Here is a 63,792-nt window from a genome sequence, read left to right as displayed (position 1 = left end):
GTATATCTGCACAAGATAAAACCTTTTCGTGACAACTGAAAATGACAAATTAATTTTTTAATCAATTCAATCTCTTTTCTATGGTCAGTTCTGATATGAGTTCGTGATATACGATTTGTGTAAGAAAATACCAAAAATATATTATTTAAGAATGTTTTGAGAGATTCTACAGAATAATTCAACTTGCAATTTAATTTTTAAAGACAACTTGGTAATATATGGGACATACATCTTTAAGTAGTGATAAAAGGACTTTTTGACCATTCTATACATATAATAATTTATATTTAATAATTATTATTCAATACCTTCTTCACTGTTGCTGCTGCTGTTGCCGCTGTCATTTTCGTCGTCTTTTCCTTGTGAGTTATCACCGGATCCTTGGCTTTCGCTGCTGCTGCTGCTGCTGCTACTACTACTACTGCTACTATCTTCACCACTTCCTTTACACCCTGCTTGTTCTGGCCAATCGCAGACATTCAGTTTGGGATTAAAGTGCAAATTGGCAGAACAGTTAAAGAGATACGGAGTACCATTTGAACATTCCCAGAATTTGGTGCAATCTTCGTGTGGGATGTAAACAGCGTCTTTTCCATCTTGTTTGGGACAAACTGGATCTACGTATAATTTTAGTGTGGTAAATAATTTTACAAGAAAATGTTGACTTCTCTTACTTGCGTTGACCCCAAAGTTGCTTATTGCAGTTGCAATTAAAAATACAGCAAAGTACATATTTGACTGGAATATTTATCACTAATATGATTTTTGACTCCTCCGAGGCGTTATATACTAAAATTTTTGACGACAATAAATCCGTTTGATAAAATAATCAATAAGAGTAAGATTTATTGCACCAAGAGGTTTAACAGATTAGCCGTGATTGATAGTGTTATTTGATACTTTTAAATAATGATAAATAGTCATAAGCGGTACATCTTTAAGAAAAAGTTTAAAGTCCTCATATTCACGGACAATAATTACAGAAGACAAAATCTAGATCAACCATTTATTTATGTAATTCGCATAGAGAAAGTAAGAATATTTTTATTTCGGGGTTACTTTTGAATGATGACTTTAGCCACAAATATTCTCACAACTTTTTCTGGTTGAATTATGCATTATGGGGAAACGTACAATGGTTTGAATGCCTTTTTTATTTTTTTTTTTGACTTTTGCTCCCATTTTAAATATACCTGAAAAATTTGTTTTCTTCAAAATTGTATACAAGGTGTCCAACCTAAAACTTTTGGATCTGATATCACTATTATTTGCCAACGGGTACTAACAAAATTTAAAATGTATTTTGTGGGTAGAGATTAATACCGCAATACTTAAACAAGCCTAGTCTTTAAAATGTAAATGTAACATGTCTTTAAAAAATGCTAAAATACTTAAAATTGATATTAAATTGTTAATCGCCAATATAAATTGTCATAAGCAAAAATCTGTCCTTGAAAGAGAAAAGAATAAAATTCTGTTAAAAGTGGCTGAAGATGCGTAAACATGGGCGGCTATAAAAAATCTGGTGTGAACATCACACGACTTTCCTTATCCAACTTATTAGCTATAATTCGTCCAGAAATGTAAAAATCTCGGTAGGTTAAATTTCAGTCGATGGTTGCCAAATTAATCTTTATTATTACTATTATTATATCAAGAACAATTACTTTTGTTGAAAACTATTATCATTGCATTCAGACATGTACAGGGTGTTCCGTTTTTATTGTTACAAATTTAAACAGATGATAGGATATTCAATTCTAAGACAAAAGTTTCCTTTAAACATGTATCGAAAAATGCTTGGTAAGGGAGCTACACCCCCTGGAAGGGGGCTTATATTTTTTTGCTAATATTTCAGAAACCATTTAAGATAAAATTACAAAATTTGGTAGAGATGATAACCTTTATACACCTAAACGAATTCAAACTCAAATGTCAAAATTTTTAATCAGGAACGTACGAAACTGGGGGAGTTTAAAAAAAAATACCTTATTTATTTTGGCTTTAGTTTCTCGGTACTTTCAGCACAAAATGTTAAGTTCGATAATTTATCACAGAAAAGTCTTTCTTGTGTCGATACGACTTTTTTTGTTTTGTTGTTTTTGAATAAAATTAAATTAAAATTTATGTTACACACCAATACAACATTCAAATAAATCAGAATTTACAGAATAATAAAAGCAAGAAATTCATATTTTTTAATCAACCTCAACTACTTAACATTACATTACAGTAACAATAATATGAATTTGCCTAAATCTAAAGGAGCTGTTCAAAGTGACCACCATTTTGGTCAATGCATAACTAAAGAAACTAAAACCAAAATAGATAGGGTATTTTTTTTACCCTAAACCCCACCAGTTTCGGATGCCCCTGATTAAAAATTTCGACATTTAACGTTTAATGCAATGGGTTACAAACATTTGATTTTTGTGAAGAAGAATGTCTGTTATAACTAGACCTTACTAGCAAATTTAGAGCGTTTATTTTATACAAAAAAAGATTATGGAAAATTACAGAATGGCGATAGAAATGACACAAGATACAGATAATACTATGCAATTTTATCGGATTATGAATTGCTGATGGCATTTTACATCCGCAGCCCTCGAAAAATTATGTGAAACCTCTTGTACTTTATACTTACCATGATAATTCATAGATAATAAGCTTACATTGAATGTGACTGTTGTCATGATTTTCAACGTTTTCATAACAAAATGATAACATTTAATTGAGCATTAAGTATGTGACCAAATATACAAACTTTATCAATTTGTAAATCAGTCACGACAATAGCGGAGCAGACTTTCAAAAAGCAGTTTGTCAAATTTACATTTTTTTAGGAGAGAGCAAAAACGGTCCTTCTTATAAGAAATAATTTTTTCGTGTATTTGCTATAAATGTAGTACATTGTTCAATTCAAAATCGTAAAGAAAAGTGGAACTTTGATCGTTAGCAACACATTTCTTCACGATTTCAGTTAGCAACTTCTTCACGATTTTGGATTCTTAACGACCATTAAAAAAAGCAACAATTAAACTGTTTAATTATGAATATTAATAAAAAATGTACAATTATTTAAAGTATTAAATGTTATCAACATCTTCTACTTTTCATAAAAAGGTTCATAAGTTTTCTCATACTTTTCTCTTGCCTTCGGCGGTAGCAAATTTGAATTAACTTCTGATACTGTTGTTAAAATATTGCAAAACTTTTCACCCAATTCAGTCATTTTGCACAATGAAAAATGTACTAAAAACATCGTTCTCTTGTTTTGCTACCATGTTAGCAAAATATGACACCTTGATCAATTAATTTTTTTCATTTTTACATTTTAGTCCTTTTGGTCAAATACACGAAAAAATAGATTGTTCAAGACGTTAAGAAAAGTGATTTTTCCTTGTTCGTGTAATTTAATTTAATAATTGAAACTTTTACACTCACTGGAAAACAACCACTTTTCTTAATTTATAGAACAATCTACTATTAATGTTTTATACCAGTGCCAATAAATGTGAAAACTGTACACTATTTTACGGCTTAAGTACATAGGCATTTTGCAAAAAAACACAAATATGTCTTGGACATAATTCTGTTTGGTTGTCAAAGGGCGACTTAATGCTATTTAAAGGTCAAAAATCTTTATTTTGGTATACATATCTTTTAATAAACAAATTTGTAAATGTTGCACGTCTTCCTCATCGTCTTCTTCATCGGTTTTAATAAGTACTTGGTAGGTGGTGTGACTTCTTTTGAGTAAAAATTCTTGGACAGCGCTTATTTCTGTTATTTTTTTTAAGTATTGTAGTGCGTCAACTATCAAACAAACTGCATTTAGTTCAGAATTGACGGACAAAACGCGTTTTGCTTGAATCAACAAAACCGGCCATAAAATTTAATATTTAACATATTTCTAATTTAAGGTTAATTAGTTCATCAGTCAACTAGTTAATCCAAATTATTAACTAGTTAATTGATTTAACCGGTTAATTTGGATTAACTAGTTGACTGATGAACTAATTAACCTGGTTAAATTTTATGGCCGGTTTAGATGGCTAAATTGTACAGCACTAATAGACATAAAGAAATGTCAAAAAATAAATGACAAAATTTTTTGACAGACAGAATTTTTTAAACATTTTTTCAGTACTCTGGAGGACTACCTAATTACTCTCTTTCAAAGAAGTGCGCGATTTTCCGGACACCTGTAGGACTAAATGCAATTTGAATGTCCAGGCAACTTTCAATATTTTTTTAACATAGGACAAAATGCGATTTGAACCTCCAGGAAAGGTTTATTTGAAGGACAATTGCATATAGCCTACAGCGCCATCTTTACCTCAGTTCATAAAAAAATGGACAAACTGCATTTTGAAAGTCTGCTCCTCAATACTTTTTTTTTGAAATCGTACTGTAATGAACACTTTACTTTAATAATTTTCAAATTTTTATATACATAATAATATGTGAGCGTTCGGCGTAATGCCATATTTACCACTTCGTTTGTATACCCCGAAAAAAATTATATACCTGGAGAATGGCTTGTATAACTTTGATGAGCCTCACTATTAGTTACATTATGTGTTGTCACTTGACATTCTTTATTTACCAACGCGGCGATACAACATTTATAATATTCAGAAACTATCTAAAAGTAGGATTAGGCGTTATTTTTTGAGAATTATAATTTTTATATTGTCATGCCTCACTTACATTGACTTAAATGAGTTACATCAAGACATTTGTTATTCAGAAATTATAGTAAATTGAATTTTAACATTGGATAATTGCGAATAAAATAGTATACAAACCTCGAAGGAAGGCTTCATATCAGCCGAGCGTTGTTCGAGAACGAAGCTCGAAGCTCTTCTTTTCTCGGTTTGTAATATACTATTTATCATATTCCAGTCACGAATAATTTTAAAAATTTCTATGTTTTGATTCTAATACAATTTATCGATAGGATATGAAAATTGGAGATACAAAATTGCAATCGAGCAATTTCATTAATATATTTATTCAAGGACTACTTTTCGTATAAATTCCCGAAAAGCAGGTACACTAGTGTAAACTCTATTATTGCCTGGTTCACATCCAAGTTTATTATTAAAAATTCCGACAAGGATGTTATGTACCACTAAGGGACTACCAGAACCCCAAGAACATGTTTCCAGCAATGGCTGTAGACTTCCAACACAGAACATATGTTGTTGATTATATTTTTTTGGCTCGCACGCTTTGTGGTTTAATATTTTCATAGTAGTTCCTTTCAAAACTGGAATCGGAGTTTGATCGTCGATAGGTTTCCAACCAGTTGCAAAACCTTCGGTTCCTATGGGCCATTCAGTAGTGGAAAAGCCCACAACTGCTACAAAATCGTTAAATTCAATTCGAGAAAGCAATTCTAATACTGCAATATTATTATCCGTAGCAGCTGCTAAATACATTGGATGTTTAGTGATTTTGGTTACTTGAATTATTTGACCGTCTCTGTCCACGTATTTAGATCCTATTCGAACTGTCATATCTTCTTCTGAAATTCTGAAAATAATATAAATATTTATTTACTCTATTTTACTTTTTTCCAATACCCATCAACACATTGTGCTGCTGTTAAAATATGCAATTCGTTGATAATTACACCACTACAAGCGTATTTTCTAGAAATCAAGATAGAAACTTGATAAGGAACTTCTTCAATAGGTATACTGGAAAACAAAGTTTTGGTATGAATAGATTTCACAGCTGCCCCAGTTTTAGGCATTTCGACTGTAGGTTTGACAGCTGCCGCAAATGCAGTAACTTTGACTGCTGTGTAGGATTTAGAAGTTTTGGTGGCCTTGACAGCTGCAGTGGCTGCACCATCTTTTGTAAGGTTAACTGCTGCGTCAGATTTAGGTTTAGTGAGTTTAACAGCTGCATTAAATTGGGTAACCTTAACAGCTGCGTCAACATTTGTAGGTTTCACAGCTGCTTGGGATTTTGAAAGTTTGTCAGTTGAATTTGCATTAACTTTCTTAACTTTAGCAGGTTTAACAGCTCCATCAAATTGGGTAACCTTAACAGTTACATTAGCATTTGTAGATTTTATTGTTGCATCAGATTTTAAAGGTTTAACAGCTACTTTAGCTGTCTCAGCTTTAGTCGATTTAACAACTGTATCTGCTTTAATGGGTTTGACTGCTGTGTTAAATTTAGAAGATTTGGCAGCTGTGTTAGTAGAGTTGACAGTTGCGTTGCGAGCTGTGTCAGCTTTAAAAGCATTAATAGCTGCATTACTGTTATTATGTTTAACAGCTGAGTAAGTTTTAGTAGACTTGATAGCTCTTTCAGCTGCAGCTGCATTTGCTTCAACAAGATTAACGGTTGCATGGACACTAGTGGCTTTTACAGCTGCGTCTACTTTAGAAGGTTTAATAACTGCGTCGACTTTAGTAGACATAGTAGCTCCTTCTTTTTTAGGAAGTTTGATTGTGTCATTAATTTTAGTAGGTTTAACAGCTGCTTCAACTTTTGTTGGCTTGAAAGATGCGTCAATTTTAGACGGTGTAACAGCTGAATCTATGTCAACAGTTTTAACTGCTGCAGTGTATGTAGTAGATTTGGTGACTGCATCAGTTTTGGTAGGCTTTATGGTATCAGTTTGTGTAGATTTGATGACAGCGTTAGGTTTAGTGGATATTGCAAATGCATTGGTCGCAGTTACTTCAGTTGATTTAATAGTTGTATTTTTTGAAGTAACACCTGTAACAAAACAGAAAGTGATAGAGTTTAGAAAATTGATTAATGTGAGAAATTTTTGATGAATTTCAGTATTTTTATGTTATTAAAAACTTTGCATTTAACATTTGAAGTTATTTCAAGTGTTTAAGTCATTTAGAAAATTAGGTATCTACTAAATTCTATTCTTAACAAAATGTGGAAAATAGGAACAGTGCGACTGCATTCTTCTGAATAATCTTTTGGCTACAACTATAACATAAGATATTCCGTATACTTGTGTTATTTCAACACTAAGGGGTCATTAACAGTTTTTGGGATAAAACGAAAATACTTAACTTTGGTTAAGTAGTCAAATATTTGTATTTGACTCGCATTTTATTTTAAAATGGCTTATGATTAACGGTAAAAAAATAGTAAAGGTTAAAATTTCTCCTCTGACGTATAGTCGAAAATTGTAAAATAAATAAAAAATAAATCACATCGCCGTTGGAATGTAATTCTACACGTACACATATTTACAACACTTCTGACCTTTCCGAGTGCCAACTTTTCTCAAAAATTTTTAGGTAAATTATCTCAAAAGTTGCACTTAACCATCCCAATTTGTTAGAATACGATTTTTCACATTCTGAATTCATTTATAGATCAACCACAATTGTAGATCACATTCCGAGGTGGAAAGTGTTTCATTTCAAGAGATTAAAAAGTTTGCCACGATGGTTGCGTAAAGTTTAATTTTATCTCAAGACAGAAATAAAACTCCATCGAGGTTTGTATACAATTTTATTCACAGCCGTATCTTAAATTTTTGTGAAAAAGAAAAAAAAATGTTCAAAAAGCTTGACTTGTCGATTGTGTTACGGTAATAAACATAACAAACAGTGATAGTCATGCGGTTCCACTAATTTTAATTTTAACACAAGAGGGACTAGAAAACGAGAGTAGTAATGGATGTAGGAAATGGAATACAGATAGGTAATGGAGGTAGGTAATAGGAAATACAGTAAAACCTCTCAACAACGGACACGGATGGGGAATCTTAAATTGTCGGTTATGGAGAGGTGTCCCTTAATGGGACGTATGCAGAATTAATAAAAAAAATTAAAAACCTTTTATTCCAAAATATAAAATAAAAGAACTAAAATTGAGAAATTAAAAGCATTAAAAAAATTAGAGAAAAACATTTTTATTAAAAAAAAAATCGTTAATTTTTGTTACTTTAACTAACAAGTTTTTCTTGGGGTTATTCTGTATTTTGCAATTCATTAATGTAAGCATTGAATCTTATATAAAAGTTCATTTATAAAACAATTTACATTTACTGATAAAATTAAAAAAAAATATATATTATTATTATTATTGAAGTGAGTAAGTAGGTGGCAATGCAACAAAAACAATTAACTGTACATTGCTGGTTGCATTTTTGAAGACCAAATGGAAGCTTCATTTTATTTTACAAATTCCATGGTCATACATGGTAATACATAAAGGCTGTGTCAGAATTCACGCCTCAGAGAAAAATTTCAAGTAAGATGGGATACCAAGAACATGAAAAAAATGTTTAAAAAATTCTCAAATAAATGTCAAAAAATTTTGACATTTATTTTTTGATATTTTTTATGTCTATTGAATGATACTGATAATCTTTATATGTTTTTTTATAATTATTTAGTAAAGATATAAAAATTTGGTTCATAAAAACCACGAATAACATAATTTAGCATAAAGCTTTCTTTTTTCTTCTTCTAATAGCCTGTAGCAAAAAAACTTGGAAAATTGTTATTCCAACAGAAATAAATAGAGTCAAAGTGCAAAATTTAAAATCGAAATTTTTATAGATAATTTTTTTTAAATATTTTTTTCATGTTCCTGGTATCATACCTTACGTGGCATTTTTCTCTGGGGCGCGGGTTCTGGCGCAGCCTGTGTAGTATTTTTCTTATTTAGTGCAACTTTTTTAGTATGTATTTCAAAACTTGTCAATGACACGGGCATTTCTTGTAGTTTGTCAAGCAATTTTTTAGGATCAAAACGTCACTGCCAATGGCAAAAATATGTGATGGAAGCAGGTATATCAGAGGTTGTACCTCTGTTTATGACAGGATACCGTAGTACTTTAGGTCTGTGTCTCTGTGTAAAGAATATTTCTTGAGTAGATGGGAATGTAGGTATAAAAAGTAGTGGCGGCTCGTGGGTTCAAAACTAGGTGAAGAGCTAAAAATTGTACATTTCTTTTTGAAGCTGTGATGGTTCTAACGTTTAATCTTTAAAAAGTAATGATCTCATTTACCCATGCAAATAATATAATCTTTTAATGGAAGTAATTACTGAAAGAAAAATAACTGACAAATTTACAGTAGGGCGCGGTTAAAACGTCTTTGTGGTCATCTTCTTTCCACCGATTAAATGGGGTTTCTAACAAATTGTACACAATATCGTTTGTATGATTCATTTTAGAAACGAATATAACGAGTAAGTTTCTAGGTTAAAAATACACCGTACGAGACACTTAAGAACGCGATCAAAAACCAGGGGAAGTCGACGCTTATTTCCCATATCCCGAATGAAGACGTGGGCCTTGTCATGGCCATGGCACAGATTAGCTAGTTCTAGTAGTTCTAGTTCTAGTATTAGCTAATCTGTGGCCAGGGGGAAAAATACGGCTGCGTTTTTCATAGCTCGTCCAGTCTGAATGGACGGGACGGACTCATAAGTAAAGAAGATCAACTTTGGGCGGAATTATACAGGGTAATTCACGAGGAATAATGAGCCTGAACAAATTTTCGATGCAACCAACATTACAGTTGTAGCAAAATAACTTGCGAAGAGTAATGGTGGTTGCATCGAGAATTTGGTTAGGCTCATTATTCCTCGTGAATCACCTTGTATATAAAGGAAATCGACGGAATTAAAAATTGAGTGAAAGCAAAGGAAATATTATATGGAATAATATTTGAACGTGTTTTGTGTTTAATGTATTTTTATAGTTTTAATTATTACTTTGAATGGGTAGAAATTATAGGTGAAGTGGCACTTTACAGGAGAGTTACTTCTGAAATAATTTTGGCAGCAACCCATTATACAATTCACATAGGCGTCTAGCTTCCTAATTTTTAAAAATTATAAAATTGAATCCAAGAGTACTTTGCATATCTTTTCATTTTGACATTTAACAAATAACAGTCAATTTTCGTTCGTTTCTGACACATTTAGAAAACTGGAAGCCAAGTTGCGACAAGATTGTCCCTCAATGAAAGACTCCGTCAGAGGACTGCTACTGAGGCCCAGAAAATGAAATTAGAATTCTTGAAGCAGTAGACAAGTAGTTGTCACTTTGACGACTTCACTCATTTGCATTTTTCAAATAAAATATTATATCCAGTTACATACGCTAAAGGTATGTACTTTTGGTTGCAAACTAATTAATTTTCAAAGTAACTCTCCTGTGACTAGCTCTGTATATTACAACAATCCAAAATTTTGTTAAACAAATGTGGATAAAAATATTAATATCGTAACTTACCTTTAGAAGTAACTTGTGTGAGAAGTAATGTAGACAAAGAACAGTAAACAAAAATAAAGAATGTACAGAACCGAAAAATTAAATCCATAATTTTAATAAAAATACGTGTGATCGAATCTTCAAAGCGTATACAATTTTAATGAAAAAATTGTTTTTTTTTTTATTTAAAGAAACATATCTAAAATGCAATATTTTGAGTAAATGTTCCGTGCTGATAAATTACAACATTTGTATTATAATTTTATTGATCTTTATTTACAAACCCATGAATCATATCATTAAAAAGACAATGGKTGATACGACTTATTAAKAATGTCGTAAATTTTTAACTTTTTTAATAATTTTAGCAAATGTCTTGATTAACACAACTAACCAGTAATGAGAAGTACTATAAGTTGTTAATAATAATAAATTGGCACGATAATTGATTTTTTGATTGTATAGTTTCTACAGTACAAGACCGTAACGATAGTTTTTGCRGCTGTGCCAAAAAACCGAATCGGTTAAAATCGGAAAGGTCTTCAAACTCGTCTACCAGACTCAGATTTTTGAAGCACACTTGTATTCAAAAGAAAAGCGTAGCTATACAATTTTGACAATATTCCGTTAGTTTTGTGACAGCGCGATCTTTGATCACTTTTSTTGTCTGCGGATGCATTGTATGCAATGGAAAAAATGACTTTTGTGACTGACAATGACACATAGATTCTAAAACTTTTAAAAGTAACCATACTAGCAGTATGAAAATTGTCTCATTTATACGATGAAATAGTAAGTACATGCTATTTTTTTGAATACTCGTACTATCTATGACAAATATTAGACTTATCTAGTTATCAGATGATCACCCAAACTCGTGTTYAAATTATCTAACAAGGACAGATACCTAAACATTGTAGCTAAAATTAATATTTAAGTGGGTTAAGTATAGAACATGATTTTTGATATTTTTTAACACTTCCAAATAAACAATTACTTATTAGTTTTTAATATTTGCTATAAATCTTTTTAAGTCGTTCTCAGACAGATAATATCTAATCACATCTTTAACCAGGGTATATCAACATATTGTATTTATATATTTGTTAATAGTTTTCWAATATGTAATACGTAAATTTCTATTTATAAAAAAAATAATTATTATTATATGTATGTAAGTAGTAGTATTATCATTTATTTTARACTTGTGTTGTCTTCACAATTTTTTCCAACACTCAGAATCAGAAATTTTGCTAAATTTAAAAATGGTTATAAAGAAATTTGTGAAGATAATGTCAAAATTGTCAAAATGCCAAGATAAGAGTATTTTATGTRCTTATAAAATACGTTGTCATTAAYGACATATTTTATAGAAGAGCATATATTAATTAACAGCAACGGCATAAGAGGTAATTTTTTATTATACCGGCATYATAATCCTAAATTAAAACACGCTRCAGCGTGCGTAATTTGGCCTTTATAGCACGCTGAAATTTTAAAGTTGTCTAGGCAACAAGAAATAGTAAAATGTCAGAACCAATTTTTATTTATTGAAATAAATATTAAAATTACAATTACTATTGTTTGAAATTTCAATGTGTTCAGAACGCCAGCAATGCCTTTGGTAAAAATATTTTGTTTGAAGTGGATTCTTCAATATAGCCAYTACGCAAGTTTTGATTTTTCCGGAATTAATCGCAGTTCTGCTTGTTCTGCAAGCCTTTTAATATCTTCACTCATTTTCTGAACGAATTTTTACAAACGTCAAAAAATGTGCTTAACAACGTAAACTAAAACGATTCACAAACAACCTTTGATARTTTTACTGTGTAAATTCACATTTTTTCAATGCTCATAAAAGATCGTAAATGGGCAGGTATAATAAAAAATASCGTATAACACTCGTTTATAAGCGCCTTTAAAACACTTACGACGTTAAAAGCCGCCGTGCGTGTTTTAAAGGATTGCTTATAAACTAGTATTATAATATACTATTAATGCACCAAAGAAACGGTTTAAGATATTAGTGAAGGAAATAGTATATTAAAGTACAAGTTGCAGAAGGTATCTATTCAAGCACAAATTTGAAATTCCGAAACGAGCCGCGAAGCGGCGAGTTGAGGAACAAATGAGTGCTTGAAGAACCTTCTGCAACAAGTGCTTTATTATTTCGCCGCTTTATATCATTTTGTAAATTAAAAAACGAAAATTAAAAATTTTTTTTCTAGAGAATTTTGCGACGGTTGGCGACATTTAGTGTGGAATAATTTTAGGCCGTTGTAAAAAATAAAAATTATAAAATTATTCTTATTTTCACATTTGAAAATGAATTGTGAAGAAAGTCCGTCACTAAAATTAAATTACCGCGAATGACTTATTCCAGCACGCAAATGTCGTCATTTGGGTGCTGGAATAGACTTATTGCAACACCGAAATAGAAAAAATTCTATTATGAACTCGTACCTTTGAAGACATACTTTCTTGTAGTATACTAGACTCGTATTCGTATGCAAGTGTTTGTTAATGACAAAAAGAAATTAAATTCCAGTTAAAATAAAATGTAAAATATAAGCTTGAATAAATACACTGTGTCAATTTTAAAACTTGCAATCGGAAATTTCTCTCAACWGAAAAAGTTATTAATAATCACTTAAAACCGTTTCGGTAGTTCCTAGGGGGAATTAAAATGACATCATAAGTGCCACACCTCCACCCACCCTTGAATATAAAAAAAAAAAATTAAAATTTAAAATCTTTGTTTTTGAATAATTGAAAAAACGGCTTTAYTAAATAGGCTGTTGAATGACATTTTTGAAAAGCGCTTGTTATGAGCTTTCCAACGATGTATTGCAAGTAGGGTCGTGCCATTTAAAATTTTCAACTTAAGGTGGCTGTGGCTTGCAGGATGAGTGGAGGAGCGTCACTTACCACGCCATTTTGATTTCCCCTAAAAACCACTCAAACGGTTTTGAGTGATTCTCAATAACTTTTTTAGTTCTAGAGATATTGCCGATTGCAAGTTTTAAAATTCACACCCTGTATATAGTATAAGAGTGTTTTAAGAAATCATTTTCACTTATAATACATACTCCCAGTGAATGATTGTTTCCGGAAATTTTTTCGAGTGAGGACTAATTACACGTTTTTGACAATCACGAAAACAAAATTCTCGGATTCAATCAACACACGAGTGGTATTCGGTAAGAAAAATGCATGAGATCACGAGTTCAATTATAACTTTTAGTTTTTGATGTTTATTTAATAATTTAAAATAGAGTTTTATTAAATGTGGGGTTGGTTTTTATTAATTACTTATTAATTTTAGCTATCGAGTAAATTGTCAAAAATTTTTGAAAAATTTACGTCAAAATGTTCTRAGTAAGTTTATCCTAAAAAAAGTCGAATGTTACGATATAGATGTCAGTTGCCAAATTGCACCACCAGAATCGCCTATTCCTGAAATAATAATAGTACGAGGCAACCCTCGTATTAACAAAGTTTAAATCTTTTGAGTACTTTATCCCAAAGTTTACATTGCTTGTAATAGGTAACATTTGAGATAATGGAATTGGGTGATATCTTCTACAAAAAATTGATTCACATTTTTTTCCGTTTTATGATTTTTTTATATGAGGACATTTTTTTGTGTTTTTATTTTTGCTAAATTTAACTCATTTTTTTAACCATGTAATAGATTTTGAAGAGCTGACCTCAAAAATCATATTTGTTTACACTTTGAGTTGGTGGTTTAAATTTSTAAGGCAAGTTGAGTAATTTGGCTTCTTTTGACCTCTACTGTTACTGTATAAAATSGAAGGTGAATTATTATTAGTTAATAATTGCCTAATTAAACTGACAGTGAAAAAAATCATTGGTGAAACCTAAGTATAAAAGTTCTAAATACGGGYCTTGGACGCCATTTTATTTGGGACTGAAAGTAGTGTCCTGTGACTGAACCACCAGAAAAATTTGTGAAAATTAAATACGGGATTAATTTGTACAAACGGTAATTTTTTAAGGGCTATAATCGACTATTTGTTATGACCGTGGTACATGTATTGGAAGGTACATACYTAAGCCAAATAAAACTTGATGCTTAAAAAGGYCCACCGTTATTTTTTTTGTCTAAATTGTAAAGAAAATTAAAACCACATTGAAATATTTTTGTTATTCTTTATCGGATTTCGACGGATTATTGTTGTTTGTAGATGATTATAATTTAATTCAATAACATTTCTAGTTTTGTCTTCTAAATATGATACTCAAAAGACGAAGGCACTGTTTTTTTTTACTTTCCTTATCCTTATTAAACAGTAAAATGTGATAAAATAATAATAATATTAACCAAACCAAAAAAAAAACTGCACCCCTGACTCGAACCCGCGACAACTATGATCAATTTCGCTTGTAATCCGGCAGGTCGCACTAACGCAAAGGTTAGTGCAACCAACACCAAATTATAGCCGTTAGGATGTTTTCCAAATAAGTAGGATAAGGAAAGTCGTGTGATGTTCACACCAGATTTTTTTTACTTATTTTTATACTGAGCTGTGGTGTGCGACAGAGACAAACTTAAGTTTTTACTGATTTCAGATTATTGCCCATTCCTTTTTGAATTATGAACCACATTTTTTATAATTTTAATTGTTGAGACATTCAAAAAAAAAGCATTACATTTCCGATTTCAATAAATGTTCGTATTAAGTCGGCCGAATGTGTTTTTCAGATTTTTTGTGTTCAGAGAAGTAATTGTGCTCTTTTGGTGACATAAGAAATAATTTTTGGTTTAACTATCTTTTTATGTAGCCTACTTTCTGAAGGAATATTTAGTAACATTTCAATACTTTGTATCTCTGGGGCATCAGAAGATAAAATTTTGAAAGAAATTAGTCCTCATTCAGAAAAAAACGGGCAATAATTTGAAATAAGTAAAAAGTTAATTTTGTCTCTGTTGCAGACTACAGCTCAGTATAAAAAAACTAAAAAAACAATGCTTTTGTCTTTTAGGTGTATCATTTAGAATACAAAACTAGAAATATTATTGATTTAAATTACGTTTTGCAAAGTTTGTTTTTTAAGCCGAACAAAAATTTGTCAAAATCCGACAAAAAATAATAAAAATATTGCAACGTGAAAAATTTTAGTTGTTCGGTTAATTTTGGCGGCCAGTGTAGTCGATGGTGAGCTTTATTTTGGGCTAGGAGGTTCCAAAAAAGGCTCTTTATAATATTTTGTTTATGTAACCATTTTTTCGGAGAGATGAATGTTATTTACTACTTGTTTTTTTTTCTCTAGTTATTTGTCTTTTTTATATTCTTTTATCCGATTGTAAATCCGCAAGATCAATTTTGACTGTGCACAGACAATTTTGAAATATTTATGGATAGATTAATTTTGACGTTATCGAACATTTTGAAAATAATCTTAGTACAACAAATGGATATAAAAATTCAGCTCCATTTTGTGAACACTATTACTTGCCAAGATGAAGGTATTCCTATTGATTGTCTTTTTAATAGCAACCGCTTCTGGTAAGTTTTGGCCTTAATTTCTTACAATAACAAATTTGTGATAATTTCAGCGGTTCCATCTTATCTTCGAACCAACAGCTTGATGCCCGATGGTCGTATTATTGGTGGTTCAGCAATTTCCATTTCTTCGGTCCCTTGGCAAGTATCGCTCCAATATTATGGTTCCCACATCTGTGGGGCTTCTATAATCAGCGCTAACTATATTGTCACTGCTGCTCATTGTACCGACAGGTTAGTCTAATTTATCAATTAAATCAATTAAACTACTTTTGGTATAAATTTTAAGTTTGACGGCTGGTCAATTGTCCATTCGTGCCGGTACCTCGACTCGTGGTTCCGGTGGTCAAGTATCTAGTGTGTCGAAAATCTACCAACATTCCAGTTACAACAGCAAAACTGTCGATTACGACATTTCAATTCTTCAATTGTCCACTGCTTTGACTTTGGGCTCAAACGTGGCCCCAGTCTCTCTTCCATCTTCCACTACCACTTGGAATGCGGGTACTTCTGTCCTTGTCACTGGTTGGGGAACCACCACCGAGGGTTCGAGTTCACTTCCTAGTGCTCTGCAAGGGGTTACTGTCCAAATAGTCAGCGAAGCGACTTGCAAATCTGCTTATGCTACTATGTCTAGTAGCATCACCAGCCGTATGTTATGTGCTGGTGTTACTAAAGGTGGCAAGGATGCTTGCCAGGGAGATTCTGGTGGTCCGTTGGTCGTCGGTAATACCCTTGCCGGGATTGTCTCTTGGGGAGCAGGATGTGGACGACCTAGTTATCCCGGAGTTTATTCCAATGTTCCTGCGCTTCGCAGTTTCATTAAACAAACTACAGGAATATAAAATTTGATCAATTGTTGATGAATTTGTAAAATATTAAATATAACTATACACAGTCATAAAATAAAACTGTGCTTTTTTAACAGTATGAGCAAAAATTATAAAACCAAGCATTTTGCTTAAAAAATAGTTGGTAAAAGATAAAATGTGTTTTTAAAATTAAATTTTTTCAAACTTTTCAGGCTGTGTACGAGTTTTGCAGTTTTTGACTTTAATTTTTTTGTAATTTTAAAATGTCTTTCGGAAAACATTATTAATATTATGAAATTATTGTTTTTGCTTAAAGATTACTATGTTGAAGGAGCATCTGTTTTATACAAGTTTATTCAAAAAGTTTATCAGAAAACTTGAATTGGTTAAATTGATTTTAAAATTTTGACTACAATTTGCTTCAATTTCTTTGTTCTTTGTAACATAACGTGAGTTGATTAAAAAAATGCAGTAGGCGAACATACAGGGATAATTCCATACTTCAAAATATAAATAAAAGTTCCTATAAACATGGGTCCAAAAAAGCTTCCTAATTAGAAAGTTACGGCCCTGTGAAGGTGGGCCTTCAAATGTGCTTTTTTTTTAAAACTATTTTTGTTAATATTTAATAATGAATTGTTATGATGTTTTTTATTCATTACATTGTTTCTATTACCTCAGTGCGTTGACAAAAAATGGCCTGTATCTCGAAAACGATGCCTTCTACAACATTTTACTAAGAGGACTTTTTTAAAAGTTTTTTTTTTAAATGTTTTTTCTGTCTTATTATGGGATTCAGTTTGCAAAAAGTCTTAAGAGACAAAAAGTATTAAGCGTTTTTTGCCGCAGCCCCTCCTATTTTGTGCGCTCTTGACCAAGTTTCAAAAATTTTATTTATGCCTATCGATTCAGTAACCTACGCAATCTACGGGAGCGTGGTTTTGTTGTTTTTCTAATTAAAATATTAACAGAAATAATTAAAAAAAAAAAAAACATTTGAAGGCCCACCTTTACAGAGTCGTAACTTTCTAAGGAAGCTTTTTTCGACCCATTTTGATAGGAACTTTTTTTTCATATTTTATGGTATATAATTATCCCTAGAAGTTTGTGCACCCAATTTCCGGACACTCTGTATAATGAGTTTTCTTGTCAAATGGATTAATCAAATACATGCAAAATATTTGTCGAAGCACTTGAGTTTTTTAAATGAACACAGGTTATACAGGGTGTTAAAAAAGATTGTAAAATATTTATCTAAGGAGATAATAGTATGAATAACATGAGTTCGTCAAGAGAGATATCGAATGTGAAAATTTTTAGAATTTTTACTACAAGCTTCTCTTTTTTGTTTAAACAGACTGCAAATAAATGTTTCAAAGAACGAATAATTTTCGATATCTACGAAACCGTTATTTTGCAGACCCATGTTTGTTAAAACTTTTTTGTTTGTTTTGGTTGATACTATTGCCGCCTGAAATATTTTACATTCTTTTTAACATCCTCTATTTTCGATAAGTGAATAGTTTTTAAACTGTATTACTGATATCTACTAATAGAGATAGGAAATACTGTTGGACATTACCTATAGAATAGCTGAACTAAATCTGAAAGAGATGAAAACATAACTGTGGGATTATTTTTTTCTCTTTCATAAAGAAAAAGACTAAACTACTTTGCTACGTATCCGTTGAATAAATTTGTGTCGTTGAAACGTAATGTTGGGTAGTTCCGAAATAGTGACAAACTGGTAATAGCAATTTCCATCGAAATATCTACGAAGATATTTCGCTACAGTTACGTAGTAATCTATTGTACCAAGTTCTAGAGTTCCTATATTTGAAGAGTTGGGACACTGAACGTCAAACCGAGCCAATTTTGTCTTATGTGGATAAGGTATATACGTTCTCTCCTTTTTCATTAAAATTTTTCGTAGCAACTAATGTCAAGTTTATTTCAAAAATTATTTTAAGGTTATAAATTTTGTCCCATTGACAAATTGACATAATTTTACGTCAGATTTTGTCAGGGACGTAGGAGATAAATAGACAATGAGTTGCGGCCAGACAGGAAAAAACTATGTGAACAAAAAGTACACACTAAAGTAAAACAATTGCTGCATGCTGCATTTACCATGAGTAATAAAAACTTGATAGTGTCTCTAGAAAACCTTTTAAAACCTGAAACTTACAAAATTAGACCTGACCTGACCTGACCTGATAAAATAAAATACTCCATACAACCGAATAATAAGTCATTGATATTGTTAAAAGCTTCACCTTGGTTTGGTAAATCTTACTTTTGGGACCCACTCTCCATTTGGCGGGTTTTAAAGAGGTTCCACTTGTCCTACACTGTCTCGAGCAAGGTGGCACAAAAACTACTCACAGTTTCTTTATGTATTAACACAATATGACACAGCAGAATTAGTCAGAATGACTAAGGACTGCTTGTTGAGAGGTTGCTTTCTTCGCGGTTTCCAATATTTTATTATTATCATCACAAAATGTTCCCATTTCATTTTCTGTCAAAATTTTTATTTGTGGTTTGTACCATTCTTTTGCACAGAGAACTTATACATAATATCAAAAGTTTGAATAAAATATAAAAAAATATTGCTTTTATTTACCATTTTTCAGTAAGTAGGTACACAAAAAATAGCATATTGAACTCGTAAGATAAGTGAGTTTTCTAGCTTGTGAAAATTTAATACACTCGCTATGCTCGTAAATCATCTCGTTAGAAAACTATCACTCTTTGTTACTTGTTAAATACTCTACTATTACGAGGTTTGATTCTAATATGCAAGTAGATAAAAATATTTTAATGTTTTAAACTTTTAAATAGGTAGTAATAAAGCGCTCAGTAAATAACTCAATGTTGATCAGTGTAAAATGATAAATTGATTTAGTATTTAATTAATTGTTGCACAGTAAAAAAATAAAAATAATCAATATAATACAATATTTTACGCAGTAAAAATAAGAAATGCTAAGTAAACCACGCACAGTATTTTATTGTACTTCGTTCAGTAAAAAAATCCAATTTTCAAAATAATAAACGCTCAGTAACTTTAATCAAAATTATCAAAATAACATATAATTTAAGGAATTTTCAGTTTCGGTTACATAACAATGTATGGCCCCTGTGTAAGAATGTTATTTATTATTATTGTRGGGTGGTATATGTATTAGCAAGGGCCCCTGCGCAAGAATGATTTTAGCAAGGGCTGGAAACTGTGCACAAATGGTAATAATCAGTCTAATGAGCGTACGCCACTCTTTGCACTGCTGTGCTCCTGATGCCACAATTTTGTTTTTGAACGGTTTGCGACATTCCAGTTTTGCTCTCGGAAACATTTTGTTTGCAAATGTGTTCTAGTTTTACTAGATATTCATTCGTTTCCTTTACTGTGCATTTATTATTTTTACTGATCAAAAATACTTGACATTTTAAATAATATACAGTGCATTTAATTTGTTGCCCTTCTAAAAGTGCTGAAAAAACTTTTACAAGTAATTAAATATTTTCTATTCATTAACAAAGTGTTTAGTACTCGACTGTTGAGGGATATTAAAAAAAGTACTTTTGTATTTATTTTTTTAATGACAAAGCAGTAAATTTACAATCCTGTTACTTCGGTGATAAAATCACGAAGCGCAGCTACGTTTGAATAAACTCCTGGATATTTAGGACGAGCACATCCTGACCCCCACGAAACAATTCCCCCAAGAACATCACCCACGACCAGTGGACCACCAGAATCTCCTTGGCAGGAGTCTTTACCTCCACCATTCACTCCAGCACACAACATGCGTGTAGTTATAGCATCTTCACCGTAAACTTGTCTGCACGTAGTATACGAGACGATTTGTACAGTAACTCCTTGCAGAGCTGTCGGAAGAGTATCTGAACCTTCTTCGGTAGTTCCCCAGCCACTTACAAGAACTTCTGTATCATCAGGCCAAACAAGTCCATTTTCTGGCAATTTAACAGGAGCTACCTTATCTGACAGTTTCAAAGGAGTGGCCAGTTCCAAAATGGTGATATCGTAATCGATAATACTGGAATCAAATTTAGGGTTTTGGTGGATTTTCGCAATTTTTACTTCTTGGCCTCCTGATTCCCGAATGGAAGTTCCTGCACGAATGGAAATGTCACCTTTTGTAAGTCTAAAGCATAAAATAATTTAAGTATTTGAAAAAGATTTGGAGAGATTTACCCTTCAGTGCAATGACCAGCAGTGACCACGTATTTTTCGCTAATTATAGAACCACCGCAAAAGTGTTGACCATAATATTGCAAAGAAACTTGCCATGGGACCTGTTCAATAGGAATATCGGAACCTCCGACGATTCTTCCGTCGGGAAAGAATTTGTTCTTGTGAAGGAACGGTGGAACCGCTTTTAATTAATTTGTTATTTAATGTTTTAAAACAGAAGAAAAACGAATTACCTGAGACGGTTGCCAATACTAGTGCAAACAGTACTACAAATTTCATTTTAGAAATGATAAATTTTTGAGATAGGTGTTTGCTTTATATAGTGATATTATAATTAAACAAATCTTAAAAAATTGATAATATTGTATTATTAATCTGTCCATTCAGGTTAAAAGATTGTCTAGACTTTCTGAGAAGTATTTCGTACAAACTTATCAAATTGAAGAGAGTTAATAAAAGACCACTTTATCAATAATTGTTATTCTTAGTGGATTTTTTAACAAACAGATATAACAAAGTAAAAACTCTTTACTACTGAATATTATGCACATTTCATTGTTTTTATAATTGATTGGAATAATATATTGTTTTTTTTTTTGTAATTTGTGTTTGTAATACGTTTATTAATGTCTCCCGTAGAAGTCGTTTATGGCTCTATAAAAGCACACTGTGTTTTAATGAATTTAGGGTTATTTAGTTTTTGGATGCCGCTTTTGACTTGTCAGGTGACAAATTTTGCGTTGTTGCTTCGGCAATTTCACTAATTTCGGGCGGAGTGCAAACTAAATTCTGTTTCTCATATTTTATTTATTATTATTATTATGTTGTAATACTAATAACTAATAATTTGTAAATTTTATTTTTAATGACAGACGGCAGAAATGACTCAAAAAAACAGGTGGGCGCCAAATGTTACCAACCGATACCAACTAACAAAATTCTCTAGACGACAAAAATATATAATTTTTTTAATTAAAATAAGAAAAAAGGGGGCGCAAATTAGAAAAAATATCATAAAATACTCGTTTTATAATGGCATTGGCGCACTCATCCCATAGAAAACTCGCCTACGGCTCGTTTTCTAACTTGGGATTAGTGCGCCAAATCAACCCTTATAAAACTTGTTCTTTAATATACTATAGGGTTATTTCGTTTTTGTATGCCTCTTCTGAGTGCAAACTAAATTCTCTTGGCTCATATTTTATTTATTATTATTATTATTATGTTGTAACACTAATAACTAATAATTTGTAAATTTTATTTTTAATGACAGACGGCAGAAATGATTCAAAAAATCAGGTGGGCGCCGAGTGTTACCAACCGATACCAACTAAATCAAAATTCTCTAGACGACAAAAAAATATTTTTTTTTAATTAAAATAAGCCTAAAATAATTAAAATACGCCTACGACTCGTTTTCTAACTTGGGATTTGTGCGCCAAATCAACCCTTATAAAACTTGTTCTTTAATATACTATTTGTTAATATTTAACAACAACTATGTTTTTATTCATTACATTGTTTCTATTACCTCAGTGCATTGACATTAAACATGGCCTGTATCTCGAAAACGATGCCTTCTACAACATTTTACCAAGAGTTTCTTTAAAAAATGTTTTTTTTGTCTTATTATGGTATTAAATTTGCAAAAAGTATAAGAGGCAAAAAGTATTAAGAGATTTTTACTGCAGCCTCTCCTATTTGTGCGCCCTTGACCAAGATTTAAAAAAATTATTATGCCTATCGATTCAGCATCCTAAAAAACCTACGGGTGCGTAGTTTTGATTTTCTAATTAAAATATTAACAGAAATGATTTTAAAAAGCACATTTGAGAGCCCACTTTTACAGGGTCGTAAAGAAGCTTTTTTGGACCCATGTTGATAGAAATTTCTTTTCATAATTTGTGGTATATAATTACCCCTAAAAGTTTGTGCACGCAATTTTTGGAGAGCCTGTATGGATCGTCCACCAAAGAGTTTTAATTATGTCATCTTGACAAGTGAATTACTCAAAGACATGCAAAATATTTGTCGAAGCACTTGAGTTTAATGAACACAGGTAACATAGTTAAAAAAGATTGTAAAATCTTTAGGGAGGTAATAGTATGGACCAAAATAAAGATAGATATCGAATGTGAAAATTTTTAGAATTTGTATAGAAGCTTCTCTTTTTTGTTTAAACAGACTGCAAATAAATGTTTCAAAGAACGAATAATTTTCGATATCTACGAAACCGTTATTTTGCAGACCCATGTTTGTTAAGGTTTTTTTGTTTGTTTTGGTCTATACTATTACCTCCTGAACTTTTTAACACCCTCTACAAAATAAGATGGAAAAAATGTTTAAAAAATTCTATCTGACAAAAAAATTTGATATTTATTTTTTGTCATTTGACATTTTTTAAGTTTATTTTATGATACTGATGATCTTCTATATATTTTTTTTATAATTATGTAGTAAAGGTACAAAAGTTTTGGCACACCCTGTATAATTCGGTAAGTGGATAGTTTTTAAACTGTATTACTGATATCTACTAATAGAGATAGGAAATACTGTTGGACTTGGGTCGACCCCTAGAGGGTGGTGGAGCAAGTATAAAAATGTGGCTGCAGTTTCTTGACGAAACTGAAAAAAATTGAAAAAAAATATATACAGAGTGGTTATAAATGATTTTCATCTAGCCAGCTGTGAATTTTCCATGTACAATAAAAAATGCCTCTTTACGAAAATAGGGGTACCTACTTGCTGTAACTCAAAATTGAAAAATCACCGTTTACTAAGCGTCCACTTCGAAAATAGACTTCAATTATAAACTTGTTTTCTTCCAAAGTTCAATTATTATTGGAAATTAGTTGAAACAAAAAAAATTAATTAACAACAATTTATTATTAATTAATAAGTGACACTAATGACAGAACTAAAGCTTTCAAAAAAGTAGAGCGGCACAAATAATGTTACATGCAAACAAATTCCAAAGCTGGCTAGATGAAAATCATTTATAACCACTCTGTATTTTAAATCAATTTATTGAAATACCAACATTAGACACGAAAAATTGGTTAACACTGGTTTTTTTTTAATAAAATAACAAACATAATATGGAAAACTTTTATTTATATTTTTTACAATAAGCACAATCGCACTTTCCTTTCTTTTTTCATGCTTTTTTAAATGTGCCATTATCCTGTACTCCGGTTCCCTCGGATTCTTAGATAGAATTCTTAGATCTCTTAGTTCGAACAGAATATTGCCCATATAAAATTTTTGAAGTTTGGGCAACATGTCTTCTCAAAAAATGGCATCCGTCATTATTCTCTTCACAACAAAATCGACGTTCGTAAAAAGAATGATATCACAAAAATTTCTTCTTGTGATGTTCAATTGTCCTTGGACCTGATAAAAATAAAAATCAATAAGCATATCTTGTAATAGAATTGAAATACTCACGCAATATTCCCATCAACTAGTTTATAACACAGTTTGGCTGTGTTAATTTGGGGATCATCTAGAGTTTTGTTATAAAAGATTCAAATTTTACCCTTTTTTGACACCATGACACCTAAATAAAGTTTTTGTCTTCCAAAAAATCCGATCTCTACATATGAATTGAATAATATAGAAATTTTACTTATACTTTTGTATAGCCCATGCTTTTTTTATTATTTTATAAAAATATAGTGCAAATAAAAACAAATTAAAAAACACTTACCTTAAACTTTTGTGTAATGATCTAATTAATGATGATCTATTATTTTGTGTTATACAACGCGACACTGGTTTTTTTGCTTTAGGCATTTTGAAAAACACTAACACTCGACACAACCTGCACGATGCTGTGAACGAACACAAATTAAATTTTGCGATTTACGGCTAATATTATTATTATTAATTATATTATTATAATTACTGAATTATATTATTATAATCATTGAATTTTATTAAATGTCCACGGGAGAATGAAGTTTAATACATTACACGCTCTTTCAGGTGCTCGGAGTTTTTAAATAACCTCGCACCTAAAAGTAAGCTTTTTTAGCTAGTAATGTAAATAATTATTGGACTCCAAACGAATTAATTAAGTATGAATTTTCAGTTTACATTTTAAATGAAGAAAACGCCATGTTCTTTTGACTTCCCTGAGTTGTGTAGGAAGGTCCGACCGGGATGTCATAAAAATTATAATAGAAATGGGCTGAGCCAAATATTGGGTGTGAACATTAACCATAGTGAAACTAAATTCCTCTTCAACTTAATTAACTTACACTCAAATTAAAAAAAAATTGATGATGTTGTTGTTGAAAATTTATTATTTCATGTCATGATTGAGAGAAAACACCTTTTTTCTGTGAGATAAAGTCTTGCATTGCAATGTGAAAAATGCAAAAATTTAAACAGTGATTTTGTAATAAATAAATTAGAAAAATAAAAAAAAGCTCAATAATAACAACAGAAACACGTTTCTAATGGGTTTTGTAAAACAAAATTATAAATTTTTTACAGATTTTTACCGTTGGCTTGAATAAAATTCCTGAAATTTCAGGTTCAAAATCCTTTTACACCGTTATAAATAAATATAGAATTTTTTAAATATTTTTCCGCAATATCTTATAATTGTAGTAAGCTATTTTTCTATATTATCAAAAAAAAATTGTAAAATTAATTTTGGTGTTCTATACCCTTAAGGGTAGTTCTATTTGTGGTTACCATTCTTTTGCACAGAGAAACTTATAGGTAATATTAAAGTCTAAATAAATTATAAGAAAATATTGCTTTTATTTACTAATTTTCAGTTAGTAGGCACACAAAAAATAGCATGATTAACGCTTAAGATAAGTGAGTTTTCTAGCTCGTGAAAATTTAATACACTCGCTACGCTCGTAAATTATCTTGTTATAAAACTATCACTCTTTTTTACTAGTTAAATTCTCTACTATTACGAGGTTTGATTCTAATATGCTAGTAGATAAAAATATTTTAATGTTAACTTTTAAATGGGTATCAATAAAGCGCTCAGTAAATATGTAATTTAATGTTGATCAGTGTAAAATGATAAATGATCAATGTCGCGTCCTTATTTTCTCATAATAATTTATAATTTGTATTTAGTTAATTTAAAGAGAGCGTTGACATTCGGCCCTAGTTTCGGTTGTTAAGAAAAACAAAATGTTTATGTTAAAAAAACAAGGTTTCGGTTTATGTTTGGTTTTTTCGTGTGAATTATTTGTATTTGTTGGAATCACTCGTCTTGAAACTAGAAAGTGATAATATTGGAAATTGCTCAGCAGAACCGCAGATTTTAAAGAATTAGTGAAGATTCCTATCATCCCAACCTCTTTCCCTTCCTTTCCTATTTTCCTACCTCATCCTTTTGGTTGGATTCTACGTGGGAGCACTCAAAGGTAGGAATTTTCATTTACCTCTTCCCTATCGTTGTCTCCGCCGCGAAACATTCAGTATTTAATTAATTTTTGCATAGTGAAAAAATAAAAATCAGTAGGTATAATATAATATTTTGCACAGTAAAAATAATAAACGCTCAGTAACTTTAATCAAAATTATTAAAACTAAAACTAAAAAAAACTAAAAATGTAATTTTTGAAAGGATGAACAAACTAGAGAAGATTATCCAATTTTTCAAAATTTTTAATCAAGTTCGTATCGAAATATGTATTATTGATTGCATCTTATAGGCACAGGCCTCGTAAAATTATATGAAACACCCTGTATGTTTTAGCAAGGGCCCCTGCGCAAGAATGATTTTAGCAAGGACTGGAAACTGTGCACAAATAGTAATAATCAGTGTAATGAGCGTACGCCACTGTTGTGCTCCTGATACAAAAATTTTGTTTTTGAAAGGTTTGCGACATTCCATTTTTCCCCTCGGAAACATTTTGTTTGTAAATGTGTAGGTTTAATAGACATTCATTCGTTTTCTTTACTATGCATTTATTATTTTTACTGATCAAAAATACTTGACATTTTAAATAATATACTGTGCATTTAATTTGGTGCCCTTTTAAATGTGCTGAAAAAACTTTTACAAGTAATTAAATATTTTCTATTCATTAACAAAGTGTTTAGTACTCGACTGTTCAGGGGTATTAAAAAAGTACTTTTTTTTTTAATGACAAAGCCATAAATTTACAATCCTGTTACTTCGGTGATAAAATCACGAAGCACAGCTACGTTTGAATAAACTCCTGGAAAATTAGGGCGAGCACATCCTGCCCCCCACGAAACAATTCCCCCAAGAACATCATCCACGACCAATGGACCACCAGAATCTCCTTGGCAGGAGTCTTTACCTCCACCATTCACTCCAGCACACAACATGCGTGCAGTTATAGTATCTTCACCGTAAGCTTCTCTGCACGTAGTGTACGAGACGATTTGTATAGTAACTCCTTGCAGAGCCGAGGGAAGAATATCTGAACCTTCTTCGGTAGTTCCCCAGCCACTTACAAAAACTTCTGTATCATCAGGCCAGACCTGTTCATTTTCTGKCAACTTAACAGGAGCTACCTTATCTGACAGTTCCAAAGGAGTGGCCAGTTCCAAAATGGTGATATCGTAATCGACAGTAATGGAATCAAACTTATCATGCTGGTGGATTTTCGCAATTTTGACTTCTTGGCCTCCTGATTCTCGAATGGAAGTTCCTGCACGAATGGAAATGTCATCTTCTGTAAGTCTAAAACATAAAGTAATTTTTAAGTATTTGAAAAAGATTTGGAGAGATTTACCCGTAAGTGCAATGGCCAGCAGTGACAACGTAGTTTTCGCTAATTATAGAACCACCGCACCAGTGTTTATCATTATATTGCAAAGAAACTTGCCATGGGACCTGTTCAATAGGAATATCGGAACCTCCGACGATTCTTCCATCGGGAAAGAATCCGTTCTTGCGAAGGAACGGTGGAACCGCTTTTAATTAATTTGTTATTTAATGTTTTAAAACAGAAGGAAAATGGATTACCTGAGACGGTTGCCAATACTAGTGCAAACAGTACTACAAATTTCATTTTAGAAATGATAAATTTTTGAGATAGGTATTTGCTTTATATAGTGATATTAGGTATAATTAAACAAATCTTAAAAAATTGATAATATTGTATTATTAATCTGTTCATTCAGGTTAAAAAATTGTCGAGCCTTTATTAGAAGCATTTCGTACAAACTTATCAAAGAAAGAGAGTTAATAAAGGACGACTTTATCAATCATTGTTATTCTTAGTGGATTTTTTAACAAAGAGATATGACAAGGTATAACATTTTGGAGGAAAACCAAGTCTTTACTATTGAATGTTATGCACATTTAATTGTTTTTGAGTAATTCCATGCCAAAACGATCACTTTTAAAACTCATTGTTTCTAATTTTCGTAAATTTGAGACATGTTATAGAACACGTATTTCACCATTTTTTATTTTTTCAAGGTTGAAAAAAACAGGGATGTACAAAATTAAGTACCTCGGAGCAAAAAGAATTTTTATTTACAAAACAAAATCAACATATTGAAATGATTTTTGTTTTAAATAATAGATATAAATAGGCATTACGAACGTGATAATACATGTACTCTACAAAAATTTTATTAACAAATAATTTAAAAATATATTGTTTAAACAGAAAAATAAACAATTACGCAGGTTTTTAAGATTCTCAAAAAATTTGTGTAAAAACTCTCACATTTTTACTATGTCTTCATATAAGTTTCAAGACGGACGTTTTAAGAATGTGCATGATCCCCTAAGATCGCTTGAAGGTAGCGTTTCCTAGGAAATTAAATAGAAAACACATAATTTCCAATAATTTATTATCATTTATTTTTCAAAAAATATCAATAATAAAAAACAAATTCTTCGGTTGAGTAAATATTTCACATATTACGTTTGGCTATACAGGATGTGTCAAAATTCCCGGACCAACGTGACCATGCCACCGTAAGGTAAAAAACCAGGAACATGAAAAAAATGTTAAAAAATCTGTCAAAAAATTTTTACATTTATTTTTTGAAAATTGACATTTTTTATGTCTATTTAATGATATTGATGATCTTGTATACAGGGTGTTTGTGGATTGCGAGCAAATATTTTAACCAATAAGAGAATTTGTTATGAAAAGTCGAATTGAAGACCAAACAAATTCCGTATCCAAATGTTATTTTTGCAATTTCCCCCCTATGATTTTCACGAGCCGTTCAGTGTGTCTGTCTTTGTTAGTTGGAAGTTGGGCTATTAGAGGTGACGTCACAGACGCGACTGTACTGAAGCTAAACATACAGTGTTGCCAGTTGTGATACTAGAGTACCAAATTGATACTAGAATTTTTTTTACTAGATATTTATATTTACTTGTAAACAAATAATAATTTATATTCTCAGCCAAATACACATTATGTGAATGTTAATATTTTTTATTTTGTTTTGTTTTGGTACGACCTATCCACTCCTGTCGTTTGCAACATTCTGGCAATGCTGTACACATATTTTTGACGTACACAAAAAGTGAGGTTAGAACAGATTACATTACAGAAATGTTGACTACAATTGTTAAAACCATTACGAAACGACACACATTTTTCATAGCAACTATTTCCTTAGAAACAATCTCCCTACACGTCCAGAATTCAAGAAATAAACTTTTATTTGTTTAGCTTCAAAGGTACAGTCACGTACCTTGCTGACGTCACACTAATAGAGCGTATTGCATTGAATGTTGACCGTGAAAGTTTTTATACAGAAAAAAAGAAACTTTTTGTCCAAAAAAATTATCACTTGTTTACACGTGTCAGTTTAGTTAGTCGATTATGCGCTTTCAAGTGAATTGTGCACATCGATTTGAAATCAAATTTTCAATCAAGTCATTATGGCCAACTGCCCTAACGCCAAATTAACTAGTGTACGGACATCACTTCCAAGACTGATTTTCACTAAATGTTTGGTCAGCGATCATTAAAGATCGCCAAATTGGACTCCACATATTTCCTCAACGTTTATCTAGTGTCGTTTATCTGGATTTTTTGGAAAATGTGTTGTCCGATTTGGTGGAGGACGTGCCCTTGGCGACACATGCGGTATTTACAAGTGGAGCTCCATCAGATTATGCCAAAGTCGTCACCAATGGATTCAACAATCATTTTCCCTAGAGATGGATTGGTCGCCAATGACTACCGCGGTCACCAGATTTAAATACGTGTGTTTTTTGGGGGTTCACATGAAACAATTAGTGAATTAGTGTACGCAGCTCAAATTTATACCTTTGAAGGGCTGTGTGTRCGAACCCTAATGTAGCGATAATTTTTTTTGTCTTTACGCTGTTTACGTTCCAAAGTTTTTTCTTATGAATGATTGTAAACATCGTATTAAGACATAGGCGGGGACGGGTTTTCAGCCTCAATTTATTTTTAATTTTAACTCATAAATGACGTGCTTTCAACAAAAGTTGGAATAAAAAAAAGTTGTTTTTTTTGACGAGTCCTATTAGTGGTTAAAATATTTGCTCGCAATCCTCAAACACCCTGTATGTTTTTTTTATAATTATTTAATAAAGGTACAAAAATTTTGCCAATAAAATCCACAAATAACATTAAATAGAGTTATAATTTAGGATACAGCTTCCTTGTTTCTTCTTTTTGCCTGTAGCAAAAAAAAAACATGGAAAATTATTTTTCCAACAGGAACAAATAAAGTCAAAGTGCAAAATTTAAACTCTCATAACTTCAAAGTTTTTATAGATAGATTTTTTTTACATATTTTCCATGCTCCTGGTATCTTACCTTACATGGCATGTTACGTAGGTCCGGAACTTTTGACCCACTCTGTATTGAAAGACTTTACGATTTACAAGTTGAAAGACTACGATTTTTTAAATGATCATTTTAGTCGAGCGAAACCCATAAAAGGTACGCGAAATCTACATACTTTTATTTTAATACCAGAAAATAGAATAAAAAAATATGGTGTGAACATCACACGACTTTCCTTAYCCTCATCCTTATTCGGAAAACATCCTAACGACAATAATTTAGTGTTGGAATTCCGAGTAGCAAACCTAACTTGCGTTAGTGCCACCTGTCGGATTACACGCGAAATTGATCGTAGTTGTCGCTGTTTTTTTTTTATTTTGGTACCCATTATTCTTTTGTTTTATCACATCTACTGTTTAATAAGGTATATTTCATGATTCTAAATAATTTGTATCACCATGAATTTATTGTATCTTTAACCGTATAATTTTGCGGCCGCTTTATAGCCACTTTTGGTCTTTGCGGCCGAACGGTGATACCAATTTTTACCAATTGTTTCGTGCTGCGTCACCTACCTACAAGTAACTTACATACCAAATTTCAAGTTTCTAGCTCTTATCGTTTTTGAGATATGTTGCCAAATGTTTCAATGTGTTGATTTGTTCTTTAGATAAAAATTCTTTTTGTTATGAGATACTTAATTTTGTACACCCCTGTTTTTTCAACATACATTGAAAAAATATAAAACGGTGGAATACGTGTCACTAATTTTTAGACGTTCTATAACATATCTCAAATTTACAATAATCAGAAACAATGAGTTTTAAAAGTGATCGTTTTGGCATGGAATTACTCTTTTATGATTGATTGGAATAGTACATTGTTTTATTAAAATAAATAAATTAAATATAGCACAAATGAGCATCGTTGCAGTACATTTTGAACCACTTTGTGCTTACACCCGATAATTTGAATATTTGTTACTATACAGGGGGTTCGTTTTTCGAGCTCTACTTCAGTTATTATAAGAGATACGAGGTCGGTTAAATTAGGGCAAAGTTGCACATTTTTATGCTGAACAATAATCTGAAAGAAAATTTAATGTGTGATTTTTAGTTTTTGAATTATTGGAAGAAAACGGAAATTTGTTATTTTGGTTTTTATTTTTTCAAGCGAAAACTAAAAGACGTAGACGTTTTTAACTAGAACGTTTTTAAAGCACTTTCTTACAAGCAATCTAAATCTGTCATCGTATTTTTCAAGGCGTTCTTGATATTAGAGTTACAACACTCAACTTTGTATTTTCTTATGGATGCTATATTTGATTTACGTATTTTTAAAAAATCTTCTTGTTCCTGATTACAACGATGTATCACACAATATGATCAAATTTTACATGCTGATCAAAATTAAGAAAACGTGTTTTTGCGAAGAGTGCTTTGGAAAAAAACGCTAACAATTTTAATTAACAAACTAAATTTTGAAGCTGGTCCATTCGAGCATCTTTTAAAACTTTGGGATGTTTTGTTTTGCAAAAAATAAATACTAGTTTATCATCAGACGACATTTTTAAAGCTTAAACAGACATAAACAAAATAAAAAATTATGCAAAAATTATTTAAGAATTATAAGCATTCTTTGTTCAAAAAGCGCGTCATTTTTGTGGCACGTTCGTAGAATTTTAGACGGTTTTGTTTCAAAATATCAAAATTTTGTAATTTTTTTAAAAATCTTTATATTATACAGGGGGTGTTTTTTTATATTCAAAAGTGTTCGACCAACTCCCGAATGGTGATAAAAAGCTAAGCATAAAAATTAATTCAGATTTTGTTATCAAGCCTTTTTTTGAGAAAAAACAGAACTGTCAATTTCCATATTATCATGTAGTCTGTTTTTTTTTAATGAAAATGTCAAATAGTCTTAACGTTGGTACCACTAGCAAACTCATTCATGGTAATTTTAATAAAGAATGTTGGCGTTTTGAATTAATTTTGAAACAATGTCATAAAGGGTTAGCACAAAAAATCGTCTAAGAAAAAGATGAAACACAAAAATTAGGACAAATTTAATAAGAATTTTAAAAATCCAATAAGAACTCATTTTCCTCTATTTTAGTCCATCCGAAACCACCCCATAGTACCTGCACAGAAATCAGGACTCTTCCATGATCGAATGCAGGAAACGACCACTTTGGTGGATTTCAAAAAATCTTTGTGAAAAAAAAACTAGTGCTAAAAAAAATATTTTATCCACTCTATAAAGAGACTTTATTCCTCACTTTAGTTGCGTATCAAGTACCAGTTTATCTACTAGTGGAATAAAGTAACTTTATTATAAAACGCGATAACACACGACTGCAATATAACGTTTTATCCACAATCACAGGTGCGCATCGCGTAACAGCTTACTACGTTTAACCGAAAGCACATTTGGCGTGATGTTTTATTTATTGAGCTAAAATCGTCTAAGAAAATTTAAAGATGAAACACAAAAATTGGGACAAATTCAATAAGAATTTTAAAAATCCAATAAGAACTCATTTTCCTCTATTTTAGTCCATCCGAAACCAACCCATAGTACTGCACAGAAATCAGGGCTCTTCCATGATCCAATGCATGAAACAACCACTTTGATTGATTTTCAAAATTTCAAAAAATCTTTAAGAATTTATTAAAAAAACTAGTGTTTAAAAAATAATTTTATTCAATTAGAAGTCATTTTCAGTCTTTAAATTTCGAAAACATTTCTTTTTGAAAAACGATCCCATTTTTAGAGTATGTACCTTATACTGCACTAATTATTTTTTTGTAAAGTGGTTAGTTTACGAAAAAAAAGCTTGGTTTCCCACTTTTTATTCATCGTGTATGTACAAGATCATCAGTAACATTAAACAGACATGAATGTCCAAATTTTTTGAGAGATAGATTTTTTTAAAATTACATGTTCTTGGTATTTTATCTAACYTGAAATTTCTCTTGGTCCGTGACTTTTTGGACATTAATATGTATGTACAATACTCATTAAGAAATAAATTAAGAATCATAAGCGAATTTTACAATTTCGTGGAAGACCGTACCAGAAACCTATTACATAGAGCCACTCACTATTGAGAAATTAATTTGGAAATGACATCTTAATTCGAATTGGTTTCATTCCATATTAAAATTTAATTTACTTTCTGTAAATCGGCTTGTCTACAGGTTAACTTATTAAATAAGACAAATATTGTATTGTGTATTTTGAAACAAAGAAATAATAGAAAAAAATTGTTATAGCTTTATGCTGAATCCTAGAAATAACTTTAGAGCCAAAAAATCCATTACTATTTAAAAAGAGGTTATTTTATAAATTTGAAACAAGATACATTTATTAAGTATAAACAATTTTCGTAAATTGATGTTTTATTATTTTTATAAAAATGTTATTTTTACATGATGATACTTGAAATTGAATCAATTGTTTTTGTAATATCTACTACTTTTTAATTACTTTTTTAATTTTAATAAAAGCTTAACAGATAGAGACGTTTTTAAGAAATCTCTAAACAAAGATTGTTATTTCTGAGTAAGGTGTACCTGATTGGTATCTATTAATAATAATCAATGGAAACGGAAACATTATAAGTATTAAATTAAGATTAATTTGGACCTAAATGTCAAATGGAATACAATGAATGATGTAGTTTTAGATAAATCAGATCATTAGATTAAGTAAAAATTGAACAAACAGATTCTGAGAAAAAAGTGCTCTGAAACGTCGGAAATGTTATCAAACATAAGTGTTTTGAAAATAGACATTTAAAGTTTATTTTTCTATTTTGCGCCTCGTTTGGTTGCGTTAACAACTTCTTTGAGTGCGTTATAATTTACGTATTCAGGACTGTTAAGGAGGCCAAAATCACCGAAGGAGTTGTTTGAAGCCCGTCGAAGGTATGACCGGAAATATGCGCACAGGAAATAAGCGTACAAGGAATAAAACGCACAAGGAAAAAAGCGTACACGGAAAAAAGCGCACAAGAAAAAAAGCACAGCATAACCTATTATTTAGGTACAGTTGCGGAATTAAAGTTAAATTAAAGAGCAGTATTTTTCTGTAATTGTAAACTATCCTTTACTATCATCATGACTGACCTTTGACAATAAACTTATTTTTGTTGTTAAAAGCGTTAATTAAACAATTTGTCTGTCTCAGGAAATTTATTAATTGAACTAAGTTTAATTATATCATTGCTTTGATCTTATTATGCCACAAATCACTATTTTTGAAAGTAAATAAGTGAAAATGACATAAACGTGACAAGAGTAAAAAATGAAGTTATTAATGTAAAGATTGTTTTAGAGTTTACATTATGAAAATGATAATACTGCCAGAAATTTTAATTCCGCAACTGCACGTTGGTGGTACTTTATAGTTTTATCTTGGAATTTTAAAATGTAATATTTAATTTATTTTTGAACACGGCCATTCTACATCGAGTTTTTACGTTTACGAATTTATTCGACTGAGGTGTTTACACAGGTACGTTTTTTTCCTTGTGGTTTCTAACAGAAATAAATAGAGTCAAAGTGCAAACTTTAAACTCTCATAAATTCGAAATTTTTATAGATAAATTTTTTTAGCGTTTTTTTCCATGTTCCTGGTATCTTACTTTATATGGCATTTTCTTCTGGGACGCGAGTTCTGGTGCAGCTTGTATATCGAAAAATATTATACAGGATCGCTAAAAAGTATAAATACAGTTAAATATTATAAAAACTATTCATCAAAACTTATTGGTATACGCTTAAAAGTATTTAAATTACATCGCCTCATATCAAACTTCTATCGCCATTCGTTCTGGGGATACAAGGCTAACTTGTTTTTTTTTACTTACTGTTACTTTTGAGACTTTTGTGGTTAGGTAAACTGTTCATCGTATTTGCCGTCAAGGTCGGTATTTCTAACGCCGTACATTGCAAAACGTCTTCGACACCTTCGAAATTCATTTTTACGAATAAAATAATGACGTTTCAAATTAATTTATTTAATAGCCACCTAGCCACCACGCAATGTCGCCAACTGACGCAAAATTCCCTACATTCCAAAATTTTTATTTTTTTGTTTAAAAAAGTGCAAAGTAGAAAAAATACTGTATGATATCTCGTTTATAAGTCATTTTGTCGCACTTACTGCACCTAAACACGTGCGTGCGACAAAATGCTTCTTATAAAACTCGTATCATAATATACTATTTTTCTACTCCCACATCTAAAACACGGATTATCGCATATGTTTCCATGACGCTAAGTGACCTTTTATACACATCTTGACAATCCGTGACTTATAGGCGTGTTAGTCACGTTGCTAATAGCAAATGTCATATTAGTCATGGGCTGAAGTTAGCTTTCTGTAATTCTAATAATTTTTCGAGTGTGACTCTGGCCGCACGAAACGAAAATCTTGGGGGGAACGCGTTGTGGCGAGAGCAGAAAATTTTTGGTCGACTGTAATTTTGCGAGCAAGAAAAATATTACTTATTGCTAACTAACTTCACCGACGTGCTTTCTGTTAGTTATCAATTAGTTGTCATTTCGACGGAACTGCGGCTTGTGAAAAATGAACGAAAATGAAAGAGAAGATGTTGTTTTTAATGGAATTTGCACTCTACCCGAGATTATCGAAGCAGCGGCCTCGGCAACTGCTAGTTTATTGCCGGAAAAATCAAAAAGTCAGTACAAACGTGCATATAAACTTTTCCAAGATTGGGGTCAAGAAATTAAATAAATTCTTTATCTGAGAATGTGCTGCTTGCATATTTTCAAGATCTTTAGAAAAGGATGAAACCGTCTTCTTTGTGGACAGTCTACTCAATGTTGCGGATGACGCTTAACCTAAAAAACAATGTTGACATGAGAAAATATCCCAAATTGTGTGCGTTGCTGAAGGGTAAATCTGATGGTTATAAACCTAAAAAGTCGAAAACAACAAATTAAAGAATTGTTATCGTTTGCTTCTGACAAGGAATACAATTTACAAAGGTAAACTATAATACCAAATTAAATTAAAATTAAGTACAAATATTTTTTTATTTACGTATTTTTTTGGTGGTGATCGTAGAAAAAGTATAGTATGTAACACGTGTATAAACTTCTCTAGACATTCATTTTATTAAACACTTGCTCGGCTCCTCTGCGCTTCGCTCGTGCCTAATAAAACTCATGTCTAAAGTGGCGTTTATAACACTAGTTGCATGATACACTATTTTGATCGCACGCTACTTATAACAATATTAGTATGTTTCTTGTAATTTGTTTTAATAGTTTTTATTAGAAGTAATTACTAATTAGAAACATTATCTTTTGCGAATATCTTATGAATAGATAATCCTATTCAACTTTACCACTGCTGTGCTCCTGATACCACAATTTTGTTTTTGAACGGTTTGCGACATTCCAGTTTAGCTCTCGGAAACATTTTGTTTGTAAATGTGTGAATATTAAATTAATTAGTTTTACTAGAAATTTTTTTTTTAAAAGGTGCCCTTTTAAATGTACTGAAAAAAACTTTTATAAGTAATTAAATATTTTCTATTCATTAACAAAGTGTTTAGTACTCGACTGTTCAGGGGTATTAAAAAAGTACTTTTTTTTTTTAATGACAAAGCCATAAATTTACAATCCTGTTACTTCGGTGATAAAATCACGAAGCACAGCTACGTTTGAATAAACTCCTGGAAAATTAGGGCGAGCACATCCTGCCCCCCACGAAACAATTCCCCCAAGAACATCACCCACGACCAGTGGACCACCAGAATCTCCTTGGCAGGAGTCTTTACCTCCACCATTCACTCCAGCACACAACATGCGTGTAGTTATAATATCTTCACCGTAAGCTTGTATGCACGTAGTATACGAGATGATTTGTATAGTAACTCCTTGCAGAGCCGAGGAAAGAATACTTGAACCTTCTTCGGTAGTTCCCCAGCCACTTACAAGAACTTCTGTATCATCAGGCCAGACCTGTCCATTTTCTGGCAATTTAACAGGAGCTACCTTATTTGACAGTTCCAAAGGAGTGGCCAGTTCCAAAATGGTGATATCGTAATCGATATTACTGTAATCAAACTTAGGGTTTTGGTGGATTTTCGCAATTTTTACTTCTTGGCCTCCTGATCCTCGAATGGAAGTTCCTGCACGAATGGAAATGTTATCTTCTGTAAGTCTAAAGCATAAAATAATTTAAGTATTTGAAAAAGATTTGAGGAGATTTACCCATCAGTGCAATGACCAGCAGTGACAACGTATTTTTCGCTAATTACAGAACCACCGCAGATGTGAGAACCATAATACTGGAAAGAAACTTGCCAAGGTACCTGTTCAATAGGAATATCGGAACCTCCGACGATTCTTCCGTCGGGAAAGAATTTGTTCTTGCGAAGGAACGGTGGAACCGCTTTTAATTAATTTGTTATTTAATGTTTTAAAACAGAAGAAAAATGGATTACCTGAGACGGTTGCCAATACTAGTGCAAACAGTACTACAAATTTCATTTTAGAAATGATTAATTTTTGAGGTAGATGTTCCCTTTATATAGTGATATTATAATTAAACAAATCTTAGAAAATTGATAATATTGTTTTATTAACCTGTTCATTCAGGTTAAAAGATTGTCTAGACATTTCGTACGAACTTATCAAGTTTAAGAGACTTAATAAAAGACCACTTTATTAATCATTGTTATCTTTGGTGGATTTTTTAACAAAGAGATATGACAAGGTACAAAATTTTGGAGGAAAACCAAATCTTTACTACCGAATATTATGGACATTTAATTGTTTTTATGATTGATTGGAATTTATCAAAATAAATAAATTAAATATAAAACTAATTACCATCGTTAACATTTTGCTTGTGCTTACACTCAATAATTTGAATATTTGTTACTATACAAGGTGCGCCAGAACTCGCACCCCAGAGAAAAATGCCATATAAGATAAGATGCCAGGAACATGAAAAAAATGTTAAAAAAATTTTATCTATAAAAATTTCGAAGTTATGCGAGTTTAAATTTTGCACTTTGACTCTTTTTATTTCTGTTGGAAAAATAATTTTCCAAGTTTTTTAGAAGAGCAAACAAAAAAGCTGTATCCTAAATTGTAACTCTGTTCAATTTTATTTGTGGATTTTATTGGCAAATTTTTTTTACCTTTACAAAATAATTGTAAAAAACATATACAAAATCATCAATATCATTAAATAGACATAAAAAAATGTCAAATGCCATAAAATAAAATATTGTCAAAATTTTTTGACAGATAGAATTTTTTAAACATTTTTTTCATGTTCCTTGTATCTTACTTGAAATTTTTCTCTGGGGCGCGAGTTATGGCGCATCCTGTATGTAGAAACCAAAAAATCTCCATATTTCAGAAAGTTTATTATTAATATTATTAATAAAAAATTAAATTTGCATTTTTCAAAAGCTATATCTATCTAAGGAAAGTTGGTACATTTTGGTTTTCAGTTTTGAGAATAGTTCAATGGTACAAAAAATTAGTCTTGTGATTATACAGACTTTTGACTTACGCTGTATATGTAATATAGGAATATTACAAGTATATCATCATTCATCAGACTACACACAAGGATATTTTTAAACCTTAAACAGACATACACAAAATAAAAAATAATGCAAAAATTATTTAAGAATTAAAAGCATTCTTTGTTCATAAAGGGCGTCATTTTTGTGGCACGTACAATCTGCTTCAGAAGTAATGACATAAAACTCGGCTCTCGAGTAGGCACGTTCGACCGTTTCAGATGGGATGGAGCCGATGGTCGGCAGTTCTCGGTTTTCCGGCATTGGGATGGGTCGATGGAGGGTTGACGAAAATTGATAAATCGTTTGCTCAAATTATTAAGAATTTTGACTATGAGTAATGACTTATCGCATTTGACTTATTTTGAAAGGAATAAAATAATATTTGAAACGTTTCTTTAAAATTAAAAATTAATCTGATTCATGGTTTTGATGTCCAAAGTCACCATTTCACATAATARTTAATTTATTGTTTTATTTACTAATAAATTTATTAATTAACGTAGAAGTTAAGGGTTGTTTACTATTTATCAACAGTAAAGGATTTCATGTGATTTTGGTGACATTTTTCACAGAAATCGAGTTCAGCCATGTCCGCAGTGTTTTATCCGTGTTTTAATTCAGAAATAGCGTAATCCGAATTACATTGTTATTTACTTTGCATTATTGTCAAATGTGATATTAATTACAAATTAAATTTGGGGCGGTTATTATCGTATCGTATAAGATATCGTAAATTTCGAACTTAACCAAGTCATACCTTTGACCACTGAATGGCAAATTTTGACTTAATGGAAACGGATGGCCGGCGGGCACATTGTCAACGTTTTCTAAGAAAAATTTGACCAAATTCATATGAAATCCTTTACCTGTGACTTTCAAATAATAGAAAGAAACAGAACAGTGAACAAGGCCACCTCAACTTATTAATCTGTTCATTTTAATTTGTAACTGATGTGACATTTGTTCTTAAACATAACGTAAATGGCAACTTAATTCGAATTAGTTTAAGAGACTGAATTAAATTTTAATTCGCTTTCAGTAAATCAGTCCTAATGTCATATTTATATAAAAGTTGGCGCTATTGGACAAATGTATACCGCCTAGGGTGCTTAGGATTAACACTGGTGATTGGTGGTGATACACAGACCCTCTGACTCATCTCAAACTTTTTCTCTGAAAACGTTGACAACGGGTTCAGCTGTGTCCGCTTTGCATTGTCAAACGTGAAATTAATCGTGAATTAAAATTTAATTTAAATTAGATGCGCTTTTAATCGACATTAATTAATTAATCGAGTCATGGAAAACGTTGACCGCAGGCCATCCGTTTCGAAATTTACGATATCTTATTCGATACGATAATAACCGCCTCAAATTTAATTTGTAATTAATTTCACATTTGACAATAATGCAAAGTAAAGTATATTTCATTGAAAATGGCATAATAGGTGGCTATGGAATTTCGTATTTAAGTTTGTAGCCCTGATATAACAACTGATGGGGTTTTTGTTTTTCTTTGATCACTTACCTACATGGTTTATTTAACTGACATGACTGACATTTGTATTCGTTTTTTCACTGATTTCGTTGGTTGTTCGTTATTCCTACTATTTTTTCAAATTATAATTAAAAGTAGTTCTCTTCAGAACCCCAGATTTAAGGTACACGCTAAGGTATGTTTGAAAACATAATCAATTTCTTTTTGTTCCTGTTTTAGGCATTTTAGGTTAATGGAATAAAATATACCATTGTGAATTAAGCCAAATTATTTTATCCACGGCAAAACACGATTTTTCAGGCTTCAGTACGCGAAGCTTCATTTTGTACAGATTTCCTTTTTCCACTCCGATCGCAACAACTTTACCATTGTTTAAAAATTCACAATTTTGTCCTACATTTTTAAGGACAAAATCCAAACCCATTTTGGCTGCAACTTTCACGGAAAATAAATTGTTTCATCTCCGGTGTGAATAAAACGTCTTTTAAAATTCCTGGAAGCCACATATTATCAACGAAAGTCTGTATTTTCTACAAAGCAGGTAGTGTATGTTTTGGTGTCAAAACTACACCTACAAAGGGATGAAACTTTTTATGGAGAAAAACTCTCTCTGAATACCTTTGAAAGAGGATTCTTGAAAAATAAAATTTTAACTATCTTAACCTCACTTTTTTTAGTGACAAATTTAGTTCCTTAATATGTAAAGCCTTTTTCACATTTAAAGCGCAGTTTACACAATCATGGCCTACTGTTATGCCAATTTAAATGAAATGGATTATAAATAACAATGTAATTCGTATTACGTTATTTCTGAATTAAAACACTGCGAACACGGCTGAACTCGTACGTGTACGTAGTAGAGCAAGAGCCCGCGGTCGCCAGACTTTCGTCATTTTATAAAAGTTGAAAATTTGTCAGCGCTTACTAGCAACACAGGTTGGAACGTTGGTCAAGTATGAAGTTTGGGTTATCGTGGCTTTGCGAGATAACAGGTAGCAAAGAAGTAAAAAATACTAACTTAAATTTATCAAATAAAAAAGCGTATTTTTTTATATTTTCTTCGGAATAATATTAGAAATCATCTCATCGATTGCCAGACCCTTAAACTTTAATAAATTGTAACTGTACTTACGTTATAGTGTAAAAGCTAAATTTTAGACATGTTACTTGGGTAACTATTAGAAGATGTTTCCTTAGTAGATAGACAGTTTTGACAGTTCTAAACCCCGGCCAGACAAGCATATAGGGTAGGCCTCCCATGATGATACTTTGTCAAAACTGAATTAAATTCATTTTATAAACTGCACATAGAACTTCATACTTGCTCATCGTTCCCACCTGTGTTGGTAGTATGCGCTAACAAAATTTCAACTTTTATGAAATGACGAAGGTCTGGCGACCACGGGCTCTTATACTATAGGGTTTTCGACGGTTTTGTTTCAAAATATCAAGATTTTGCATTTTTTTTTAAATCTTGATATTATACAGGGGGTGATTCAAAAGTGTCGGACCAACTCTCGAATAGTGATAAAAAGCTAAGCATAAAAATTAATTCAGATTTTGTTATCAAGCCTTTTTTTGAAAAAAAAAACAGAACTGCCAATTTCCATATTATGATGTAGTCTGTTTTTTTTAATGAAAATTTCAAATAGTCTTAATGTTGACACCACTAGCAAACTCATTCATGGTAATTTTAATGAAGGATGTTAGCGTTTTGAAATAATTTTGAAACAATGTCATAAAGGGTTAGCACAAAAAATCGTCTAAGAAAAAAATGAAACACAAAAATTAGGACAAATTTAATAAGAATTTTAAAAATCCAATAAGAACGCATTTTCCTCTATTTTAGTTCATCCGAAACCACCCCATAGTACCTGCACAGAAATCAGGACTCTTCCATGATCAAATGCAGGAAACGACCACTTTGGTGGATTTCAAAAAATCTTTGTGAAAAAAAACTAGTGCTAAAAAAATTTATTTTATCCATTCTATAAAGAGACTTTATTCCTCACTTTAGATGCGTATCATGGTATTAATGTAAAGCAAAGAACAAGGATAGATGGAAGGAGCAGTGATGCCAGATGAGATTAAGCGCTTGTCCCTAGATTGTAGCTTCTAAATTCCCTAGAATTCCCTAAACTACTTAAAAAATTAAAAAGATACTATTTCATAGGCTTATTTTGTTGAGGTAATATAATATAAATACAACATAAAAATGTGTTAACTCCAAACAACAAAAAATCAATAAATAATATAACAATAAATTAAAATAAATTTTACTAAAGGTATAAAAAAATAAAATACATGTCAATTAAAACAAATTCAAATAAACGTGTCTATTTTTAGATACCTACTTAGATTTTATTTATACTTATAAATTGGGATTCCATTAATTTTAAATATTCGTCTTTTTTGTAAATGAACTGCAATAATTAGTAAACTTGGCAACGCGAAAAACGCAAACAGCTTTTAGTTATCTTGTTTTTTTTTGTCTTTACACAACTACAGAATATATATTTTTGGTTTTCTTGTTACTATATACATACAAATACTAAACTCATATACAAATGCGCTAACTTGGCGAAGTTACAATATTCATATTAATAATTTTTGTAATTTTTGAAACTGTGCCAGCAGTGTGAAAAAATTGAGATTTTCACTGAAAATGTAAAAAGTCCCTAGATTATTAAGATAAATTGAAAAAAATCCCTTTTTCTTTTTTTGTTACAAAAATCTCTAGTACTAGGGAAAAATTCCCTATTCTGGCATCACTGGGAAGGAGAATTGGTGCCGCCTAGTGCCTTAGTGTCGCCATATTGGCCATATTGGCAGTTGCAACTTGTACTAAATTATGCAATCAACAATACACCTGTGCACCACAATACTTCTAAAAAAGAGGCGTTTTGGCACTAGAATCCAGTGTAACAGAGAATTCTTTTTCTTTATATAGAAAGTTTAAATTTATGACATATTTGACTCTAAAAAATGTAAATGTTGGGTTGTTTTTTTAAATAAAGGTTTGAAATTAAATTTAGAACTAAACTTAAAAAAAAAACGTTATTAAACAAATAAAACAATCACATTAAAACACAATACCCTGTAAAATAGTGCTTAATAAAAATAAGCAATCAAGAATTCATAAAGAGAGATATTTTGTCACACGATGTGCCATGTCGTCCTGAATCATTTAATTCTGTTAAAAAAAATGTATTTAGAAAAACATTAAACGAGAAAATTATGTGTACATTTAAAAAAATATATTTAGGGTAGGCAACAACAGACGTAACGTTGCCTACTTTCACTACCAGTTAAAATCTGCAGTGGCTTGCCATGGAATCTTACCCCTTCCACGCCAATTCTCCTTCCATATATTCAAGTTCTTTAATGTAAAGGTTGTTTTAGAGTTTACATTGTGAAAATGACAATGCTGCCAGAAAATTTAATTCCGCAACTGTACGTCAAGTATACGCGCTATTAGTGTGACGTCAGTGAGGTACGTGACTGTACCTTTGAAGCTACACTAATAAACATACTTTGTTACCAATGCTTTTCGTATGGACGTAAAAAAAGTTTATTTCTGGAATCCTGGACGTATATGGAGATTATGTTTCCAAGGAAATAGTTGCTATGAAAAATGTGTGTCGTTTTGTAATACTTTTAACAATTGTAGTCAACATTTCTGTAAGTTAATCTGTTCTAACCTCACTTTTTGTGTAATGTGTACTTTAAAGTATGTTTACAGAGTTGCCAGAATGTTGCAAACGACAGAGTGGCTAGGTCGTACCAAAACAAAATAAAAAGTATCAACATTTGACTGAGAATATAAATTATTACTTGTTTACAAGTAAATATAAATATCTAGTAAAAAAAAACTAGTATCAATTTGGTACCATAGTATCACAACTGGCAACACTGTATGTTTAGCTTCGGTAGAGTCGCGTCTGTGACGTCACGTCTAATAGCGCGTTTGCAGTGTTTCAAATTATTAACAAAAATACTTTCAAATCTGTTGCCAACAGACTAAGTCTTTCTGGATCACTTCGTATGTTAAATGTTTCTTGTGGCTTTTATTGGCAAAATTATTGCTAAATAATTGTAACAAACATATACAAGATCATCAGTGTTATTAAATAGACATAAAAAATGTCAAATGAAAAAATAAATGTCAAAATTTTTTGACAGATTGAATTTTTTAAACATTTTTTCAATGCTCCTGGTATCTTACCATACTTGATATTTTTTTCTGGGACGCGAGTTCTGGCGCATCCTGTATAATAACACGTATTGTTGGCATTATTGTTTCGGAAAAATTGATACCAAAAATAAATTTCAACTAAAACTTTCAAATTTTAGTTCAATTACAATGACATCAAAGCGTGTTTTTTTTTTGAACTGACATAAATTTGATGTCCAAAATTCCGTGTCCGCCATTGTAGTGGTGTGTTGTCTGGTGGATATAACTAACCTAGGGCAATTTTTGTGCCAATTAAAACAGTCATTCTTGATCACTTTTACATTTTTTTAATAACATCACAAATTTCACGATAGCGGCAATTCGCGGTAGAGATAATTCACAAATTCGCGCTTCTGCGCGCGTGTACAGTTAGCGTCGTTGCGGAAGCTTCCAAAACACTTGTGATGGCGTTTGTTGTTTAAAATCATAAACAAAAATGCCGCATTTAATAATTGGTGAAATTAATTATCTGTGATAACCGGTGTGTTTTAAAAGCGTTATATAAATAATTACATTTTGTAAAACTTAAAATGGAAAGTGAAAAACTAAATGAAGGCGAGTTAACCTCAACAATGGGAAACCTGCTGTCAGTGAATAAAGATGAAAAAACCGAGACTAGTGATTCCACGCCGACGTCTTCCACGGATGCATTTACAACAACGTCGACCTCACAAATTGGTAAAAAAATCTTCAGTGTTACTTGCGATTAATTTTTAATTACTTATTTACAGTTGCTGACGATCCCATTAGCAGCACATCGTCAGATGCACTGGATTCAGGAAAAAATACAGAGACAATTAGTGATGTTTCACAGAGCTCCACGAGCAATGTAAATCCAGTTATTAGTTCAGTGAAAGGCATATCAGAGGGTGATAATCCATCTCCAATTGTGTCTGATAAAGACCTGCTTGACATGAATATCACAGATACATCAACGGAAAAGATTACAGAAAATGTTGATGATATTGTGCAAGATTTAGAAAACTTACTAGGCGAACCTACGACGTCGTTTGATTTTACAATTAGGAGTAAGGATGTGAAGGCTAATACCTCCAATGTGGGGCAGAGTAAAGACATTGCAATGGAGCTTGATGAATTCTCGGCTGAACTACAAATGTTGCATGGTAAGAAAATAAATATTAACAAATAGGAGTTATAATCGTAGTTATTGGCTATCAAAACCGAGTTTATTTTGGTTTCCAAAAACTTACAAAATCTTTTTGTAAACAACTTCAATAATTTACCAAACTTTTTATTGGTCAAAGGCTGATCTTAAAACAAATTAATGAATGATTGAACTATGGCAATGATAATATACAGACTTAAAGAGCTAGTTTCATAATCGAATTTAAAAGAGCATTAAATTAAATGTTGTTTAGAATGTGCTGATTCATACGGACTTGTTGACAAAAATTTCACATTCCAAATCAACATTAATTTTAAACTCCTTTTAATTTTACTATGAAACTGGTTTTAACCGATTTTTTACGCAACCCAAAATATACATATTCTGATAGACTTGCTTTTTGTTATGTTTGAAACATCACCGTCTCCAGTTTTTTAACTTAAAGGGTTCAACTTCATAATATCAATTTGTATCCTTCCTTCCTAAATTTTATTAATTGCGTTATTTTTTGTTAATAATTACAAATCATTCAGTTTTTCCTTTATAACTCTCATAACTAAGAAAAAACTCGGAATCACTGCTCCAGTGCATTTTTACGAAATGCTCAGGCGGGATATTGATACATTTTATTGTACCGAATGAACTGTTCAGACTTGGTGTATTGTAAGTTGCATACTGTTTGTAGACCGGCATTCTGTGGCAGCTGTCAATCATCCGACCTTCTCTACGGGGTGCCTGGTCCCTTTAGTCATAAAATGGAAATAATGTAAACAAACAGAATTTCACCATCGTTGAGTTTCTCTTATTTCAGAGATTCAGATTCAAACTCAATGGAAAGAAGTTCATTTTTCTCTTGATTTTGGACTTAGAATAATGTCTGCTTTTTAAATCCCATCACATTGGCGGTTTTATTTTTTTGACAATAATGTCACTTTGACAAATGAGTTTTCGCAACTTAAATAAAAAAAATGTGTGGGAAAAACATAATTTTGATAAATAGCAACTCAAAGAAACAGCTTTAAGAATAAAAAACAAAGTCATTTTTAACAAAAACTATCATTATTTAATTAATAAATTAATTGTCAAAGTGATATATAGTTGTCAAATAAATAAAACCGCCAATGTGATTAGACTTAAAAAGCAGAGATAAAGTCTAAAATCAAAAGAAAAAATAACTTTTCTTTTCACTGAATCAGAATAATAAAGTTTTAATTACAGATTTGTTCGTTTCAGGTGAAGCGAAAAATGTTTCTCCTTTGCAGTTTTGGTGTAAAATGAAAGATATTTTTTTTTTCCTTTATTTCAATAAATTTATTTGTTTATTATGTATAAGGTAAAGAAAAAGTACTTATGGAACCAAGCTTTTTTTAATATTTGAAAATGATAATAATAATTAAAGTGCTCTGTTTTTGAGTTTTCCAATTGTTTTTAAATGGTAACTTATATGAAATTTTTTATCGATAAATTGTGAATAAAACATAAAATTGTAATCCTTAGATGAGCGGCAAAATTATGGAATAGTTTTATTAAAACTGAAAATATTTTGTTTTGACAAAAATGCTTGAACAGGTCAATTTTCTTTTTAAAAAATACACAATTTTCAACTTGATTTAAAATTCGATAGATCTTTTAATTGTCGAAATAACAACACCAAAATATTAAATATACAGTACGTCCTCGGATTGGGTTTACAAGATGAATTTTTTTTTTAACTTTTATTTTACGCCAAAACTGCAAAGGAGAAACATTTTTCGCTTCACCTGAAACGAGCAAATCTGTAATTAAAACTTCATTATTCTGATTCAGTGAAAAAAAAGTTACTTTTTTTTTATTTTCGACTAAATCCTATTACATTAGCGCTTTTATTTATTTGACAACTATACAGGGCTGCACCAGAACTCGCGCCCTAGAGAAAAATGTCAAATGCCGGGGTCAATAGGTCGCCAAAAAGTGCAGCCGAAGAAGTAATTTTTGCTTGCATAAGAAAGTTATTAGACTCTTAAATCCACCAATCCCAGAAGGGCACCTCAAGGTGTGATTGAAAAATTATATTCGTTGCTAGGTTACGAAAATAATACCAATTTGTCCAGAATTTTAAAAAATAGCTGGTCTACTGTAATTTTGAGTTTGACATTTATTAATTTTCGTGATGTGGGTGACATAACCTGCTAGTTTCCAGTATTTTTCTCGCTGAAGGGGTTGTACACGAGTATAATGAGACAGAATCGTTAATTATTATCAACAATTATCAAAAATTATTTTGAAACATTCTGGAAATTCCTGATGAACCAACTTCTCTCTAAAACTTCTTCACAGGTATTGTTCCTTCTCAACTTTTTCTTCAATTTGATACAGATTAACAAACCGATAAATGAATTTTAAAGCTTGAAAACTAGTGCATTATTCTTATGAAACAAAGAAGTGAGAGTGAGAGACCAGAAAAACATGAAGAAGTACACAAGTTTCTTTACTTACTTTATTGCAAAATTAACAAAGAAATATTGTAACGTTTTTAAAAGTAATGAAATTATGACTTGGGGCGTTTTTTATAATCCAGCCAATATATGACACCCTGTAGTTTATTTATGTTGTGATGTTATTGTAAATGTTAAGGTACAGTTGCGGAATTAAAATTTTGGGCAGTATTGTCATTTTCATAATGTAAACTCTAAAACGACCTTTACAGTAATAACCTCATTTTTTACTCTTGCCATGTTTATGTAATTTCGACTTATTTACTTTCAAAAATAGTGATTTGTGGCATAATCACGCGTAGGCAGCAGATCAAAGCGATGATTTAAATTCACTTAGTTCACTGACAGAAAAGTTTAATTGTCAAATGTCTTTCATGATGACAGTAAAAGGTAGTTTACAGTGAACTTTTTGAAGTGGGAGAAAAATACTGCCCGAAATTTTAATTCCGCAACTGTACATACTTACTATTATTAACGAATATTAATATATTGTTGTACATACAGGCTGTCCCACCTAAAACTTTCGGATTTAATATCTCTGTTATTTGCCAACGGATCCTAACGAAATTTAAAATGTAGATTATTTAGTAAGTCAAGATCAATATCGCATTACCAAACCAATCCTAGCTCTAAAGTACTTAAAATTTATATTAAACTACCTAGCTTACACTTGTGACTTCGTCCATGTAGATTTGTTAATTTCAAAGAGGGAATGTGAAGTTAATCTGTTTATCTATTCTTTTCTTAATTAACTAACTCAAACCAACGCGGTAGCAGAGAACTGATGCTAAAGAAAATGTAATTGTAAACAAACGTTTACACCCCATTGATTTTCAAAAAGTGTCTTCTTAGAGTACATCTACACCMTTAAAATTTTACATTTTATGTTTATAATTTCGTTTAGATGTTTTCACCCTATCTTATACCGTTTTAAAGGTTCGTTTTTGAAAAGTGTCTGATTAGTGCACTTCTACACTCTCTAAGAAAAATATTTTCCAAATTTTGTTTCTATTTTTTTAAGTGTTGACGCCCTATTTCACTTGAAAAATCTTTTTTTAGCGGACCTCTACACCCTCCAAAGTTTTATGTCTCTATCTTTGTTTGAAAATGTACACGCTATTTCACCCTTTTAGAAACTTATTTTTGAAAAATCTCATTTTAGTGTCTCCTTACAAACGCTGAGGAACATATCTTCCAAATTTTATGTTTCTATTTTTCTTTAAACGTTTACACCCCATTTCATCTCTTTATAAGTTGGTTTTTGTAAAAAAATTTCTTAGTGGACCTCTACAACCTCTCTAAGGAATATGTCTCTCAAATTTTATGTTTTTATCTTTGTTTAAATGTTTACACCCCATTTCACCCCCTTAGAGATTGATTTTAAAAAAATCTTTTTTTAACCACTCTCTAAGGCACATATACAGGGCGATTCAGATAAGGTAATGAGCCTGACGATCTGGCGATGCAACCCAAAAATCAAATTTCATTTCCGCCTTTGATCCAATTTAAATTAGGATTTGCAAATTGAATCCAAGTTATCATCTTATGTCACTCATCGTTTAATGCAAAAACGCAGTAAAAAATATAGCTATGTACCAATTTTCAAATAAATACGATTTTTCGAACTCCCAATACTTCTAATGTGGGGTTTAGACGGAACATCCTGTATACAGGCTGTCCGTTTTTTGAGCTCCATCATGGGGATCTCAGTTATTATAAGATATACGAGCTTTGTTAAATCAGGGCAAAGTTGATCATTTTTATGCTGAACAATTATCTGAAAAAAAAATTGATGTGTCATTTTTAGTTTTTGAGTTATTGGAAAAAAACGGAAATTTGTAATTTTTGTTTTTATTTTTTCAAGTGAAAACTAAAAGACCTAGACGTTTTTACCTAGGACTTTTTTAAGGCACTATTTACAAGAAATCTAAATCTGTCATCGTATTTTCCAAGGCGCTCTTGATATCAGAGTTACAACACTCAACTTTGGATTTTCTTATGGACGCCATATTTAATTTCTGTATTTTTGAAAAGACTTTTTGTTTCTGATTACAACAATGTTATCACACGATATGATCAGATTTTACATGCTGATTAAAATTAAAAAAAGCGTTTTTTCGAAGAGTGCTTTGAAATAAACTCTAAAAACGTTATTCAGGATTTGAGGCAACGAGTAGAATTGAGTTTAGAAGTGGAAGGTGGTGTATTCGAGCATCTTTTATAACTTTTTGATGTTTTGTTTTGCGAAGAATAAATTCTAGTTTATCACGTTGTTCCTATTTCAAAACCTTAGTTTTTAGATAGGTAAGCTTGACTTCCAGATTCAAATTTAATTGAACTGTCAAAATTTAGTTTGTTAATGAAAATTGTTTTTTTACCATTACATTTGAAAAAAAGTTATAGGTGGCTGTGCATTTCAGAAAGCAAATAAACAAAAACTATAACGATGCACAAAGAAAAAGAAAAATCGACCTCTTTCAAGATTTTTTACAAAAATCGCTTATATTCAAATTATGAATCTTATTCCAGTTAAAAATTCCACTCTGTATGTATTGATCAATGCATTTTGCATTTTAGCTATTTTGATAACTTTCAAATCTAAAATTAAAACGGCTTTAATTTAAGCAAGGGCTTTTAGCTGACAAATTGTCTGTTGACAACAATGACTTGATAGTTCGTTTCTTAGTAATGATAACCCGATAAATTCAAATTTCGATTTTTCGGGGGCTGTTTTTGCCCAAATGGATTAATTAGAGCACCACACTTGATCAAGGGCACTAACCTTCAAATTAAATGTTCGAAATAACGCCCTCCGTTATCGATGTATGTTTGTGCCTTTCGAGCTATAGAAGCTTTAGTTCTCACCAACATGTCGGAATTTCGTCGAATTGACTCGGCAGCATTATTCACACGAACAGTTAATTCTTCGACGGTGTTAACTGGAGTCTCATACACAATCTGTTTTAAATGGTCCCATAGAAAAAAGTCACAAGGATTTAAGTCCGGTGAACGAGCTGGCCATAAGACTGGCCCATTACGACCTATCCACCGATTTTCTAAATTTGAACTTGGCGACCGCCAAATCTCTCCAGCAGCATTCGATAAAGCTTCCCCGTAGATCAACACCATGTCTGTTAACTCCGGGGATTAGTGTACTGCACCATTTTTGACGATAATTACGGAAAATTCACTTTCCAATAAATTGTAAACACGGCCGCATCCAGTGACTAAATTGTGTCAGTAAGTTTTTGCAAGACCTATCTGCATGGGTTTTTGCCGTATTTACTTTTTTTGCGTACCGTGCCATCCATAAACGACTCGATAACACGGAATACGATGAAAGTAATTGTAAGTATAAATTTGAATTTTCCAAAAAATGGTAAATATAGAAGTAATTTGTTTTGATGAGTTCTATCACCGTTTAAAGTTTCTTAACGCATTTCAATAACATACTGTATTATAAGTGATAGAAATGCATCATTATACGCGAGTGAGAATTTTGACCGACGAGTGCGCTTGCGCATGAGTGAGACACTTCTCACGAGTTTCATAATGGCATTTCGATCACGTGTGATATACGACGTTTTATCTTACAGGTGCAACTATCCAAAAAATGAAGTTTTATTTAAATAAAATATTCACCTACAGGGCCGCCGCTAGGGGTTTTGACGCCCGCGTGTACATTTGAATTTGACGCCCCTTGTTAATTTGTTAAAAAAATATGGGTATACTTATTTTATTACATAGGTATGATACCTAAAAATATATAAGTGCCAATAAATAAAACAAAATAACAAAAAAAATATTTAATCAAAGATAATTAAATTTGTGATTTTAAAAACGCAAATAAGAAAATTAAACATATAACATCATAGAAACTATAAAATAAATCCTTAAAGAAATTGTATTTTCCTCACTTTCATATTTGCAAACTCTGTAACCAGCTCCTTTATATTTAAATTATCTAACAGCTCTTGTTCAATTGCACTAGTAGATAAGTTGCTTAACCTAGACTGAACCATGGTGAATCTTAAATAATTTTTAATGATTTTTAATTTAGCAAAGATCTTTCGCCATACGAAACTGAAACTGGTAAGGAAAGTTAAATTCTTAATGTAATTGCTGTATTAGGAAAAGTAGAAATTAAATTATTTTCAAAAAGATTTTGTAAAATATTTTATGGTTTTTGCATAGTTTGTTCGATGAAATGTATTTTTAAAGCTTTAAAAGTCTTTGAAAGTTTTTAATAATTCTTCTTCCAAAGAATTAAACATATTGTTAATAAATCCAAATGTATCATTAAATGTATTTAGTTTTTCAAACCTATTATTTAAAGAAGACAAAACTTGATTCAAAATCCTGTAGAAAAGTTAGTTTTGAAATTATTTTTTGCATATAGCACAACTTCGTCTTGATGTTCGTACTTCGTAGTCAAAGGGTTTTGGGCGTACAGTTTGCATCATCGGAAAATTTGGTTCAACATTAAGTTCGTCAGCAATTTTGTTTGCTTCAGTCATTACATTTTCAAGCTTTCATCTAAACGTATAACTAAAATATGATTAAAAATTAAAAAAAATGGTACCAAGATATTTGTTTAATTGTAATACTTCCACAAAAATCATTAATTTAAAAACAAATTTTCGACTACCACTAAGTACAAATCCACTAAGTAATAAAGCAAACTAATGAAAAGAAATAGGAAATTAGATGCGATCTTAGTATGTGTATTTTTTAACTCAAAAGTTCTAAGAAACGATATAAAATTTGTTTTATTCAGAAGTCCAGATTCAGTGAACTTGGCGGCGCAATAGCTTTATTATAGTTCGAATATTGTAAGATGAACATCTTGAGTCATTTAAATCCAACAAGCCGTTTGAATGGCTCATGGTGTACATCTTACAGTGTTCGAACTCTAATCTCTATAGCAGGAAATGGCCACATGACTAGCTTTTTCACATAACGTTTTGTTTTTTTTTTTTGTTTGGTTGTATTTCTCTTGCAGTTTTTTTTTGTTTACTGCGAAATTCAAAATGTCTTTTTTATTAAATTTGTTACCGTTGTGGCGCCCCCTTAACTCTGGCGCCCCCTTAACTCTGGCGCCCGCGTGCGTCGCACGTCTTGCACCCCCGTTTGTGGCGGCCCTGTTCACCTATAAAAATATAATAGTAAATATAATATAATAGTCAAATTTCACTCACTTTTGAGTACTTTATCTCACTTTAAGTACTTTATCTTACTTGTGAATAATATTTGATTTCTATCACCGAAAACAATGGTCTAAGGTAGCTCAAAAACTCAACCTCTAAGACAAAATGTTTTTTCTTTGCAATTTTGGCGTAAAATCAAAGATAAAAAAAATCCTTTTGTAAATTCAATCCGGGGATATACTGTATATTCATTGCTGATCTTGTATTAGTTGATATGGGAATGCTTTTATTTTTCTAAACAAGTTTTAATTGTTGCAGACAAAGCAGTTGAACCCACTAAGGTGGATTCAAAAGAAGCATCTGAATCGGTTACGCAGTCCGAGGTTGATAATAAAGACAGTGTTGATTCTGCAACGAATGACAGCGCCGAATTTAATGCAGAAAATAATTCTGAATCTGAATTTACTGATACGACACATATATCGTCCACACATCCAAAACCTAACGCTACAGAAGATTCATCAATTCTTGAAAGTAAACCAGGAGAAGAAAAACAAGAAAATTTAGACCTCGAGGATAAAGTTTCTCAGGTTAACAATGCATCGAAAAATGTGGAAGATAATGAAGATAGGGAGAATATTTCTTCAAAATCTGATGAAGAAGTTACAGAAAAATCGAACGTGAATCAGGTGGACGATCAACAAGGTATATCTGTTTTGGCAGACCATAAAACAGTAGATTCTGAAGATAGTGTAAAACACATAGATGGAGGTCAAGGTATATCTGTTTTGGAAGACCATAAAACAGTAGATTCTGAAGATAGTGTAAAACACATAGATGAAGGTCATATTAACGTCAGTATATTAGAACAACGATTGGATACTAATGAAACAACGGACCTGAAAGAAGTCCAACCTATTGAGGAGATAAAAGAGACTGAGTCAGAATCTAAAGACTGCATAAACGTGACAATTGACAAAGATGATCAAATTACTGATGTATCTGAAGAAACAATGGGAAACGTTGAGAAAAAAGAAAGCTGCAATGAACAAGAGAACACGGAAGTTAAAATTCAAGATTCGGAAGTTATTACTGAAGATATTCAAACTGTTCAAGATTCGGAAGTTATTACTGAAGATATTAAAACTGTTCAAGATTCAGAAGTTAATAATTTAGCAGAAAATAAAGTAGACGTCAGCGAGTTTGTTGTTCTTCCTCCAGGTAAATCTCACGAACCTAAAAATGAAAGGGAAGACTGTGATTATCAGATGACTGAAACACCTGACAATGAAAACAAGATCGGAGACAAAACATTACCATTATCTACAGGGGATGTTACAAATCTTGAAGTGTTAGAAGGTTTGGGTGATGAGCCTTCAGTTGATGAACCTGTTTCTGATTTTGTGCCCGAAACTGTAACATCTAACCAGAATATGTCTCAACCTGTATACTTGGATTCAGAAGTTGTAACATCCGAGAATACATTAAATATGGTTGAATCGGAGGCAATGACATTAGACAACATGGTTGATGAAACTAAATCAATGAAAATTTTATCCGAAACTACACTACCGGATAATCCTTCCGAAATTACACCAACGGAAATTTTACCTGAAACTACACCGTCGGAAATTTTGTCCGAGACTACACCACTGGAAAAAACAAATGATACACCAAGTGATTCTATTACTGAGCCAATGGAAATTCCTTCTAATGCATTAACTGAAGAAATTGATATTTTAGTTCAAAATACAGTCGCTGATGAACCACCAAGTAAGGAAGAATCTCAGGTTCCATCTTCATCTGTTGAAGAAGGGGCTGTTTCACATCTCGATGTATTAAAAGTTATATCTACTTTACATGATAATAAATCGAATGTTTTACCCGAAGAAAATATAGAAAGCAGCGGTGCATTACTTGCTTCTAGTACAATTGAACAATCGTCAGAATCGAATATGGAAACAGTTTTACCAACAGTAGATGAGATTTTTACGGAATCAAGCCAGCCACAGCCTGAAATACAGGATGATAATTTGGAGACGTTATTAGCTGTGGCAAGTTTGCAAAATGTTGATTATAATATGCCTCCTGAAGATTATAAACCCAAATTTGTTCCGGAAGTGACACCAGAATTTACTCCGTTTGCTACGAAAGAACAAGACGAGCGAATTGAATCTTTATTTATTGAAAAAGGTTTGTCTGAGCAGCAAAACACGGAAACTGCACGTCAAGAAGACAAACTAAAGGAGCCTCTAATTATTAATGTTGATGAAACTGATAAACATCGAGTATACAGTCCTAAAATTACAATCAAAGCTATTAAATCACCCGAAGAGACGGAAGAAGCGAGTGTTTCCGCCGGTGAACTTGTTGAAGGAAGTAAAGGATCATTAAAAATGACCATTACGAAACAGTCTGATAATACACATTCGATTCTTAAAATATATAATCCAGATGACGAATCACAGAATCATGAAGAGCCAACTGTACCGAAGCTTATAATAAAACCAATAGTTCAACCCAACGAACAACCTCAGAGTCCAAAAACTTCTAAAACTTCTAAACAAGTATTTAGTCCAAGTAGTAACCAAAGATCGGCTAGTCCAAGGATTACTATTAAGCCGATTCCTAAACCTGAGACTCCAGAACCTTTGGCACCATTAAAAATTACCATAAAACCGGTTTTGAAACCTGACGACATTCACAGACAGAAACACAGTCCAAAATTAACTATTAAACCGATCCCTAAACCGGATGAAGAGTGTATTTCTGAACCAAGAGTTCACAGCCCGAGAGTGACTATTAAACCTATTGTCAAACCACCTGAAGAACTAGAACAACTTTCCAGTCCCAGAATTACCATTAAGCCTATTACCGAACCAATTCCGAGAGTGACGATAAAACCTGTATTAAAACCGCAAGAGAAGGAAGAACAAGTTGAAAAATCGAGCCCAAAAATAACTATCAAACCAATTGTGAAACCACAAGAAGTGGAAGCGTCTGATGATTATGAAGAGTCGGTTAAGGAAAGAATAGTTTTAAAGATTAACAAGGGTACGTTACCTGGTAGTAGTAAGGATTCAAAGAGAAGAGATGCTTCTCAGGAGGAAGAAAAATTAGAAAAGTTGACTAAAATTAAATTGAAGTTTTCAAAAGAAGGTGGTCATCCACATATCGTCCAAGATGAATCTCACAACAAACGTGTGGCAGAACAGGTCGATTATGAGAAGTCTAAAAGACAAAAGATTGACACTGAAATGCTGCCAGGTCTTACGATAACACCTATAACATCTCAACACTCGAAATTGAAAGAGATGCTTAGCCGAGGTGGATTATCAAGTGATAAAGTGGTGACTATTGACGATGACGATGATGAAGTTTCGATTGTTGAAGAGACAAGTAAACCATCGCCGATTGTGATCAGTGAAGAATCGAATCAAGATAGTAATAATACTATGATGGAAGTGCGCGATCCAATGGCTGATATTCCAGTGTTCGAGATTACGCCAGATAGTGTTAAGACGCTGAATCCACAGCCACTTTTGGAAGGGACTGCCACATTGCCGACTCCGCGGAAAAGGGGAAGACCGCGAAAGGTAATAATATCAAGATTAAAAGGATATAATTTAAATTTTGCTTGTTTAGAATATAATTAATACATATTGACGTTTACACTATGCATTCAATTATACAGCGTGTTTTAAATGTTTTTATCTAGTCGCCTATAGAATTTCTTTACATGTAAATTTTTCTGTGTCGACCTACTCGCGCCCCAGAGAAAAATTTTAAGTAAGATAAGATGTCAGGAACATGGAAAAAATGTTTAAAAAATTTCATGTGTTTGATATTTTTTTTTTTATATTTGACATTTTTTATGTCTATTTAATGATACTGATGATTTTTATAATTATTTAGTAAAGGTACAAAACTTTTGCCAATAAAAGCCACAAATAACATTAAACAGAGTTACAGTTTAGGATACAGCTTCCTTGTTTCCTCTTCTAATATCCTGTAGCAAAAAAACATGGGAACTTATTTTTCTAACAGAAATAAATAGAGTCAAAGTGCAAAATTTAAACTCTCATAACTTCGAAATTTTTATAGATAGAATTTTTTAACATTTTTTCCATGTTCTTGGTATCTAACCTTATATGGCATTTTTCTCTGGGGCGCGAGTTCTGGCGCACCCTGTATATTTAGTTATATACCACTTCACACCTTATGTATCTAAAGGAACGATTATGAAAAATACTTTGGCGACTATTTTGAATGCAACATTTTGACTTAGCAACAATAAACAACATACTTACCAACGAGTTTGGGATAGCAACAAGTAAATACAACTTACCGTCTTGGAAACAGATGTAGTAAACAATCGAATAGAGTCTAATGAATGGTAAAGTACTAAGAGTATAAAAATGTGATATTTTATCAAGAATAACATTTTTCGTGATTTTATTTTTGTTATTGAGTTCTACCGAATTTTTATTTTTTTTAAGTGACAACCTACTATAAAACCTTTTTTTTTCTATTTCGATGTCACAATGAGCATCTTGTGTGTAACTGTAAACAGTTGATCAAAATGCAACTTTGTAACATTGTTTTTTTGGCAACATTTTATGCAATACTTTTGCCATCACATACTGTCGTTTTTAAGTGAGAAATTGTTGTAGATCAACGTATTTTCTCAAAACTAATGAAATTTGAGCTATTTTCAATCAATAAGAGTTTTCTTATAAAATAATGAAATTTGAGCTATTTTCAATCAATAAGAGTTTTCTTATAAAATAATGAAATTTGAGCTATTTTCAATCAATAATATCAATATTAATTGTCAAATACATATAAAAATTAATTTAATTAAAAATGCTTTATAAAAAAATAGATTAAAAAACACGTGTTACAACCTCTCACAATGGAGTGTTTGTAACACTTGTTTTTTAATAAATTACTTCTTTAAAGGGTTTGATCTAAGGATTACAGCTATCTACATTTTACTTAATTTTTCTCGAAAATAAATTTATTTAAGTTTCCATATTGACAAAAACAAATCGTATAACTCAAAAACAATATAAAATTACATTCTGAAAACACGATCACATTTTTTATGGCACTTCAATTTTTATTAATTAATTATTATTTTCTGAAAACAAATGATTTTAAAAAAACGCTTGGTTTCATACTGTTTATTCACCTTGTATGTTTTCGACATTGACATCAGTTTTTTGGCCCAGAAAAATAGATTCTCAAATTACAAGAAATGCCAAAAAATGCTAATATTTGAAACGTTTAATGTCAATGTTATTTGTTAGCGGAAATGTGTTGATACGAAAATCAAAGATAACTTAAAATATCTCAAGAATAAAATCTTTTAGTTTTTGAGTTTTGCAATTTTTTTATTGGCAACTCACTTTTGGTAAAAGACTATGATCTAGAACTTTCAGCAATTTAAATAACATACAGGGGGCGCCAGAACTCGCGCTTCAGAGAAAAATAAGGTAAGTTTCCAGGAACATGGAAACAATGTTAAAAAAATATTATTATAAAAATTTCGAAGTTATGAGAGTTTAAAGTTTGTACTTTGATTCAATAGAGAAATAAATGTATTTCTGTTTGAAAAACAATCTTACAAGTTTTTTTGCTACATTCTATTAGAAGAGGAAACAAAGAAGCTATATCCTAAATTGTAACTCTGTTCAATGTTATTTGTGGCTTTTATTGGCAAAATTTTTGTACCCTTACTAAGTAATAGTAAAAAAACCATATACAATATCATCAGTATCACTAAATAGACAAAAAAATGTCAAATGTCAAAACATAAATGTCAAAATTTTTTGACAGATAGAATTTTTGAAACATTTTTTTCATGTTCCTCGTATCTTATCTTACTTAAAATTTTTCTCTGGCCCGAGTTCTGGCGCACCCTGTATAGATCTTAAAATTAAAAAAAATATATAGGAAATTGATAGATACTAATTTACTGCATTGTCTGAAAATATTTTCAACTATACAACGAGTTTAAAAAATAAATACCTATACGAACTTAAGTAAGTTGGGTTTTTTGGAAAAACTTTTTTTTTTTAAATTTATTACACAAAAACCAAGACACCTACAAAAAAAATTCTTACTGCAAGGAAGAAAGTACAAATTTTAAAGGTTTTGTGTATTGAATTTGTAAAGATAGATTTGTTGAATTTTATTAATAGTTAAATAACTTAAAAAGTCCAAATAGAACACCACAAAGTGAATATCACCAACATAATAAATAATACGCTGCCATATAAAATAGTTTTGGTGATTTTAATGTTGTTAGTGTATTTAAAAAAAAATATAATCTACTGCTGGAAAATTGCTGCTGCTATACAGTTGCAGACAAAATCTTTGGTCGTCAATGTCACTTGAGTGACATTAAATTGTAAAGCATGCTTTAGGACTGTTATCCTTATTTTTAGCTACTGTCAATCATAGTTGACAAGTTGTATGTACATATTTTTGATAGGAAAATATAATAGCTGTCATTAATTTGAAATTGTCATTTATTTTGAATTACATTAAAGTGTCAGAAAAGTGACGACCAAAATATTTTGTCTCCAACTGTACATTTGACCAGACCCATCTATCTACAGCGTGATCATTTAGGTCTGTTTAAGTTGACAACAGGTTTGAAAGTATTTTTGTTAATAATTTGTAACACTGCAACCGGATACCATTTTGCTTGACAAATACTTGACATACAACCCTTCAAGATTGTTAAATTGTTGCTAATCAGAAGCATACTATAGTGGTTTCCTTTAAAAAAGTCAGTATTACCAACAGATTAATTTATTCTTCATCACTTTGTATGTATTTTGATGCGCTGAATTCAAATTTGAAGTTCGTTTGGCCCTCAAAATTTTGTGTAAATTGGCTAAAAATTGCGAAAAATTGCAGTTATGAAAATGAAGAAATTTTTTTAATGAACAAATCCGAAGTTTTTTAGGGTTTAGACAGCTAGCTAATAAGTAATTACAATTTCAGGTGCCGTTGCAAGTGCGAGAAGACTTTAAAGATCCGAAAGAAGACGAACCCAAACCCGTGATTGAGTCCACTCGTCCAAAACGTAGTTGCAGGGGACAATCAGTAAGAACGACACTTGGTATTAAGCCTCGAAAACCAAGGGGTCCTGGTCGGGGCAGGGGAAGCAAACGAGGAATGGGGACGAGAAGTACCCCAACACCTCCTGAAATGTCGCCAAAAGCCGCCAAGGTGAGTTTTAATACACTCTTGAAGGTTTGTAGCTGAATTTGATTTTTCTTTTTAGTTTTCGAAATAATTGCAACTGGAATGTGAACATAACATTATAATTAATAAATTACAATGTTCAAGTATTTACTAGCTTTAAAAAGAAGACAAAATAATTTTAAACAAAAATCAGATCTGTGCAAGCTTTATGTTTATAAAATGTTACTTTAAAAAAGTTGTGATATTGAATGTGGTAAAGAATGAATGAATAATTTAGGGATATTATATTTGAGATTAATTATTATTTAAGCTTCTTTTGTAAAGGACTATGCAAATGATTATTAAAATGTTTTCAAAGTTGAAATGAATTTCATTTATTTGGAATAATAAACGTTACATAAGTTACATATGGATTTTGTGGCAATAGAAAAGAAATTTAATATTAAATGATTGAACTTTTATAACATTTACCGAGATACACTCATGTGAACAACAAACTTTACAAATCTGTTATCAGTATTTCAATTAGCATTTTTTATTAAAGGCGTTTCTCAATGTAAGTTGTTTTTTAACTAATTAAATCGAACACCGTATATCGTTAATGTCGCGTCGGTTGGTTGACAACTTAATTTTAAAGTCACAGACCACTTTGAGCAGACATTTAATAGGACTTTCGACAAATGGTGACAGTACAAATTTTAACTACATAGTTAGCTGGTTATACCATTCTGAAATTGAAGTTTTACGGATATTTGTGCGTAAAAAGGTAAGCCTATGTCGAATTTTATAGATACAGAGTGTGCCTGTTAAAAGTTTTTTGTTAATATCTTTGCTATTAATAAACAAAAATTAAGCGAATAGGAAAGACTTGATTGATAAAAAATTAAATTTAAAATAGGTTTTTTTCTTCTTTTTGTACGCAGAATGATGTAGCTTAAAATTAATCGTTAAAGGTTTTATAACTATAACAATTACCTATTTTTTTTACTTTTTTCACAGTTTTGGATTAATTATAGACAGCAAAAATTGAAATATGCTAGTTAAGAATAACTGTTTTTCTCCATATATTTGCACCGAATACATTCTCTTAGCACGATTTATTTATAAACTTTTCCAGCAATAGTTATACTTAGTAAATGTAGAAGATAGAACGCAGATGAAACAAGTTTTTTAAAGTACTTTAGTATGCGTAATAATAACGTTAATATTTCATTGTTTGCAAACTCAGATATTGCTATAACATTTTTTTTTTGAGTCGTAAGTGATTTAAGAAAGCTCGATTGTAAATTTTACTTAACGTGTCAACGGTATTAAGGGCAAATATTGTTATAATAAATACTGATTTTATTAAATTGGTACAAAAAATTGTTACTTCTTATCGGAGAAGATGTCAGAAAATACGAGTTTACCCACATGGATCAAATATAATCTCGCGATGATCTATTTTTAGTATGTTCACCTGCTGTGCTCAGTAAATGTTATTTTGGTCAAGTTTAGAACATCTCAGACACGATAATTCCAGTTTTTTCATAACAATTATGACATTAGGAGGCAAAATTCTATACATTTCTAAAGTGTGTGCTTATCTAGGAACCGAAATTGGCCTGTGCTAAAGAAGATTTGTTACTGTTGAGTGATAAAACTGAAGTCAAACCGATCGAAATCGATGATGGATTTTACAAGTCGCCATCACAGTCACTGTTAGCACCACCACAAGATATTTCGACCACCGATAGGGCTGATATTGTGATGTATGAAGAAGAGACGCGCATGAGTGCGGAAACTAGTAGTAGAGCTCAAACGCCGGCCAAACAAGTAAGCAATTGTTCGAGAATGTTGAATGTAATCATTTAATTGGTGAAGGTTATGAAAAATAAACAGATAAAAGTCTTACCTAGAAAAATTACCTAAGCCTTCTCTGATTTAAGAATACGATTTTTGATTGGTATTAGGTTTTTATTGAGAAGTACTACAATATACAGAGTGCGCCAGAGAAAAATGTCGTATTAGGTAAGATTCCAGGAACATGGAAAAAAATAAATAGACATAAAAAGTGTCAAATATCAAAATTTTTAGACAGATAAAAATTTTTAAATACTTTTTCCATGTTCCTGGTATCTTCTTATTTAAAATTTTTTTCTGGGGCGCGAGTTTTGACACACCCTGTATTTACAGAGGTGCGTGCAAGCTCCATAACTTTTTTCTATTCAAGCTATCGCCTTGATTTTTATTTTTAGACGATAGGTCCTATGATGAAACACATTTCAAAAATATTTGTATTTAATACAGGATGTCCCAAAATAAGATACACAACTAAGTTTTGTTTTTTTAAATAAATACCCCCAATTTTTGTTACATTTTTGAATTTGCTACTAAATTGTCGATATATCGCACTCAGTTTTTTAGAATTATCTGCAAAAGTTGTGTCAAAAACAGAGCGTCGTACATAGACCCAGAGAAAAAGTCATAACTTCAGAACAATTTAAGATAACGTAACCAACTTTTTTTCAGTCGATTCCCCAAGTTTTGAGATAAAGGCAAACTCTTAGTCGATATTCAATCGCCTACTACGATTTTTTTTAATCACAAATTACAAAAGGCATTAACTCGACTTTTTTAGATACAGCATTCTATATTTTATTGCATCAATACATATAGGGTTTGTGGGGTCTATTTTGTAAAACTTGTAAGATTTCTGCAAAATGAGAAATGTTTTTTTTTTGAAAAAAAAAAGAATAAAGTAAATCGATGTCGTAAAATTTGACACATCCATAAAATTCTGAAAAGAATGTTTCAACAAAATGAAATTGTAATAGAAACAGGAGAAAATGACAAAAGAAACAATTTTAGTAATCTTTACAAGAACAGGAAAGGATGATTGATAGGAAATGTAAAAATTTTGAGAAAAGTCTACTTTTAGAAAATGCTCAATGCTCAAATAAGTCACCATCACGTTCTACACAAGCTGCTACTCTTCTA

The 63,792-nt window shown here is 31.3% G+C and overlaps 6 protein-coding genes and 1 long non-coding RNA gene across 8 annotated transcripts in view; 3 read left to right on the top strand and 4 right to left on the bottom strand.

The window, feature by feature from the left end:
- Positions 1 to 790, bottom strand: part of LOC123005254 (chondroitin proteoglycan-2-like) — a 19,923-nt gene extending 19,133 nt beyond the window's left edge. Inside the window, exons 1-2 of the mRNA XM_044398926.1 lie at positions 675 to 790; positions 399 to 617 (exon numbers count right to left, since the gene is read on the bottom strand). Coding sequence (XP_044254861.1) covers positions 399 to 617; positions 675 to 732 — 277 coding nt within the window. The 5' untranslated portion in view covers positions 733 to 790. The remainder of the gene's footprint in view (positions 1 to 398; positions 618 to 674) is intronic.
- A 4,228-nt stretch (positions 791 to 5,018) lies between these two features.
- On the bottom strand, positions 5,019 to 10,371 carry LOC123005474 (transmembrane protease serine 11A-like). Its single transcript, XM_044399250.1, has 3 exons — positions 10,250 to 10,371; positions 5,595 to 6,747; positions 5,019 to 5,544 (listed from the first exon to the last, which is right to left on the bottom strand). The coding sequence occupies exons 1-3, from the start codon at positions 10,335 to 10,337 to the stop codon at positions 5,019 to 5,021; spliced, it is 1,767 nt and encodes a 588-aa protein (XP_044255185.1). The 5' UTR covers positions 10,338 to 10,371.
- A 5,300-nt stretch (positions 10,372 to 15,671) lies between these two features.
- LOC123006012 (trypsin alpha-like) lies at positions 15,672 to 16,704 on the top strand. The gene is made up of 3 exons (XM_044400140.1): positions 15,672 to 15,759; positions 15,810 to 15,990; positions 16,046 to 16,704. Exons 1-3 carry the CDS (start codon positions 15,714 to 15,716, stop codon positions 16,599 to 16,601), a joined length of 783 nt encoding a protein of 260 aa, XP_044256075.1. The 5' UTR covers positions 15,672 to 15,713; the 3' UTR covers positions 16,602 to 16,704.
- A 3,447-nt stretch (positions 16,705 to 20,151) lies between these two features.
- LOC123004640 (trypsin-3-like) lies at positions 20,152 to 21,067 on the bottom strand. The gene is made up of 3 exons (XM_044397988.1): positions 21,021 to 21,067; positions 20,788 to 20,968; positions 20,152 to 20,737 (listed from the first exon to the last, which is right to left on the bottom strand). Exons 1-3 carry the CDS (start codon positions 21,064 to 21,066, stop codon positions 20,188 to 20,190), a joined length of 777 nt encoding a protein of 258 aa, XP_044253923.1. The 5' UTR covers position 21,067; the 3' UTR covers positions 20,152 to 20,187.
- Positions 21,068 to 26,721: 5,654 nt separating this feature from the next.
- Positions 26,722 to 27,809, bottom strand: LOC123004862 (trypsin-1-like). The gene is made up of 3 exons (XM_044398352.1): positions 27,764 to 27,809; positions 27,531 to 27,711; positions 26,722 to 27,478 (listed from the first exon to the last, which is right to left on the bottom strand). Exons 1-3 carry the CDS (start codon positions 27,807 to 27,809, stop codon positions 26,929 to 26,931), a joined length of 777 nt encoding a protein of 258 aa, XP_044254287.1. The 3' UTR covers positions 26,722 to 26,928.
- An 8,179-nt stretch (positions 27,810 to 35,988) lies between these two features.
- Positions 35,989 to 38,039, top strand: LOC123005988. The gene is made up of 3 exons (XR_006412794.1): positions 35,989 to 37,399; positions 37,454 to 37,727; positions 37,833 to 38,039. It is a non-coding gene; the product is annotated as an uncharacterized LOC123005988 (long non-coding RNA).
- A 7,175-nt stretch (positions 38,040 to 45,214) lies between these two features.
- The window catches only part of LOC123005422 (titin-like), a 23,965-nt gene continuing 5,387 nt past the window's right edge, over positions 45,215 to 63,792 (top strand). For both annotated transcript variants that reach the window (XR_006412745.1, XM_044399164.1), the window contains exons 1-5: positions 45,215 to 45,523; positions 45,577 to 45,969; positions 53,911 to 57,188; positions 60,610 to 60,837; positions 62,404 to 62,628. Coding sequence is in view for 1 of the 2 variants with exons in the window: in XM_044399164.1 (XP_044255099.1) it covers positions 45,376 to 45,523; positions 45,577 to 45,969; positions 53,911 to 57,188; positions 60,610 to 60,837; positions 62,404 to 62,628 (4,272 nt within the window). In the remaining variant the exon portion in view is untranslated. The remainder of the gene's footprint in view (positions 45,524 to 45,576; positions 45,970 to 53,910; positions 57,189 to 60,609; positions 60,838 to 62,403; positions 62,629 to 63,792) is intronic.

The sequence above is a fragment of the Tribolium madens genome, unplaced genomic scaffold, assembly GCF_015345945.1.
Source record: "Tribolium madens isolate multiple individuals breed KSU strain unplaced genomic scaffold, Tmad_KSU_1.1 Scaffold_20;HRSCAF=117;Tcas5.2_LG4, whole genome shotgun sequence".
Classification (NCBI taxonomy): domain Eukaryota; kingdom Metazoa; phylum Arthropoda; class Insecta; order Coleoptera; family Tenebrionidae; genus Tribolium; species Tribolium madens.
This window is presented reverse-complemented; position numbering and strand designations above follow the sequence as displayed.

Bases quoted from the DNA above. Each gene is read 5' to 3' on its own strand.
- LOC123005474 (XM_044399250.1), bottom strand. From the start codon at position 10,337: ATGGATTTAATTTTTCGGTTCTGTACATTCTTTATTTTTGTTTACTGT. The intron at 6,748-10,249 runs GTAAGTTACGAT...GTTTTGTTACAG, and splicing joins CACACAAGTTACTTCTAAAG to GTGTTACTTCAAAAAATACA. The intron at 5,545-5,594 runs GTATTGGAAAAA...TATTATTTTCAG, and splicing joins GCAGCACAATGTGTTGATGG to AATTTCAGAAGAAGATATGA.
- LOC123006012 (XM_044400140.1), top strand. From the start codon at position 15,714: ATGAAGGTATTCCTATTGATTGTCTTTTTAATAGCAACCGCTTCTG. The intron at 15,760-15,809 runs GTAAGTTTTGGC...TGATAATTTCAG, and splicing joins TTTAATAGCAACCGCTTCTG to CGGTTCCATCTTATCTTCGA. The intron at 15,991-16,045 runs GTTAGTCTAATT...ATAAATTTTAAG, and splicing joins GCTGCTCATTGTACCGACAG to TTTGACGGCTGGTCAATTGT.
- LOC123004640 (XM_044397988.1), bottom strand. From the start codon at position 21,066: ATGAAATTTGTAGTACTGTTTGCACTAGTATTGGCAACCGTCTCAG. The intron at 20,969-21,020 runs GTAATTCGTTTT...ATTAATTAAAAG, and splicing joins AGTATTGGCAACCGTCTCAG to CGGTTCCACCGTTCCTTCAC. The intron at 20,738-20,787 runs GTAAATCTCTCC...TTTATGCTTTAG, and splicing joins GCTGGTCATTGCACTGAAGG to ACTTACAAAAGGTGACATTT.